The 72,089-nt window shown below is 38.8% G+C and overlaps 3 protein-coding genes across 4 annotated transcripts; 1 reads left to right on the forward strand and 2 right to left on the reverse strand.

The window, feature by feature from the left end:
* Positions 1-18,921: 18,921 nt before the first annotated feature.
* LOC138871797 (uncharacterized) lies at positions 18,922-23,908 on the reverse strand. The gene is made up of 4 exons (XM_070149699.1): positions 23,898-23,908; positions 23,681-23,822; positions 23,325-23,556; positions 18,922-19,391 (listed from the first exon to the last, which is right to left on the reverse strand). The coding sequence occupies exons 1-4, from the start codon at positions 23,906-23,908 to the stop codon at positions 18,922-18,924; spliced, it is 855 nt and encodes a 284-aa protein (XP_070005800.1).
* A 4,827-nt stretch (positions 23,909-28,735) lies between these two features.
* On the forward strand, positions 28,736-34,513 carry LOC104250082 (protein ANTAGONIST OF LIKE HETEROCHROMATIN PROTEIN 1). Of its 2 annotated transcripts, none has more exons than XM_070147680.1 (4): positions 28,736-29,019; positions 30,436-32,578; positions 32,845-32,894; positions 34,428-34,513. In XM_070147680.1, exons 1-2 carry the CDS (start codon positions 28,854-28,856, stop codon positions 31,482-31,484), a joined length of 1,215 nt encoding a protein of 404 aa, XP_070003781.1. In that variant the 5' UTR covers positions 28,736-28,853; the 3' UTR covers positions 31,485-32,578; positions 32,845-32,894; positions 34,428-34,513. The 2 variants fall into 2 exon arrangements, with proteins under 2 accessions (XP_070003781.1, XP_009804927.1); XM_009806625.2 differs by lacking the exon at positions 34,428-34,513 and adding an exon at positions 33,531-33,872.
* On the reverse strand, positions 32,888-42,858 carry LOC104250081 (sulfate transporter 3.1-like). Its single transcript, XM_009806624.2, has 12 exons — positions 42,351-42,858; positions 41,554-41,761; positions 41,154-41,325; positions 40,521-40,586; positions 39,824-39,937; positions 38,491-38,607; positions 35,470-35,596; positions 34,453-34,739; positions 34,149-34,339; positions 33,979-34,064; positions 33,760-33,836; positions 32,888-33,308 (listed from the first exon to the last, which is right to left on the reverse strand). Exons 1-12 carry the CDS (start codon positions 42,700-42,702, stop codon positions 33,117-33,119), a joined length of 1,989 nt encoding a protein of 662 aa, XP_009804926.1. The 5' UTR covers positions 42,703-42,858; the 3' UTR covers positions 32,888-33,116.
* Between the last annotated feature and the right edge of the window lie 29,231 nt (positions 42,859-72,089).

Consider the following 72,089-nt stretch of genomic DNA (forward strand, 5'->3'; position numbering starts at 1 on the left):
AATTCATATTTAATTTCGGAATTTGTATGAAAAATTGGGGGAAGGGTGTTAGACCTAAATTTCAAGTTTTGATTGTGGAATTGACATTGGAATTGGATAATTTTGTATTGTTAGACTCGTGAGAGTATGAGGATTCTGAAAATGTAAATTTTACCCGATTTCGAGACGTGAGACTAGATGGCATTTTGGTCATTTTACCTAATTTTGCGTGTTAGCTTAGAATTTATTTATAGAATCAGTCACTTGAAGTGTTATTTACATTATGCAATGGAATTGAATAGATTTGGGTCATTTGGAGTCAAGTACTCGTGGCAAGAACGTGGTTTCGAGTTGATTTTGAGCCGGTTCGAGGTAAGTGGCTTGTCTTACCTTGTGTAGGGGACTTCCCCTTAGGTTTTGGTATTGTTGATATTTAAAATGCCTTGTATATGAGGTGACGAGCGTGTACTTGTGCTAGTTGTTGAAAATTCGTTTTTCACTAAGTAATTAAGATTGAGTTTCTTCTCTTGTTATTACTACTTGTAATTTAAGACTGTTGTTAGCTTAGGGAAGCATGTTTAAGTGACTTAATTGCTTTATTTTCTCAAACTGCTGTACTTGAATTCTGTGCAGCATGCTAGGCTAAAGTTTCATGTTTGCCTTGATATAAAATTGACATTTGCTGAATATTCTTCATGTTGCTGCTGTGTATTTACATTTGGGACTACGGATGTGGGATTCCGGTAGATCCCCCCTATCTATTTATTTGGGACTACGGATGTGGAATTACGGTAGATCCCCCTGCACAGTTATATGGAACTACGGAACTGCACTCAGTAGATTCCCCCAGTACTAGGTATTTATATTTGGGACTACGGATCGGGATTCCGGTAAATCCCCGTGCACTGTTAGTTGGACTACGGGATGGGATCCTGGGAGATCCTTCGGATATATATGATGGACTATGGGATGGTATCTCGGGAGATCCACTGGATAGTGGCATTTGGGACTATAGGACGGTATCTTGGAAGGTACCCCGATTGTTATCTCTGTGTTGAGCTTTATTTCCTTTCCGTGATTATTTTGTCTCTATTCTAGTTGTTGTTGTGCTTTCTATTGTATGTTATTTCTTACTGTTGCACTTAATTATACTGTCTTATTCTCCACTGTTATACCTTGTATTTCATTTAATCTCAGTAGGGCCCCGACTTTCCTCGTCACTACCCGACCGAGGTTAGGCCTGGCACTTACTGAGTACCGTTGTGGTGTACTCATGCCCTTTCAGTGCATGTTTTTCATGTGCAGATCTAGATACTTCCACTCAGTCTTATCATCCTTGAGGTGAGGCACTTCTATCTTCTGTAATAGTATATCCCTTCTGTATTTTCCCTTTGTTAGACATTTCTGGATTTAGAGCTTCTTATGTATCTCTTAGCTTGTGATTCATGGGGTTCCGGATTTTGGGAAGTATTAGGTTCAATTCTATTCTTGTACAGTTATATGCCAGACGGCATCTTAAATTCTATTTCAGTGGTTATTTCGATTTTAAATTATTTTCTTTCTGCAAATTATTCTTTTCCCGCATTTGTTAGGCTTACCAAGTCCGCATACTTCATTCCTGTGTGTACTACCTATTCTTTAGAGCGGTTAGCGGAGATTTGTATCCGGGAGATTGTTCGTCTGCATGGTATTCCAGTTTCCATCATTTCGGATAGACGTACTCAGTTCACATCACGGTTCTGGAGGGTCGTACATCATGAGTTAGGTACTTGGGTAGAGTTGAGCATAACATTTCACCCCCAGACGGACGGACAGACGTACTATTCAGACTCTTGAGGATATGCTACATGTGTGTGTGATTGAGTTTGGAGGGTCTTGGGATCAGTTCTTGCCATTGGCGGAGTTTGCCTACAATAAGAGCCATCAGTCCAGCATTCAGATGGCACCGTTTGAGGCTTGATATGGTAGGCGGTGTAGATCCCCGGTGGGTTGGTTTGAGCCGGGTGAGGCTAGATTATTGGGAACAAGCTTGGATCAGGATGCTTTGGAGAAGGTTAAGGTGATTCAGGATAGACTCCGTATAGCGCAGTCTAGATAGAAGCGTTACACAGACCGGATGGTTCGTGATGTTTCCTATGTGGTTGGAGAGCGGGTTCTGCTTCGGGTTTCACCTATGAAGGTCGTTATGAGATTTGGGAAGAAAGGGAAGTTAAGTCCGAGATTTATTGGCCCTTTTGAGATATTGAGGTATGTTGGGAAGGTTGCTTATGAGCTTGCCTTACCTCCCAGCTTGGCAGGAGTTCATCCGGTATTTTATGTTTCGATGCTCCGGAGGTATCACGATGATCCATCGCACGTGTTGGATTTTAGATCAGCCCAGTTGGACAAAGATCTATTTTATGTTGAGGAGTCAGTGGCAATATTGGACAGGCAGGTTAGAAAGCTGAGGTCAAAGAACATTGCATCAGTGAAGGTTCAGTGGCGGGGTCAGCCGGTCGAGGAGGCGACCTAGGAGACCGAGCAGGATATGTGCAGTCGTTACCCTCATCTTTTCACTACTTCAGGTATGTCTCTATGCTCGTTTGAGGATGAACAAATGTTTAAGTGTGGGAGGATGAAACGACCCGGCCAGTCATTTTAAGAATTTCCACCCTGATCCCCTATTAACTGCTTTCCCCATGTTTATTTCTACTATTTTGATTTGTCGGGATGTTCGGTTTAGAGTTTTGGGACACTTAGTCCCTAAATGAAAGTTTAAGTGTTAGAAATTTGACTGTAGTCAGAGCAGTGTGAAGCCGACCTCGGAATGGAATTCCGTTGGTTCCAATAGCTCTGTTGGGTGATTTCGGGCTTAGGGGCATGTTCCGATTGTTTTTTGGAGGCCCGTAGCTAATTTAGGCTTGAAATGCCGAAAGTTGAATTTTTGAAGTTTACGGTTCGGTAGTGAAATTTTGATATGGGGGTCGGAATGGAATTCCGGAAATTGGAGTAGCTCCGTAGTGTTGAACGTGACGTGTGTGAAAAATTTCAGGTCATTTGGACAAGGTTTTATAGACTTTTTGATCAAAAGCATAATTTGAGAGTTTTTGCAGTTCTTAGGTTTGGATCTGAAGCTAAATTGGTATTTTGATGTTATTTTGAGCATTCCGAAGGTTGGAACAAGTTTGAATGATGTTTTAGGATTGGTTGGCATGTTTGGTTGAGGTCCCGGGGGCCTCAGGTGTGTTTCGGGTGGTTAAACGGATCATTTCATGTTGGGAAAAGTTGCAGATTTTGCTTCAGGTCTGTTGCAGACATTTTGTTCTTCGCGATCGCATATAAGGGGCCGCGATTGCGTAGGCTATTTGAGGGAAGGGGCAGAGTTGTTCTACGCGATCGCGTGAGTCAGGTTGTGATCGCTTGAGTCTGTGTGATATAACTTTGCGATCACGTGAGTCATTGTTGCGATCGCATGAGTCTGAGTGGTATGGCTTCGCGATCGCGTGGAGCGTGTCGGATCGTGTAAGGTAAGTTGAGGGGCAGTCCATTTTTGTGCTTCGCGATCGCGAGGCTAATTCCACGATCGCAATGAAGGAAATACCTGGGCAGAACATAAAGTTCAAAATCGAGGGTTTTGAGTTCATATCACAAAATTGAATTGGGAGCTCGGTAGGAGACGAATTTTGGAGAGATTTTCGGAGGGAGTTTGTTGGTAACGATTCTTAACTCCTTTTTGATTATAACCCATTAATCTAAATATGAATTTGTCATTTAATTTCGAAATTTGTATGAAAAATTGGGGGAAAGTTCTTCGACCTAAATTTCGAGTTTTGTTTGGGGAATTGACATTGGAATTGGATAATTTTGGTATGGTTAGACTCGTGAGAGTATGAAGATTTTTAAAATGTAAATTTTACCCGATTCTGAGACGTGGGCCCGAAGGGCATTTTGGTTATTTTACCTAATTTCGTGTGTTAGCTTCGAATTTATTTATAGAATCAGTCACTTGAAATATTATTTACATTATGCAATGGAATTGAGTAGATTTGGGCTATTTAGAGTCGAGTACTCGTGGCAAGAATGTGGTTTCGGGTTAATTTTAAGCTGGTTCGAGGTAAGTGGCTTGTCTAACCTTGTGTGGGGGACTTCCCCATAGGTTTTGGTATTGTTGATATTTGAAATGCCTTGTACGTGAGGTGACGAGTGTGTACTTGTGCTAATTATTGAAAATCCGGTTTTCACTAAGTAATTAAGATTGAGTTTCTTCTCATGTTATTACTACTTGCAATTTAAACCTGTTGTTAGCTTAGGGAAGCATGTTTAAGTGACTTAATTTCTTTATTTGCTCAAACTGCTTTACCTAAATTCTGTGCGGCATGCTAGGCTAGAATTTCCTGTTTGCCTTGATATGAAATTGACATTTGTTGAATATTCTTCATGTTGCTGTTGTGTATTTACATTTGGGACTACGGATGTGGGATTCCGGTAGATCCCCCCACCTTGTCTGTTTATTTGGGACTACGGATGTGGGATTCCAATAGATCCCTCTGCACAGTTATATGGAACTACGGGACAACACCCGATAGATTCCCCTAGTACTAGGTATTTATATTTGGGACTACAGATCGGGATTCCGGTAGATCCCCGCGCACTGTTAGTTGGACTACGGGACGAGATCCCAGGAGATCCTTCGGATATATATGATGGACTACGGGACGGTATCTGGGGAGATCCACTGGATAGTTGTATTTGGGACTACAGGACGGTATCATGGAAGGTACCTTGGTTGTTATCTCTGTGTTGAGCTGTATTTCCTTTCCGTGATTATTTTATCTCTGTTCTAGTTATTGTTGTTCTTTCTATTCTATGTTATTTCTTACTGCTGTACTTAATTATACTGTCTTATTCTACACTGTTATACCTTGTATTTCATTTAATCTCAGTAGGGCCCTGACTTTCCTCGTCACTACCCGACCGAGGTTAGGCTTGGCACTTACTGAGTACCGCTGTGGTGTACTCATGCCATTTCTGTGCATGTTTTTCATGTGCAAATCTAGGTACTTCCACACAGTCTTATCATCCTTTAGGCGAGGCGCTTCTGTAGAGACTTCGAGGTATATCTGCCGCGTCCGCAGACCGAGGAGTCCCTTTCTATCTTCTGTAATAGTATAGCCCTTCTCTATTTTCCTTTTGTTAGACATTTCTGGAGTTAGAGCTTCTTATGTATCTCTTAGGTTGTGATTCATAGGGTTCCGGATTTTGGGAAGTATTAGGTTGAGATTCTTGTACTGTTATATGTCAGGCAGCATCTTAAACGCTATTTCAGTAGTTATTTTGATTTTATATTATTTTCTTTCCGCAACTATTCTTTTCCCGCATTTGTTAGGCTTACCTAGTCGTAGAGACTAGGTGTCGTTACGATAGTTCACGGAGGGCGAACTGGGATCGTGACAGATATTTATGCTCAAAATGGGTACTAAGTATAATTTTCATTTGGTAGCTATAAAGAAAGGCTCAATTGATCCAAAGATAGCCTAATTCATTTTCCAAAATCAGCATTTTTCTAGGATTTCCCCTTGACTAACAATAGAGGCAAGTTCTAGTCATTGAATATATTGATTTGAGCATGCCTTGATTTTCTTTAAACAGTCAAAATTGCATCACAGTAGAAAACTTACATCAGCAAAAATGGAGGCATAAAATTAGAAGTCTTCATTGTACTATGAACCTGAAATATTTTGATATGTTGCCAAGAAATGAGCATATGTTATTCATGTGCAAATTATTCTGAAAATTCTTTTTTTTTAATTTATAAAATTAAGCAAAAGTGTACTACAATGACATATTTTTTCCCGTAAAGTACTAAAATAATGTAAAGACAAGAAAATAAGTCATTTTAGTTGTAAATGTGTAAAGTACCATAATAACTTACATTAAACTTTCATTCAAGGTTTTATTACAACCAACAGGTTAGACTATGTACAAGCTATTACCATAGCTATCAAAATGATGTTACCTGTTGCAACCTTCTTTTCATACTAACATGAAAACATAAACCAACAGGTTAATCTCATGGCTAGTACAACAAAAATTTAGTACATGTTGCTATAGCACCAAACTATCAACCTTAAATCTGCCATTTCATGGCCTGTTTACACACAAAAAAGGCACATATCAGCATGACAAAGCACTCCATTCTATCATCCAGCAAAAAGCATTAAAGAAGAAAAAAAAATTCTAAAGTTTTGTTGAAAAAAAACTTTTTTCTTCTTCCAGTGCACAAAAACACAAACATCCACCAACAGGTTCCTCCAAACCAGTAAAGAGAAGCTAGTCAACAACTCCAAAATTATTATAGAGAAAATATAGCCAAAAAATTACAATCTCCCACACCTAAATTATTCATTCTCCTGAATGAACAATTTGTTGTTCCCTTCTTAATTTTCATGACCATTACCTTGAAAGAGATCAAGGTATGTATTGACATCAAAGCCATTTTCTTGTTGAATAGGAACCAATGAACCTCCAGTTGTAGCAACTCCATGGTTAGCTTCCAGATTAGAGAAAACAGAAAGAGGCTGACTACTAAATGTCATCGGACTTGGTGTAGATCCACTTTCCCTGTTTAAATCCATCATTGTTATGGGAAGTGGTGTTGGTACAGATACAGGTATTCCCTGATAGAAATTTACACCTGCAACATTAAGGCTACCACCACCTGGAACAGTAAAATGAGGGAAAAAACTAAGAATATCAAAACTTCTCATAATGTTAGCAATATTGCACATCACAGTTCCCATTGTGTAGATTATGGGAGGGTATATGCAAATTGATTTTGCAAAGTTTGGCATATGAGATTATGAGTATTCTAGCTTCCGTTAATTTTTTATGATATGTTCAACATGTGTTGACAATACTGCTTCACGCACTGCTTGTTCACTTTTGAAAATCTCCCAACTGTTCATCAATTCAGTCTGCCTTTGTAACAATTCTTGCATACTAACCAGAATATCAGGAACGAGGATGGTAGGCGTGGTTCCAACTTCTGAATTAAGAGGTTGTTCTGGCTCATTCTCTGCTTGGTCTCTACTATCAACAAGCATTTGTTCCTGTTCAACTTGATTTGGACCAGTAGGAGGTCTCAAGCTATGGAGAAAGTGACTACCGATGAAGTAGGAATTTTCAGTCTTTGGTAAACCACTCAAATCCACATCAAATAAGTAAGCCAAATGAGTGATAGTTAAAGAAAAATACAAACATTCACAATCAAGCTTAATCCAATAATTAACCATAGCATCACTAATCAATCTCCCCACATTCACAGACAATTCATGCATAATCGCATATATCAAAAGAACTCTTTCTATATTGTAGTTCGAGGTATTCAACTATGGGATTAAGTGAGAACTGACGAATCTACCCCAAGCTCTTGCTAATTCAAGCATACATGAACAGTTAATACTCAAAGGGCGTTCAGCAGTTCCCGAGTAAACTTTAACACCATTAGGACACAACTCGTCCAACACATGTCTTATAAAATCTACATCCCGATCATCCATAAATTTCTTGGTTTCACTATCATTAGTGTTTCTCAAGTTAAAAATATCATTTATAAATTCAGCATCAAAGCGAATAATTTTACCTCTCACGGTTGAAGTACGACTTACTAGATTAAGATTAATATAGAACTCCACAACTATGTTTCGATTGTAATCTCTCGGGCACTGAACAAAAGACCTCCACCCAAAAGCAGTGATTGTTTGTAAGATTTCTTATGCCTTCTGACCATCAGAAGGGAAAAGAAACATCTCATATTATTCAGCCACTATCCAATTTGCCACTCTAAATTTCCATGAATCCGGGTGAAGGATTTTCCTGCTAGAATTATTGAAATTATTTAAAAGAGTTACTTATGCAAGATTCTTTTTTTTCCTTTTCAGGTGAAAATCAAGTGTTTAACCAGATTGGTATATTTGAAAAATTGAACAGAGAAGAAACAAAGGGGTGCAAAGATAGTGAAATTCATTGAAGATAAGAAAAAGAGAAGAAAGAAATTCATTTTTTTTAGGTGATAGCCATGGCTAAGAAATTACACAGATGGGTGATGAGTACTGTACAATGGTGGTTGGGGGTTGAAGCAAGAGAAGCGAAGGATTTTTTCTTTGCTGTGAGATTGCCTGTTTGGTTTTAAAAGAGAGATAAATGTGAGGTTAAAACCTCTTAATTATTTACAATCCTTTTTTTTCTTTGTGTTTTGTTTTGTTTGAAACCACCGTAATAATTTTGGGGTGTTGTTTTGATAAGTTTTACCTTCTTTTTTTACCAAAAGAACGTGATAGTTAATTTGTAGATCTTTTATCTTTCTTTTTTTTACTTAATTATTTTTTCTTTTCTCTAACTATGTAATAACAACTTGCTGAAAGTTACATAAACATGCAAAAGTAGAAACTTTTTTTAATAGTAAATTAAAATAATGACCAACATAAAGGAAGGATTTTTTTTTTGGACTAATACTCACATTACAATTAGTATACTGTATATATACATTATATTTTTCATTAATTAATTTTTTTTAGCAATAAAAATACTTGTATATATATTGTTTAATAAGTTACAAAAAATTAGGAAGACCAATAAGAGAATAGTCTGAGTTTAATGGCGTCAACTCGACTTATTATATATGTACACACACACATATATATATATATATGTAATTTTTTTAAAGCAATAAGGATTATTGAAACCTGTTTGTCAAATGTTCTGGTGACATAAGGCTTTAAACGATGGTCGTTCACTTTGAATTTGTTTTTCCCCATTCATGTATTGTATTTCACTGGCACCATAAGGGAATACTTCAGTTATGACGTACGGTCCAGTCCATCGTGTCTTAAACTTTCCTGGAAATAATCTCAATCGACTATTGTATAACGGAACACTATCTCCAACATTAAAGTTTTTATGGCGAATGAACTTGTCATGCCATTTTTTGTCTTTTCTTTGTACAATTTAACATTTTCATATGCTATAAGTCTGAACTCTTCCAACTCATCAAGCTGTAATAGACGATTTTTTCCTGCAACTGGCAAGTTTAGATTTAATAATTTTATAGCCCAATATGCTTTATGTTCCAACTCTACAGGTAAATGACAAGATTTTTTAAAAACTAGTCTATAAGAAGATGTGCCCATTGTAGTTTTGAAAGTAGTTCTGTAAGCCCACAAAGCGTCATCTAATTTTAGAGACCAGTCTTTTCGAGAAGAGCCAACAATTTTTTCTAAAATTCTTTTTAATTCTCTGTTGGATACTTCTACTTGTCCGCTTGTTTGAGCATGATATGGAGTTCCTATTTTATGAGTAACTCCATATCTTGACAACAAACTAGCAAATTGTCTATTTATAAAATGAGTTCCTTGATCACTTATGATAACTCATGGAGTCCCAAATCTAGAAAAGATATTTTTCTTGAAAAAATCGCAAACAACTCGAGCATCATTTTTTTAGTAGCAATTGCTACTACCCATTTTGAGACGTAATCAACAACTACCAAAATATATTCGTAACCATTTGAAGGAGGAAAAAGACCCATAAAGTCAATGCCCCAAACATCAAATATATTCACACACAATAATAGAGTTAAGAGACATCTCATCCCTTTTATGAAATGTTACCGGTTCTTTGACATTTGTCACAAGCGACAACAAATTTTTTTGCATCTTTGAACAAAGTAGGCCAGAAAAAACCAACTTCAAGTACTTTAGTTGTTGTCCTTCTTCCTCCGTAGTGTCAAGACCCTAAACCCGGACCCGATCGTGATGGCGCCTCTCATGAAGACAAGGCCAGCCGACACTACCCATTTCAGTATTTAACAGTTAAGCATTAAGAAATAGTCTAAGCATGATCAAATAAACCAAGGTTTAAGCAGTTAATAGCATAATTCGCGAAAAATAACCCAACACAGCCTGATACCGGGGTGTCACTAGTCATGAGCATCTAACAAAACGGAATACTCCAAATCAAACTACAGAGTTTAATATAGAAAACCAAGAACATGAAGAAGTAAGATAGGGAAGAGCTCCGGGCTGAGAACGCCAACAGCTACCTAGAGACTCCTCGGATCCGCCTGAGCCGGAAATGATCAGCACTCGGGAGCGGGACCAGATACGCCTAAATCTGCACACAAGGTACATGGAGTAAAGTGAGTGCTCCAACTCAGTGAGTAATAATCATAAATAAAGACTAAAAGCAGGAAATCACGTAAGGCACAAGGCATGCTATAATGAAGCAGTAAAACCCTTAAAAACAGTAAACCAGCGAAAGATAGGTAAACATCCTTTAACTCAAATTTAACTTCATGAAAACTCTTTTTCAACAATTAAGTAGGTAATTTGACATGCAAATAAGAAAGGATAAACACATAAAGGTTCGCCTCTCGGGCACCGTGTCAACAAATTCGCCCCTCGGGCAACATATCAGAACAATACCAGCTCCTCGGGCTCAATCTCACATCACAATGGGTACCCGCGCTCACTGGGGGTGTGCAGACTCCTGGAGGGGACCCTTACAACCCAAGAACAATATCAAGCCATCTCGTGGCATCATCACTAGGCTCTCGGCCTCATATCAATCAAGCCACCTCATGGCGTACATACCTCAGGCCCTCGCTCTCATAATCAATATCAAATATTTTCTCACAACATAGGCCCTCGGCCTTACTCAGTCAAAATCCTCACAAGCCACTCGGGCAATAGTAAAACATGATTCTCAGCCCAAAATATCATTTGAAAGATCATTTAAGTGATAAAACAGAGTAAACATGGCTGAGTACGAAAACAGTGAAATATAACATGATTGAGTTCAAGTGTAAAGTCAAAACAATAAGGAAATATCAATAACAGTCCCCTAAGGATTCAAATAGTTGGCACGTAGCCCAAATATGGCATTCAGCCCAAATAATGATGATAGCAAATAGGTTTCAGTCAAATACGCGGTAAAATAGTCATTCGGCACAGACTAAGTCATAATCCCAATCGTGCACGACCCCACGCTCGTCATCTAGCGTGTGCATCACTTCAATATAGCACAACAATGTGCAATCCGGGGTTTCATACCCTCATAACATCATTTACAATCATTACTCACCTCAATTCGGTCAATTCTCTAGCTCGTGATGCCTTTGCCCCTCAAATCGGCCTCCACTCGCGTTGATCTATCCAAAATCAAAATGAGGATGTCAAAATATGCTAAAGGAACGAAGCCCAAGCGAAAATAATCAATTTAGAACAAAAATTCCAAAATTACCAAAACCCGACCCCCAGGCCCACATCTCAGAATTCGATAATTTTTACATCAGTAAATTCCTTATCTCCCCACGAGTTCATACATATCAAAAGTTCTAAAATCCGACCTCAAATGGTCCTTCAAATCCTCAAGCAAAGGTCTAAGTTTCCAAGCCCTAGTTTCCCAAATTTTAGCCGTTAAATTCCATTAATTATAGCTCTAGTCCATGAAATAATAACATATGAACGAGTTTTAGGTCCAAATTCCTTACCTCAACGAAGTTCCCTTGAAATCCCTCTTCAAAATTGTCCAAAAAGCTCCCAAGTCGAATTAGAAATGGTGAAAATAGCTTAAAATCGCGAAGGACGCAATTTATACCTTCTGCCCAGGCATTTTTGCATATGCAGCCCTATTTACCGCTTCTGCGGTACCGCATTTGCGGTTCTTCATCCGCTTCTGTGGAAATCACTTAACTCCCCATTGTTCGTAGATGCGGTCCTCCTAACCGCTTCTATGGTCCTCCTAACCGCTTTTGCGATCCCTGCTCTTCAAGCCCCTTTTCGCTTCTGCGACCAATCACCCGCACATGCGGCGTCGCACTTGCGGTCCCCAATCCACAGGTGCGGAAATACCAGAAGCAGCAAAAATCTACAATTTCACCAAGTCTCAAACTCCTCCGTCAACCATCCGAAATCACCCCGAGGCCCCCGAGACCTCAACCAAAGGCATCAACATATCCCGAAAAATTATTCAAACTTGTACCAATCTTCCAAACACCTCAAACAACATCAAATCAATCAAAACACATCGGATTCAAGCCTAAGTTTCCAAAATCTTCCGAATTCCGCTTTTCACCAAAAACCCAACCAAACCACGCCCGAATGACCTGAAATTTTGTACACACATCCCAAATGACACAATGGAACTACTGCAACTCTCGAAATTCCATTCTGACCCCTATATAAAAATCTCACCTACCAACCAGAAATCGCCAAAAATCTATTTTCGCCAATTCAAGCCTAAATCTACTCCGGACCTCCAAAACTCATTCTGATCACGCTCCTAAATCCAAAATTACCTTCCGAAACTAACCAAACCATCGAAACTCACATTCGAGACCTCTAACACACAAGTCAACATCCGGTTGAGTTTTCCAACCTAAACTCACTCCAAAAAGACTGTCTCAAACCTTACCAAAATCATTCTGGATTCGATCCGACCAACCTGATACCACCTAACACTAATAAAAAAAGTATAACGAAGTGGAAATAGGGGAAACAGAGTGGTAACTCATAAGACGACTGTCCCGATCGTCACACGTAGTGTCCTCCTACCACTCCATCATGGTAGTGACTTAAAATATTGTTCATTTCTGTCTCAAGTGCACATCTCCTGATTATGTCATTTGCACAAAATTTAAACAAATAAGGATCTTCCCAGTAATAATGTCTTGCCTCTTTTTTAAGCTTTTTTCTTTGATCGTAAGAAAAATCTTTTGGAATCCACCCTCCTGCTAAATAGTTGGCAATATCAGCAATCTAAGGAGGTTTATTTATAACCGTCGTGACTAAAAAGATATTCTCATCAGGAAATTCCTCTTGGATATCTAGTATTTCAGTAGGTGGATTCTCTAAACGCGACAAATGATCAGCTACCTGATTTTTCTGAACCTTTTCTATCTTTTATTTCGAGATCAAATTCTCACAAAAGGAGTATCCATCTTAGCAATCTAGTTCTAGCATATTTCTTTGCTAATAGATACGTTAAGGTTGCATGATCGGTGAACACTGTAACCTTTGTTCCTATCAAATAAGAACAAAATTTGTCAAACGCAAATACTACTGCCAATAACTCTTTCTCAGTTATTGCATAATCATTTGAGCTTCATTGAGGGTTCTATGGGCTTAGTTAGGGGTGTTCATAAAAATTCGAAAAATCAAACCAAACCGAAAACCAAACCAAACCGACTAAAAAAACCGATACTTTTTGGTTTGGTTTGGTTTTGGCTTTGAATTTTAAAAACCGATCAAATTTGGGTTGGTTTTGGTTTTAATCAGAAAAAAACCAAAAAAAAACGAACCAAACCAACTATAGGATTAGCTATTTCAAATTTATTATTAAACTTATATATATGTATATTTTTATACAAAGTTTCAAAAATTTATGGTAAATAATAGTTTGTACTTTAGTATAGTTCTTTACCTTTACATTCTAGTTTGATTGACAGATTTCTTTTGTTAAGTGTAAGAATCTATTTCGTGTTAAAAATAATATATTTTAAATTGAGTCCTTAAATTATACTATTTGATTAAATTATCATCAATATATCTTGGTAAATAATAGATTTCTCAAAGGGCAATTGATTTGATAGTGTTACGTTGAAAATGTGGTCGCCGGAATATGTGTTTGGTAGTGTATGTCTTATATTTAAGAAAAAATCGACAAATAACCGAAAAATCGACAAAACCCGACATAAACCGAATCGAGGAAAAACCGACTTAATTGGTTTGGTTTGGTTCTAATATTTGAAAAACCGACTTACTTGGTTTGGTTTCTTTTTTAGGGAAAACCCGATCCAAACTGAACCATGAACACCCCTAGGCATAGTATATGGTTGTAAAAATCTTATTTTTCTTTTGTCCCAATATCGTTCCTACTGCTATATCACTTGCATCACACATTATTTCAAATGACTGGCTCCAATTAGGAGTGACAACAATTGGAGCATTAGTCAATTGTTCTTTGAGAAACTCAAATGCTTTTCTGCAATCATTTGAAAATTCAAGCTTCAAATCTTTCATTAGCAGGTTAGTCAGAGGTTTTGAAATTTTTGAAAAGTCTTTTAAAAACCTTCTGTAAAAACCTGCTTGGGTGTTCACGGTTCGGTTTGGTCGGTTTTTGATTAAAACCAAAACCAAACCAATTTAATCAGTTTTTAAAACCAAAACCAAACCAAATTAAATACAAACCATCGGTTTGATTGTTGTTGGTTTGGTTCGGTTTGGTTCGATTTTTCGATTCTTAGTAAGCTAATGATAAGTCGATAATAGTAAAACAACGCTAGACAACAATCTGAAAATAATTTGCTAAATTTATGCTTTTTTATATATTTCTTTCAAAACTGAAAGGTTATTTACCTGTTTATATGAAAAGAATGAACAAGAAACAAACTAAAAGTTTGCTTTCTCAAGCTTTAGCCATTGTTGTCTTGCAATTTGAATTTGCTTTCTTTACTCTTGTGGTGGTTTTTTTTAACTATTCTGTTAGGCAAAAGTCTGGGTGGTTGTTGTTGTTGTTAGGCAATGTGCGGAAGGTTAGAGAATTAGAGTCTCTTAATGAAAAGAAAATTGGTCGAGTCCTATTGTTTTGGGCTTAGGCAATCTTTTAATATATAAAAGGATAAACCAAAATTTAAAATAACAATTAAAATGCATAAAATATTTAAAATTATTTACAAAAAAGATATTATATTGTATATAAATAATTACTGTATTAAATTTTGTATATAATTAGTCGGTTTGGTTCGATTTATTTTTCGATTTTTTAAAATAGAACCAAAACCAAACCAAATATTATCGGTTTTTTAAAATTTAAAATCAAAACCAATCTAAATCAAGAAAAATATCGGTTTACTTAATCGGTTTGGTTCGGTTTTCGGTTTGGATCAGTTTTCCATCAAACCGTGAACACCCCTAATCCTAAGAAACTTCTAATACCTTTAATAGTGGTGGGAGGGAGTAATTCTGCTATAAGATCAATTTTAGCCTTATCAACTTCTATTCCTTTAGCAGTGATTTTATTTCCTAAAATAATTCCCTCTGTTACCATAAAGTGACACTTTTTCCATTTAAGAACTAGATTTGTCTCTTCGCATCTTTTAAGCACCAAAGTTAAATGATAGAGACAATCTTCAAATGTCTTACCAAAAAGTGTGAAATCATCCATGAAAATTTCAAGAAAAATATCAGTCATATCTGAGAAAATTGCCGACATGCAACGCTGAACTATAGCAGGAGCGTTACATAGTCCAAATGGCATTCTTCTGTAAGCATACATACCTTGAGGGCATGTGAATATGGTTTTCTCCTAATCTTCTGGAGCAATTGGTATCTGATTATACCCAGAATATCCACCAAGAAAAATATAAAAGTTATGGCCTGCAATTCTTTCAAGCATTTGGTCAATAAAAGGCAAAGAAAAATGATCTTTCCTCGTGGCATCATTAAGTCGTTTGTAATCAATATAGACTTTCCATCCTGTGACTGTCCTAGTAGGTATGAGTTTATTATTTTTATTTTTTATTACGGTCATACCTCCTTTCTTTGGTACTACCTGTACAGGATTTACCCAAGGGCTATCAGATATTGGATAAATGATACCTGCCGCTAGAAGTTTCACCACTTCTTTCTTGATAACTTCTTGCATTGCTGGATTCAGTCTCCTTTGTGGTTAGACTATTGGTTTGTAATTTTCTTCTATGAAGATCCTATGCATACAAATAGCTGGATTGATTCCTTTGATGTCAGCTATAATCCACCCTAAAGCTCTTTCACGTTTCCTCAAGACTTCTATCAGTTTGTATTCTTGTTCTGGAGTCAAAGAAGATGAAATGATTACTGGAAATAATTCAGGTTCAAGAAAAACATAATTTAAATAAGAAGGAAGATTTTTGAGTTCAATTTTTTATTGAACTTCTTCTTGTGAGACTTTCTCATTTTCTGATTCTTTTTCCAATATTTCAGCTTCTTCTCTAATTGTGGGATTTTCATCACTTGTGGTACCTGAGCTGACTAAATGTAACGATCCAGCCGGTCATATTAAGAATTAACTGCTTTTTCCGTGTTATTTTCTGCTATTGTGAGTTGCCGGGAGGATTCATTTGGAGTTTTGGAGTGTTTTGGGACACTTAATCCCTAAATGAGAGTTTAATCTTTAAAATTTGGACCGTAGTCGGAGCAGTATGAAGGCGGCCTCGGAGTGGAATTCCATATATATATATATATATATATATATATATATATATATATATATATATATATATATATATATATATATATGAAGGGTGTGCCTCAATTGGCCTCGGTTATATATATATATATATATATATATATATATAATTAGCTCTATTGGGTAATTTCGAGCTTAGCGGCGTGTCCGGATTGTGTTTTGGAGGTCCGTAGCTTATTTAGGCTTGAAATGCCGAAAGTTGAATTTTTGAAGTTTCCGGCTCGATAGTGAAATTTTGATATCAGGTTCGGAATCTGATTCCGAGAGTTGGAATAGCTCCGCAGTGTTGAATATGATGTGTGTGCAAAATTTCAGGTCATTCGGATGAGGTTTGATCGACTTTTTGATCGAAAGCGGAATTTGGAAGTTTTGGAATCCTTAGGCTTGAATCCGAGGGTGAATTGGTGTTCCGGCATTGTTTTGAGTGTTTCGAGGGTTGGTACAAGTTTTAATAGTATTATGTGACTTGTTGGCATATTTGGTTGAGGTCGCGAGGGCCTCGGTTAAGTTTCGGGTGCTTAACGGAAGTGGAATTGGACTTAGGGAAATCCAAAGCTTTGCTGAACATGTCATAATCGCACCTGCGTGTATGGGACCGCAGGTGCTGCACCGCAGAAGCGGTTAGGGGACCGTAGATGCGGTCTAAGGCAATATTAATATTGGTCGCAGATGCGTCCCAGGTACCGCAGAAGCGGCACCGCATCTGCGGGTAAGAGGTCGCAAGTGCGGAAGTTGGGCTTTAATAAAAAGTCGTAGGTGCGGTCCATTTGCCGCAGAAGCGGATTCGCTGGTCAGAAAAAGGGAAGAACGAGGGTTTGAACTCAAAACTTGGAAAAAAGATTTGGAGCTCGATTGAGGGCGATTTCTCGAGTGTTTTTGAAGGAGAAACATTGGGTAACGTTTTCTATCATGATTTTGATCCTAGAATTAGAATCTATTGTTGTTTTCCTCTTCTAATTAAGGAAATTGGGGGTAAAAGTTCGGAAAATGGGAGGAGGTTTCCTCAATTGAAAATTCGAGTTTTGAATAAGATTTTGACGGCGGATTTTGGTGATTTTTGTTCGAGTGTGTTCGTGAGTGATTGGGGGTTCTGAATTTGTAAATTTTATCCAATTCCGAGATGTGGGCTTGGGGGACTTTTTGGGCGATTTTCTTAATTTCGTGTGTTAGCTTCGAATTAATTAGTTAAATTAGTTACTTGAAGTTATATTTTACATTATGCAATTACTTTGAATAGATTTGGGCCATTTGGAGTGGGGTACTTGTGGCAAGAACGTGATTTCGAGTTGATTGAGCCGGTTTGAGGTAAGTGACTTGCCTAACCTTGTGTGGGGGAACGCCCCTTAGGATTTGATATTGTGTTATGTGAGTACCGTGTACGTGAGGTGACGAGTGCGTACACGTGTTAATTGTTGAAATCTCATTTTCATTGAGTTAATACCTATGTTTTCTTGCAATTGAGCAATATTTGTACTTGAAGTCTCTTGCTTAGTTTAGGAAAAGCATGCTTATGTGATTTAACTGTCTTACCTGCTTTAATTGCCTACTTGTACTCCGTGCATCATGTTAGAGTAGAATTTCCTGCTTAAATTCTCGAATAGAATTGTAAATTCTTCTGAGATTGTTGTGTGAATTACTTTGGGACTACAGGATGATATCCCGGGAGATCTCCCCGCATGTTTACTTTGGGACTACGGATCGATATTCCGAGAGATCCCTCTGCACATTTTTATTTATGACTATGGGACAATACCCGGTAGATCCCCTGTACTGGATATTTACTTTGGAAATACGGATTGGTATTCCGGGAGTTTCTCCTACATATTTATAATTTGGACTACGGGACGATATCCCAGGAAATCCTCTGGATATTTACGTTTGGGACTACGGGACGATATCCTGGGAGATCCCCTGTTGCTATTTCTGTGTAGTGAGTTAGATTCTTTCTGTGATTTTATTCGTTATAGACTGTTAGCATTTTAATTATGTTATCATATTCTATACTGTTTTACCTTGTTTTTCATCTATAATCAGTAGGGGCCTGACCTTCCTCGTCACTACTCGACCGAGGTTAGGCTTGGCACTTACTGAGTACTGCTGTGGTGTACTCATGCCCTTTCCTGTGCATGTTTTTCGTGTGCAAATCCAGGTTCTTCGGCTCAGCCATACTTCAAGTGAGGCGAGGCGATCTTCAGAGACTTCGAGGTATATCTGCCGCGTCCTCAGACCGAGAAGTCCCTCTCTATTCTCACTTCTAGCTTTAGCTCTCCTGTATTTACTTTGTTTAGATATTTTGGAGTTAGAGCACTTTGTAGTTATTCCACAACTTGTGATTTCATGAGATTTCGAGTTTTGGGAGTTGTTCAGTTTGAAAGTTTATATTTGTATATGCCGAGCGGCATCTTAAACATTTAATTATGTTTTATCCGCAGTTTTTGGCTAGTTTTATCTTTCGTTTTCTTTTTCGCAAATTGTTAGGCTTATCTAGTCGTAGAGACTAGGTGTCATCACGACAGTTTACGGAGGGCGAACTTGGGTCGTGACACTAAACATCTTTCCAATGAATCAGTAATTAATTGATTATCCTTGAATTCATCTACAAGGTCATCTAGTAAGTCAATTTGAAAACAAGATCTGCATATCATAAATTACTCTCTCCTTTTCAACTTGCAATATTAATTATCCTTGATGAACATCAATGATCGCTCTTCCTGTTGCGAGAAATGGTCTACCTAAAATTAATGGTACCTCAGTATTTTCTTCCATTTCATGTACTATAAATTCTACCAAGAATATAAATTTATCTACTCTAACAAGGACATTTTCAATTATTCCTTTGGACCTTTTAGTACTTTGATCAGCTAATTGAAGAGACACACCAGTATCTTTCATTTCACCAAGTTCCAATTTCTTGAAAATTGAGAAAGGCATTAGATTTATTAGAGCACCCGAATTACATAATGCCTTTTCAAAGTGAGCACCTCCCACAGTACAAGCAATTGTAAAACTCCTTGGATCACCAAGTTTCTGTGGAAGCTTATTTTGAAGTATAGCACTACATTTCTCTGTAAGCTTAACCACTGAAACTTCTTCCAAATTTCTTTTATTTGACAAAATTTCTTTGAAAGGAGGTATTTGTGTCAAAGCTTCTGTGAAAGGTGTGTTAATGTAAAGTTGCTTTAAAATATCTATGTGACGACCTGGCCAGTTGTCTCATGAGTTACCATTCCGTTTCCCCCATTTCTGCTTTTTATTGCTTTGTCTATCGGTTATATATGTGATCAGGTTGGTTGGCTCGGGTTCGAAAAGGATTTGGTAAGGTTTGAGACACTTAGGCCTCATTTGTTTTTTTTAAGATTAAGACGTCTAAATCTGAATATACATCTGAATATCAAGATGTGTGTTAAGATTAAGACATCTGAATCTGAATACATATATGAATATATTAAGATGTCTATGAAGATCTGAATACTAAATAATTAAGACTATTTGATTTTTAATATCTAAATGTATAAAATTTATCTTTATTTGAAAATTAATAAACATAAAATTCAAATGAAATACTAACTTATCTAATATTCTATCAATAAAATATATAATTTTTTTAAAATATGATAGTTGTTGGTGGTGATGGCTAACGGGTGAATGCCGACTAAAGTCGGTGGTTGGTGGTAGTTTTGGTTGATGATGGTGGTTCATGCTAGTAGCTAGTAGTGATTGGTAATGGTGGTAATTATGATTGAGGATAGTGGTGGTAATAATTAATAATGGCGGGTGGTGGTAGTAGTTGTAACTAAAGAAGGTGGTGGGTAGGTGGTGGTAGGTTATAATGATGGACAGTGCCAGCTGTGGTTGTTGATGGTGATGGATGGTTAGTTATGGTAGTTGAGGTGGATGAGTGTTGATTGTGGGTGAGAATGATGGTGGTCGGGGTGGTGGGGATAGTGGGTGGTGATGGTCAATAATGGTGGCGTCTATGATTGAGGATGATGGTGGCATGGTGGAGGTGGTGGTTGAATATAGTGGTGGCGGCGGCATGGTGATAGTTGATAATGGTAGGCGGTGGCGGCAGTCAATAATGAATATGTGATAACATCTTAATGAAATTAAGTCTCTGTTATAGATCTTAATCATACATGCCTATTCAGACCTATTAAGTGGTTGTGAAGTAAAAAAAATAACACACTTAATGATTAAGATCTGAATAATTAAGATTCAGACTTTAAAAACAAACGCACTTAAAGTCTGAGATCTGAATGATCAAGATTCAGAGTTCCATTAAGTGCAAATAAATGAGGCCTTAGTCTCTTTTGAGGAAGTTTAAGTTGGAAAAGTCAATTAGATGTTGACTTATGTGTTAGAGGGTTCTGATGTGAGTTTTGATGATTCGGATAGCTTCGGGAGGTGATTTGGGACTTAGGAGCGTAATCAGAATGTGTCTTGGAGGTCCGGAGTAGATTTAGGCTTGAATTGGCGAAATTGGATTTTTGGCGTTTTTCAGTTGATAGGTGAGATTTTGATATAGAGGTCGGAATGAAATTCCGAGAGTTGCAGTAGTTCCGTTGTGTCATTTGAGATATGTGTGCAAAATTTTAGGTCATTTGGACATGGTTTGGTTGGGTTTTTTATCAAAAGCGTAATTCGGAAGATTTTAGAAACTTAGGCTTGAATCCGATGTGTTTTGGTTGATTCGATGTTGTTTAAGGTGTTTTGAATATTGGTATAAGTTCGAATACGGTTATGGGGTATGTTTATGTTTTTGGTTGAGGTCCCGGGGGCCTCAGGGTGATTTCGGATGGTTGACGGAGAGTTTGGAATTTTTGGTGAAGCTGCAGATTTTTTGCTTCTGGTGTTTCCGCACCTGCGGATTGGGGACCGAGGTGCGATGCTGCAGATGCGAGGGAAAAGTCCGCAGAAGCGGAAAGGGCCTGGGAAGGCTGGAGCCACAAAAGAGGTTGAGGAGGTGCACCCGCAATGGCGTAGGTGCGGGCAATGCATCGCAGAAGCGGTTTTGGGTGACTTAAGTGAGAAATTGCAGAAGCGGTTTGTGGACCGCAAATGCGGTACCATAGAAGTGGGAATTGGGCCGCAGATGCGAAATCCCTAGGCCAGAACATATAAATTGTTTCCTTCGCGATTTTTGAGCTATTCCACCATTTCTAAGTCGGCTTTGGAGCTTTTTGGACGATTTTGAAGAAGGATTTCAAGGGGACTTCATTGAGGTAAGGATTTTGGACCTAAAACTTGCTCCTATGGTATTATTTCACGGATTAGAGCTATAATTAATGGAATTTAAGGGTTAAAATTGGGGAAACTAGGCCTTGATATTGGAGACCTAGACTTGAGGATTTGAGGGACCATATGTGGTCGGATTTTGGTGCTTTTGATATGTATGAACTCGTGGGGAGATAAGAAATCTATTGATATAAATTTTATCGAATTTCGAGACGTGGGCATGGGGTTTGGGTTTTGGTAATTTCCGGATTTAAGTTGTAAATTGATTATTTTTGCTTGGGCTTCGTTCCCTTAGCATATTTTGACGCCGTGATTCTGATTTTGGATAGATTCGACGTGAGTGGAGGCTGATTCAAGGGGAAAAGGCATCGCGGGCTAGAGATTTGACCGGATTGAGGCTAGTAATGATTGTAAATGATGTCCTTAGGGTATGAAACCCCGGATTGCACATTCTTGTGCTATATTGAGGTGACGCACACGCTAGATGACGAGCGTGGGGTCATGCACTGTTGGGGATTGTGACTTAGTCCATCCCGAATGACTATTTTACTGCGTATTTGACTGAAAACTATTTGCTATCATCATGTTTTGGGCTGAATGCCATATTTAGGCCTCGTGCCAACTATTTGAACCCTTAGGGGATTTTTACTAATATTTCATCATTGTTTTGACTTTATACTTGAACTCAGTCATGCTATATTCTACTGTTTTCATAACTCATGCATGTTTACTCTATTTTAACACTTAAATTATATTTTAAATAATATTTTGAGCTGAGCATCATGTTTTACTGTTGCCCGAGTGGCTTGTGAGATTCTGACTGAGTAAGGCCGAGGGCCTATGTTGTGAGGAAACACTAATTATGATTATGAGGTCGAGGGCCTGAGATTTGTACGCCACGAGGTGGCTTGTTGATATGAGGCCGAGGGCCTAGTGATGATACCACGAGATGCCTTGATATTGCGCTTGGGGCGTAAAGGGCCCCTCTAGAGTCTGCACACCCTCAGTGAGTGCGGGTACCCATTGTGATGTGAGAGATAGCCCGAGGGGCGATCCTTTATGTGTTTATCTTTCCTATCTGCCTGTCATTTGCTTGCTTAATTGTTAAAAAAGCATTTTTATAAAGTTTTAAATGGAACTCAATAATTTTGCACATCTTTACTGCTTCATTGTTTTACCGGTTTTTACTGCTTCCTTATAGCCTATAATGTGCCTTACGTGGTTTCTTGCTTTCAGTCTTTATTTATGATTATTACTCACTGAGTTGGAGTACTCACTTTTCTCCCTGCACCCCATATGCAGATTCAGGCACATCAGGTTCTGCTAGCGAGTGTTGATATTTCCAGCTCAGGCGGATTCGAAGATTCTCTAGGTAGCTGCCTGCGTTCGCAGCCCAGAGCTTCTTCCTTTATCTTATCTTCCTCTGTTTTAGATTTGTATTAGACTGTGTAGACCTTTCTTGTATCATCCCGATTGTAGATTCTCATGACTAGTGACACCCCGGTATCAGGTTGTGTTGGGTTTTATTCTGCAATTGTAATGTTCACTGCTTACTTTGGGATTATTTATCACGTTTTAGACTTAATTCTTATTGTTTAATTGCTTAAAACTAGAATGTGAAAAGTGTCGGTTGGCCTTGTCTTCACGAGAGGCGCCATCACGACCGGTCCCGGGTTTAGGGTCATGACAATCTAGAAACTTTGAAAATTGTTTGTCAAGATTTTCTCTTTTCATTTTTGGGGAAATGGGAGGGCTATAGAGTGAGGATTTGTCTTCAATTCATTTTCTTGTACCTTTTTTCCTTTTTTTTTGTTCTTTTAGAAGTTCAGAGTCTCTTTTATTCTAACCTTCATTTACATGTTCCACTTCTTGTGGTTTTACTTGTCTATCTACATATGGATCATCAAGAGTTTTATATGACTGCAGAGAGATGGCTTTGAGGTGTTCCTTTGGATTTTTTTCGGTGTTGCTTGGTGGAGCACCTTTTATTTGTTCAGACATGAAGGTTGCTAATTGGCTCATCTGAATTTCTAAATTCTTAATGGCTGAACTTTGACTTTCAACCTTCTCATCAGTAGCCTTAATTAATTTTATACATCATGTCTTCAAGGCTTTGCTGATGAGCTCTTTGGGGTGGTTGTTGATATTTCTGGAAGTCTTGTTGCCCTATGTTTTGATTTTGAAAGCTAGGTGGTCCCTGTACCTGCTGCTTTTGATTGAAAAATCTTTGAGAATTTTCAGCACCATTTGGGTTACTCCATTGCAAACGCTTCGTTTGATTTCTGTTTGTTTCTCTCAATCCGCAGTATAAGGTAAGTGAATTCCATTTTATTTCAGCAAGAACACTGAGAAGTAGAGAAGCTAGAAATCCCTAATTTGTTCATCCTAGTATAATGTAAGTGTATTCCATTTTTATTTACCGTTTCTTCATTTTCTAAGGTAGATTTCAGTTCAGATTCGTTCGGGTTTTGGTAGCTGCTCTGCTTTCTAAATTTGAGGATTCCCTTCCTGCTCTTAGCCAAAAATAAATAAAACAGGAGGATTCCCTTATATTCTCGTTTTCTTCTTCTCCTTTCTTGGTACATTTTACATTGTTGGGGCTATACCAGTGGTAGCAGTAATAGCTCCTTCTGGTTTTTGGGTCGTGGTATTTTCTGTGTTTTCAGGAATTCTCGGAGTATTGGAGACAGGTTGGGCGCACGAGCACTGGCAAAGAAGAGCAACCTGGGCGAGTGTCAGCAAAGGGCGGTAGGAAGTGGTGCGTGAGCGTACAACTATATCGAGTACAGCAAATCAGCCACAGGTTTTGTTATCGGGAGTTGGCACCTCCTATTTTACCGTTTCCCTTTTGGTGTTAGCTAAATTACTGTTACTTTACTTCGCAATAGTTAAACCTTTCAACTAGGATACTAGTTACCACTTGTTTCCTTCTAGTTTGATTTGTGTACGTTGTGCACTAGCAAGTCTTCTCTAGATTGTTGTAGGTGTAGTGGCTGCAGTCTGGGATGATAGAATAAGGGCATGTCCTCGGGTGGGGCAGAGTGTGGGGCTGAGGTCAGGGGGTGGGTCGGGTAGCAGGGGAGGTAGAGGGGGCAAGGGAGCCTATAGGTTGAGAATCGGGTCATGGAACATAGGTTCACTAACGAGTAAATCCATAGAGTTGGCGAAAATCCTGCAGAAGAGGAAGATTAATATAGCGTGTGTCCAGGAGACTAGGTGGGTCGGATCGAGGGCGAAAAACGTGGATGGGTATAAGTTGTGGTACTCTGGTGTCCTAAGGGGTAAGAATGGAGTGGGTATCCTGGTAGATAGCCATCTTAGAGAGTCCGTGGTAGAGGTCAGGAGGGTGAATGATAGACTAATGACTATTAAGTTGGTGGTGGGTGAGGGTACTTTAAATGTCGTTAGCGCGTACGCACCGCAAGCAGGCTTGGATGAGGATATTAAGAGGCGCTTTTGGGAGGGGTTGGATGAGATTGTTCGTAGTATACCGCCTTTTGAGAGGTTATTCATAGGAGGAGATTTCAATGGTCATATTGGGTCATCTGCAGGTGGGTGCACTGAGGTGCATGGCGGCTTTGGTTTCGGGGAGCGGAACGGAGGGGGCATTTCACTGTTGGACTTTGACAAGGCTTTCGATCTAGTCATTGCGAACTCGAGTTTTACGAAGCGGGATGAACATTTGGTTACTTACCAAAGTTCGGTGGCGAAGACTCAGATTGACTATCTCCTCCTCAGGAGATGCGACAGAAGGTTGTGCGAGGACTGCAAGGTTATCCCAGGTGAGACCCTCTCAACGCAGCATAGGCTTTTGGTGATGGACATTTGTATTAGGATAAGGAGGAAGAAGAGGTCAGTACAAGGACGCCCCAGGATTAGGTGGGGCGCCTTAACTAAGGATAAAGCTAAGGAGTTGGAAGGAAGTTATCGGCAATGGGAGCTTGGAGAAGTAGTGGGGACGCAAACACAATGTGGTCGACGATGGCGGACTATATAAGAAAGGCGGCAAGAGAGGTGTTAGAGATATCTACGGGTCACAATGGCGGCCACAAAGGAGATTGGTGGTGGAATGCAGTTGTCCAAGGTAAAGTGGAAGCAAAGAAGGCGGCTTACCTGTGGTTAGTAGGGAGCACTGACGAGGAGGAGAAGAGAGAGAACAGTCAAAGGTATAAGGTAGCTAGGAAGGAGGCGAAGATGGCAGTGACGGAGGCTAAGACGACAGCTTTTGCTCGTCTGTATGAGGAACTAAGGAACAAAGGTGGGGAGAAGAAGTTATTCCGACTCGCTAAGGCGAGAGAGAGGACAACTCGGGATCTGGACCAAGTGAGGTGCATAAAAGATGATGACGACAAAGTTTTGATGGGAGATGACCAGATTAAGAGGAGGTGGCAGACCTACTTTCATAAACTTCTAAGTGAAGAAGGGGATCAGGATATTATACTTGGGGAATCGAGGAATGCCGACAGTCACCATGAATTAAGTAATTGTAGGGACATTGAGATCGATGAAGTCATGGAGGCAATGCGTAAGATGAGAAGGGGCAGAGCTACCGGGCCAGACGAAATTCCGGTTGAACTGTGGAGGTGTGTGGGTAGAGCAGGCTTGGAATGGCTTACTGCATTGTTTAGTGTTATATTCAAGACTAATAGGATGCCTGAAGAGTGGAGGTGGAGTACAATGGTCCCGTTGTATAAGAACAAAGGTGATGTCCAGAGCTGTAACAACTATAGGGGCATCAAATTACTAAGTCATACCATGAAAGTTTGGGAGAGAGTGGTAGAAATGAGAGTGCGAAGGACGGTGTCTATTTCAGACAACCAGTTCGGGTTCATGCCGGGGCGATCTACCACAGAAGCTATCCACCTTATTAGGAGGATGGTGGAACAGTACAGGGATAGGAAGAAGGATCTCCACATGGTGTTTATTGATCTGGAGAAAGCGTACGATAGGGTTCCTAGGGAGGTCTTATGGAGCTGCTTAGAGGATAAAGGGGTCCCGGTTGACTATATTAGGGTGATTAAAGACATGTATGCTGGAGCTAAGACTCGGGTTAGGACAGTAGGAGGCGACTCTGAACACTTTCCAGTTATTACGGGGTTGCACCAAGGGTCTGCGCTCAGCCCATTCCTATTTGCCCTGGTGATGGATGCACTGACTCATCATATTCAAGGGGAGGTGCCATGGTGCATGCTATTTGCTGATGACATTATTCTAATTGACGAGACACGAGGCGGCGTCAACGAGAGGCTAGAGATTTGGAGACATGCTCTTGAGTCTAAAGGTTTCAAGTTGAGCAGGACGAAGACGGAATACCTCGAGTGCAAATTTGGAGTTGAGCCGACGGAAGCGGGAGTTGAAGTGAGGCTTGACTCTCAAGTCATTCCCAAGAGGGGTAGTTTCAAGTACCTTGGATCGGTTATTCAGGGGATCGGGGAGATTGACGAGGATGTCACACACCGTATAGGGGTGGGGTGGATGAAGTGGAGGTTAGCGTCGGGAGTCTTGTGTGACAAGAAAGTGCCACCGTTACTAAAAGGTAAGTTTTATAGAGCAGTGGTTAGGCCTGCCATGTTATATGGAACTGAATGTTGGCCGGTAAAGAACTCACACATCCAGAAGATGAAAGTAGCAGAGATGAGGATGTTGAGGTGGATGTGCGGGCATACAAGGATGGATAAGATTAGGAATGAAGATATTCGAGAGAAGGTGGGCGTGGCCCCCATGGAGGACAAGATGCGGGAAGTAAGACTCAGATGGTTCGGGCACATTCAGAGGAGGAGCACTGATGCACCGGTGAGGAGGTGTGAGCGACTGGCTGTAGTGGGCACGCGGAGAGGTAGAGGGCGACCTAAGAAGTATTGGGGAGAGGTGATCAGACAGGACATGGCGCGACTTAGGATTACTGAGGACATGGCCCTTGACAGGGAATTATGGAGGTCGAGCATTAAGGTTGTAGGTTAGGGGAAAGTTGTGAATATTTCTACAGCACAATAGAGTGAGACTAGCCAGTTAGGAGTTAGACTAAGAATGTCATTGGTCGTCTATTGATGCAGGGCTTTACCTGCTAGTTTTACTATACCAGCCATCTATTTCGTATTTCGTATTCTGTATTTCATATCTCTTATATTGCTGTTATTTTATTATGCATTTTTATGGTACTAATATATCGGCTCCTGTTGCTTTTTTGAGCCGAGGGTCTCCTGGAAACAAACTCTCTACCCTTTGAGGTAGGGGTAAGGTCTGCGTACATATTACCCTCCCCGGACCCCACTTGTGGGATTATACTGGGTCGTTGTTGTTGTTGTATTTGGGTTACTCCATTGGAATCCTGGATGTTTTTGTGCCATGGGACTACCGAATGGATAACTGGTTCTATACCCAATAATATTTACTTGTTCTTCATTTTGCGTTGAAGCTTGACACTCATGATTGAGATGATTGCCTCCACAAACGTCACAATTCTCATGTTGAGATGATGATTGAGTATTTACTTATCTACAAATTATCTACAATTTGCGTATATTATTTCTACTCAGTTATATACAACTACAATATAATACCACTTAAATACAATTTTTATACAATGTTGTTTAACTTTCATACAATAGTTAAATGAATAAAAGAAAAATAAATAAACAACAATCTATAATTTTTCTATAATTTCTGCAATATAATGTATGTCATGTCTTCTCCTTCGAGTTTTAATATGAAATTCAGCCAAAACCAAGTCTAATCTTCACCAAAACCCCTCAAAATTGAGATATAAACTCCAAACTATATTCCCAATTATTTTCAACAACACCCAATACAAACAAATAATGATTTTTGAAAACCCAAATTTGAATTCAAAGCTTCAAAGCTTTTTAATGGCTGTCAATGGTGGAATTGCTGCTCTCTTTTCCTTTGCTTTATATTACTGAAATTTAGGATTAAGAGATAGAGAGAAACGTAGAGAGAATTCTCAATTGTTTGCAACAACATCCAATCCAAACAAACAGCGTATGAAAATTCCTTTCTCTATAAAAATAAATTCCAATCAAACAACGTATGAAAATTCCAATCCAAACAAACAACATATGAAAATATACAGAGAATATTTAATTTCCTAATATTAACATACCTAAATAAGGAAGCTTAAAGCTATAATAATTTCTTATTTAATGAATTATCTATATTTTGTAAAAATAATATTAATATGACGGGTAATATGGAAACTATTCCTTTCTCACAATAAAAGGGCCCATTAGAAGTAACCCACCTCTTTTAGAGAACCTAAAAAAAATCAGTAACCTTGACCAACAACGAGGAAGAGATTTGCATTTTACCGGCTGGTGTCCCTTCGAAGCTTTCCCGGGTAATAGTTAACACATCGGTGGATGGCTCCATTAAAGAAATCGAAGAAGACGAAGAAAGATTCAAAGAAGTTTAAGAAAATCAAACACAAAAACAAGAAAAACATTAGCATTGTTCCTGTTGAGAACAAAGGAAGTAGTGAATGCGATTGGTGGGATAGTTTCTGGCACAAGAACTCACTAACCCCAGGTCCCTTTACTTCTCTCTGCATTTACCCAACTGTAATTTTTTGTTATTTTGCCATATTGTAGCTGAAATCGGCAAATTTACTTGTATTTGAAACCCATTTAGCTTCAAATACTGTTGAAAAATTCACTATAGCTGTGTTAAACTTTACTTAGAACTCGATCGGGGTGTTGGTAAATGTCAAGCTTGGAGCTTTAAGCCTAGTTCCTTTAAATTTGGTGCATTATTTTAACCCCTTTTATGTGAAATTCACAAAGCATAATAGGACCAAACCTGGAAGAGGGTTGCTGTAGGTTAAAGGGTAGTGTGCAATTACAAAACCCAGTACCTGCGCTGGTGGGTGTTAGTAGGTACTCAGCGGAGTAGTCGATGTTCACCCAAGCTGGCGCGGACACCACCACCACCACCAACCCAGTATAATCCCATAAAGGAGGGTAGTGTGTACGCAGTCCTGAGGTAGAAAAATTGTTTCCGATAGACCCTCGGCACAAGAAGATGAAAAACGACAATATAGTAATAACAACAACATAACCACGAAGATAGTACGAACGAGCTAAGAATCTAAAAGTATACCTGGAAAAGCAATATCAATAATCAGTGCAGTAACAAGGTCCTAGAAAATAGTACGAGCACAACATGTACCACTAGCATACTAAAGCATGACACTGACCGACTAGACTTACACACAAAACGAGTAGAAAACGCTCACTACCTACTAACCTACAACCCTAATGCTTTCCCTCCATACCTTCCTATCAAGGGCCATGTCCTCGGTGAGTGGCGCGGACACCAACGTCTTAAAAAAAGAGTAGTGTGTAAAATAGTATGATGATTCCTATAGTCGAGTCCAACTAGTTTGGAACTAAGACGTACTTGATTGATTTACTGCATTTTATCTCTGGATTCTTGAAGTATACTTGAAGTCAACCCTCTCACACTAGGAAGAAAAAACATTTTACTCATGAAGACTGTGTGTTGGAAAGGTACTCTTCTTCTTGGAGCTTTAGCGTAATTTATTCTACAATTCAAAATAGTAAAATCCCGAGCTGTTGATACATAGTTGACCCAGAACTTTTACATTGACATTTTTTGTGGCAGAAGCTGTTATAGTTAGGATATTTAAGCTAGTAATTCTTAGGTTTGTAATATGATTGTTATCATTGGTATGATATGAAGGTTTTCCCCACTAGATTGACCCTAATCTCCTCAAGAAGGCATGACTATGAAGTGTTTTTAATATCTTCCTAGATTGCCGTTGTCTTCATTTTGACGTTGTCCGCATGAAAATTTTATGTAACAATTATTCACGGTCCCTGTCTTACTCTGTTCTTTTTGCGTCATTTTGCAATTTGTTCTTTTTCTTTTTTAGTGTCTACAATGCAGGGATTAACTCACAACTATACCTATTATATTCTGTAGGTTGTGGTGTGCCTTGTGATGAAGAGGATGGTTTCAAGTACTTCTTCCGTGTTTCAAAGAAGACTTTTGATTACATATGTTCGCTTGTAAGGGAGGACCTTATCTCAAGACCTCCTTCAGGTTTGATAAACATTGAGGGAAGGCTTCTTAGCGTTGAGAAGCAAGTTGCAATTGCATTGAGAAGATTGGCTTCCGGTGAATCCCAAGTTTCAGTTGGAGCATCATTTGGTGTCGGGCAGTCCACTGTGTCTCAGGTTACCTGGAGATTCATTGAGGCGTTGGAAGAACGTGCAAAGCACCACCTTAAATGGCCAGAACCTAGTAAGATGGAGATAATCAAGTCTGAATTTGAACAATTATTTGGATTACCTAACTGTTGTGGAGCAATTGATGAAACCCACATCATAATGACTCTTCCTGCAGTTCAAACCTCAGATGATTGGTGTGATCATGAAAACAATTACAGCATGCTTTTGCAAGGTATCGTCGACAGCGAGATGCGTTTTCTAGATATTGTGACGGGATGGCCGGGGGGCATGACCACTTCGAGACTGTTAAAGTTCTGTGGATTTTACAAACTCTGTGAAAGTGGTGATCGTTTAAACGGAAATGTCAAAGTGGTTGAAGGAGAAGAACTTAGAGAATACATTATAGGAGGTTTTGGTTACCCTCTTCTTCCGTGGCTTATTACACCTTATGAAGGTGACAACCTATCAGATGCCATGTCGGATTTCAATGCATTGCATGAGACTGCAAGTTCAGTTGCGATGAAAGCTTTTGCGCTATTGAAGGGAGGTTGGAGAATCCTTAATAAGGTTATGTGGAGACCTGATAAACAGAAACTCCCTAGTATCATCCTCGTGTGTTGTTTACTTCATAATATCATCATTGATTGTGGAGACAGATTGCATCCTGATGTTGCGTTATCTGGTCATCATGACCCAGGATATGAGGGACAGAGCTGCAAGCAGATTGAATCAACAGGGAGATTAATGAGGGACAAATTAACTAAACACCTACAGGTTACCAAAAAAGAAGGCTCGATGTAGATGATCAGCTAACATTGAGTGGTGTAACCTAACTGCAGATATTGTTTAAATTTTTTAGAGATGAGACAAAGCAGTCCACGATCTTTTGCAAGTTACAGGTTTTGAGTGGAACCAAAAAGGAAAGAAACAGAGTAACTTGTAAGGATGAGTTGTGCGTTTTATGGCACTTGTTTAAAATCAAGAAGACTCGCTTGGTGCGTTTTGAAGAACCAATTATTGACGTGCTACCTTGGCACTTGTTTAAAATCAAGAAGACTCGCTTGGTGCGTTTTGAAGAACCAATTATTGACGTGCTACCTGAACCTGATATTTACTCTCCAAAAATTATTGGTAGATTCAATATAAGGCTCTGGTAACACATCCATACTTGGTTCTTGAAAATGAACCGAGCGAGTCTTCTTGAGTTTTTTGGATGAGTTTTCACTATTGTCATTCGAAACCCTCTTCCCACTACTAGTACCTGAAATTGTCTTTGATGAACGTGCCCCATCTGTTTGGACATCACTGGTCCTTCTTGCTCCCCCTGGCACAGATGGACGGAAATTAGGATTGGCACTGTAATTGACATAGCCAAATATCTCTCTCAACATTTTATGATGTAAAAGCCTTTTCTTTCTAAACAGCTTCTTACCACCATGGTCCTGTGAAAGACAATAAATCGAGGACCTTAACTAGAGTGAAAAGCTTAGCTTTAACAAACTTACCAAGTAAAGATCTTCCCACAACTCATCCTTACAAGTTACTCTCTTGTTTTTTTCTTTCTGTTCCATTCGCAATCACTAACTTGCAGAAGATCGGTGAGCTGCTTTCTCTCATCTCTTAGCAAGATCCTAAATGTTGAAGATATTCTCACTCTCAAAAAGTTGCATTGGCATTGGGGATTCTACTTGGTGATTTCTTGCTACTATTAGCAGAGCATCTCTTCCCCTAGGAAAAAGAGGGCCTCTTCAAAAAGCTTTGTTTCAGGCCATGTTGAAGATAAAAACGGAGTTCAGGTGCAAAATCTTTCTGTATGTAGAAGAGGGTACTTCATGGTCCTGGAGTATATGTGATGACTTACGATTCATACCTAAACTGTTTAACATGTCATTTAGGTAAACTCTCTCTACATTATTCTAATCATCACTTGTTTTCTTTTTCGTTGTGACATTTTAGCCTGTCCTAGATCATCTTTATTAAAGTGGTACTTGAATCAACTGTCAGTAATAACTCGTTAGTATGGTGAAGGGGCTAAATGCTTAATCTTTAACGGACTACTGCATGTTTTTCTGGAAAAGGTTAAAGGGATAGAGGGAAAGAAAAGGTCTTCCCGAAATAATTATTGTCAACAGTATGTACCTCAATGTACTTCTATTTGCAGGTAAACAAAATTTTCTGGCGAACTTGAGATGAGAAGCAATTAGTACACAGGTAACATTCATTCTTTTATTAATTAGAGTACATTAATTTTACAAAAGGTGGAGAGAAATAAAGCCACTTTCGGGTTTTTCCAAGGAATAGTACTGCAGTAGAATCTGGCTTCTTTAAGCCAATATGTTATGCTGCATCTTTACAAATTAGATGCACACATGAACCACTACAACACTGTTCAATAATACTACTAATAAAATAGACCAATCAATTAATTTCAAGTCAAACGTTGTTGCTCCATTTTTGGGATGCCTCATCTGTTGTAGATTTTGGTTTGCAGGAATGAAGCATGAAATTGCATGCTCCCACAGCTTCCCCTACTGTTAGAAAGATCCATTCTTGTCCTAATGTCTCAATAAATTTGGACTTGTTCAACTTTTTCATCACCTCTGCTCCTGGATTTGCCAACACAAGCTGCATTGCCACAAAAAAAAAAAAAAAAAAAAACCACCATATGTTACACAAGTTTAACTTCTATACACTGACTGGCCATAAAAAGCAGGATTAGTAATCTGAAAAATAAGGCAAGTTACCTGCTATAATAAGTTATAAAACACTGATCGTTGGAATTTTTTTTACAGTACTTTTAGTGTATGTAATTTAAATCCTATCTTATAGATGTACTTTATGGTGCAGTCTGTCTTTATAACTTGGAATGACAACAACAATAACATACCCAGCATAATTTGGGGAGGGTAATATGTACGCAGACCTTATCCCTACCTTGCCTGTAAAGGTAGAGAGGCTATTTTTTGGATACCCTCGGCCCAAGGACAAAATGAAAAGGAGCAGTATCAACTAGCAGTAACATCAGTGATATAGTGAAATTGTTTCGAAGAAAGAAATTGGAAAACAAGAGCCCAACCTTGTAATCTCTTCTATCAAGATTTTTCTTGACTTCTTCAAGCATGCTAATTCCACTTGTATCGATATTTCCCACAGCTGCCAATCAAAGAATTTTAGCTGTCAATGCTCAAACTCAGTCTTATATGTTCTTGTGCTACGTTTAAATGTTTTTATTGTTATTTTCAAAAAATAAACTGAGTGATGAAAGAAATTATAGAGACTGCATAAATTAACTAACCTCCCATATCAAGTATAACATACTGCAATGTTGTTTCTCCTGAAGATTTTAACTTGTCTTCCTCTTCGTCAATCCACCTTGAGATCCTATAACAAGAATTGAGTTAACCATAATTAGTCGAGGTGTCTGCAAACTGATATAGACACTACAGTTATCAAAATACTAATTACCGTTCTCTTAAATAGCTAGAATTAGCGAAGTAAATAGGGGCTCCAATGTCAAGAATGAGAACGCCTGGAACGTTGTTTGTATTTGGGTAATGCTCAACATTTCTGTATATCATAGAATCTGGGATATTACCAAGTACTAACGTCCTTGGCCTTGCTATAAAAAGTAACACCCTTAGCAACGATAATCCTACCTGCATTTCCATTAAACAACATTTTTATAAGTCAAACCATATAATTATCGGTCAAATTTGATACTGTAATTTTTTTTTACACTGTTAGTGCATAGAACATAAGGGATACTTACGGCTAAGACTAAGCCAATCTCAATGTTGGCAAAGACAACGCCAATGTAAGCACTGATGCAGACCAAGAAGTCGAATTTGTCGACATGCCAGAGATGAATGGCTGCATTATAATCAATGAGGCCGAGCATGGCGGAGATGATAATGGAGGACAGGACGACGAGGGGAGTGAAGTGGAACAATGGCGTTAGCAACAACAATGTCACCATCACTGCCAACGCCATGACAATGTTTGATACTGCAGTTTTGCATCCTGCGTTAAAGTTCACTGCTGATCGCGAGAATGGCCCTGCAGTATAAATAATTTTTACACTATCAGTATATTTTTACTTCTTATTATAGGTTAACTGTCTTATTTTTCAAGTTTCTAATGCCACATATTGTGGACAGTTGTATGTAATTATTTTTTAGGTAATGTAGTAGTGTTAGTCTTTTCGAAAACACTGACCTATTCACATTTGCTCTTTTAAAACTTATTTGACTAAACTACTCCATAAATTTACGTTTAATGTAATGTTAATTTGCTAAAAACTTGAAATGTCCTTATTGTCAATTCCTCATTCTTTCTTATTTTCATTTTTTTTTTATCGACAAGGAATTATCAATAACATAATACCCCTTTATTTACACATAATACGACTCAAACTCGTTACACTTTGTTGAAAATATATGCATTTCATCAACCTAGCCAACCCCACTCTTTTCTTACCTTCCACCCCTCCATTTTTTAGTATTTTCCTTCCCATATAATATAGTATAATTACGTTTCCTCTTTTCCAGTCTCTATCCCATTAATTTTAAGCTTTTCTTTCTCTCTTTCTCTCTTTTTTTTTTTTGCTTTTTCTTTTTCTTCTTTTATTGTTAGTAGGTATGCGGAGACATACAATCACGTGGTATGGGCCCAAATGGGAAATGAGAGTAATCCACATCAACTTTCGGCCCATAAAGGAAATAAAAGAGAAAAGAGAAATAATAACCAAGTCAAATATGATATACTATAGTAGTATGTAGGAACGTACCAGTAGTGAGGTAGCAGGAGGTGCAGGAGCCAACAATATTCATCATTCCAAAAGCAATCATCTCTTTGTTTCCATCTATATGGTAATTCTTGAACATTGCAAAACTTCTCCCTACTGCTATTCCTTCCTGTCCATATCAATAAATTAAGGATTTAATTTTAGTGCAGTGTGTTATAGAGAGTTTCAAATCCACTAAAAAAATTCTTTGCCACATAATGCAATTATAAGTATACGAAATACACTTATTGTCTATAATCTTGTAAGTTTACAGTGTCATTGAAAGTTGCCTTCAAAGTTCATACACAATTTTATAGAATTTTGATTCATACATGTGACAAGGAGTTATGTACACTGATATTGTATAAAATGTTATACTATCATTGCAATTTTACTAATCTATATATCTATAAAAGAGGGGATAGAAGAGATGACTTGGCACTTCTCTAAAGCCAAGAATCATATTTATTTATTTTCTCAAATTTTTGGGGCCTTTTCATACTTTCTCAATTTTTACTTTATTTATTTTGCTTTAAAAAGCCCAAAAGTCGTGTCTCTTCATGTCAATTAATAAAAGAAACTGTCAAATGAATGGATGTTACCGTTTCAGCCATCCATATTCCTCATTTATGGAGCCTCGCAATCACTGCAGTTTATAAATAACAAATATAGTTGTGCAACAATTCAAAATGTGTAAAAAGAAATTGTCTTTTACTAAAGGTTACACATCACGTCAGATCGATATACACATGCTTCCAACAATGGCTTCTCAGCCAAGTTTATTCCCTTATCCTCAGTCTACTCATATTACTTCTCCACTTCTCCTTTCCATTAAAAGATGTACGTTGGCTTGATTCCCAAAAGGAGAAACAAAGCAACTACTTTAGTGCTGGAAGAAACAGAAACTCATTGAGATGGGAAGAATTTCAAAGTGGTGCTTTTGAAGAATGGAAATAACGTAACGCCCAGCAGAGCATGAACGTAAAGAATATGGTTTGGAAAATGAGCTTTCACATTCCTACTTTAAATGGTTGCATGAAAATAAAGTTTTCAAATTTTCTCTTAATATGGTTCTTCTTTTTGGCTTCTTTCTTTCCATCTAAATTTCTCGGATATGGACTTACTCTATCTTTTTAAGGGACTCTTTAATCTTTGATCTCTACAAAAGTTCAGTTTTTCAAAGCACACTCATAATTATATTACATAATGATTCTTACGTTATTTATATTTATATATTCTTGTAAGGGAATGACACTAATATCTGTAGTGAGTATTTTTATATATAATATGATTTTCTTGAAAATGAAGTTAATTTCAGTGAGCAATTCTGCTTTATTGCAGTTGTATTTTGAAACGTATAATAAATGCATACAACTTACTTGTGTATTACTATATAATTATGAAGGTTTTGTGCTTCGTATGCCTCATTACAAAGTAAAAATGAGGTTATAGTATTTAAAAAAAAGAGTTCATTCAGAGATATGCAGTGATACGAACATTTGTATACTTTATTTCTTTTTTATTTCTTTTCCATATCAATTTTCTATATATGTATGTTTTCTTCTGTCCAAAAGGAAGAGTGAAATGATTGTAATAATGACAATAGGTGGCAATTAAAATTGCCCCAAAAATTTTTGCTGAATATATTCGAAAATGAAATGATTGCATTTATGATTGTTCGGAGGAGCTATTTCAGGAAAAAAGAGAATCTATTATTGTTTCGCAGAAAATTAAGAGGAAGCAAAAGAGGAATTGACTTGATTATTTTACAAAAAGTAACATTTTCAAAAGTTCTAGATGAAGTAGTGGTTAGTGGGTGAAAATGTAGAAAAGAACAAAAAGAGGGAAGAAATGAACAAGAAAGGAAGGAAGAGAGAACAAGGAAATAAAGAACAATGGAGAAACCTTTCGCAAAATAATATTCGACTCTCTAATTAAGGATTTAAACAATACATATATCAAATGAGTAGAAGAAAAATTATTTCGCCAAGATATATTTATCTAGATAAATATATATGTATATTAAACAACAAAGTAAACTAACCATTGTACAATTTAAATAATTAACCGCAGTTCTAAAAAGTAAAATATTATAAACTAAGAAAAAATATTTGAAAAACATCTGCGTCGTGCACACACACGTGTGTGTATATATATAAAATCAACCTTGAGGATGATTCTTTGTAATTTTTGCTCTAGGGGTTACCTCAAGAGTAGACCATGACTTCCTAAATTATATTTATCTATTTTTGGTTGTTTATTTGATCAGATTGAATTTAGTTTTATTATAAAATCACAAAATTTATTATAGTTCTTTTATATAATCGCGCGAAGCGCGGCCAAATTCTCTAGTGATTTATATATCGTCGCCAAAGAAGTCCCAATAAGCATCCAATTATGATATAGTTACAAATTAATGACTTTCTCCGTTCAATTTTATTAGTTGTCCACTTTTAACGTTGTACTTTCTTTAAGAAAAAAATAATTAAAATATGTGTTCTACTATTTTACCTATAATAATTATAGCATTTCAAAAAATCTGGAAAAATAATTTGGGGAATGAGCAGTTAATGATATGAAAAGTAAAGAGCAACCCAGTGCACTAAATTCTCGTATGCGCGGGGTCCGGGTAAGGCCCGGAACACAAGGGTCTATCGTACCAACTTTACCCTACATTTCTGCAAGAAGCTATTTTCGCGGCTCGAACCCGTGACCTCCTAATCACATTGAAAAAAAAGATTGTCTTTCTCTTTCTTTGCTAAACGGACAAGTAAAAATGAAATTATACTTTATAGTGGACAAGTAAAAATGAAGGGACGAAGAAATAAATATAAGTTCTGTACTCTAATATTGTATTCAAAGCGGTGAACATTATCAAGATCCGTCCATGCACACATGTTTTGTATGCTTGTTCTTGAAATTGTAAAAAAAAAGAACATTAGCTAGAGAAAAGTAATGCAAGTAGCAGGAATTGCAGCAGAAAGAGGACAAAGGTTGAGATTGGAAAGCAGATCGAGTGCTTACAGCAAGAGAAATGACACCCGTGACTATTCCTGTTTTGATAGCAGTTGTCATATAGGCCGACCCAAATGACAGATCCATTATTGACGGAGGATTTAACCCTTTCTTCAGCTCCCCTATCTGTTCCAATTTTTCATTCACATAATTATAAGAATCCAATGATTGATGGATAATATAAAGCATCCACAATTATCACAACAATCTCTCCTAAGATACAACCATCTTCTGCATACGACTTTACTTATGTGTACTAAAGGGCAATCCGGTGCACAAAGTAATCACGCGTTCTCGCAAGGTTCGGGAAAGGGCCGCATCTTAATGGGTTATTGATGCAGACAATCTACTCTGATATAAATATTAATGAATGATTTTATAATTCGAACCCGTGATCTATAGGTCATACGCGCACTGACAGTGTAAGAAAAATTATGCGCTAAACTTAGCTTGTTGAGTATGCATGTGACATGCTTTATGTTTTGAGGTTACAAATCTAAGTTGTTATGGATAGTTGCCTATAGTTATTTTTGTAGTAATTAAATGCGGTGAAAATTCTTTTATACTGTGTAGGTCTAAACTATTCACAAAAGTCTTGTTATGCTAAAGTTCTCATAGCACTACTACTTTTTTTTCCGTGACCGACAAAGTACGTATAACACAAATAAAAACTTTTTTTCATTTCACCTTCGTTGTCTTGTTTGTCTTTAAGTGTCAACTTGACCCAAATTTTATTAAGACAAATGAAGCTATCAATCAAAAGTGTCTCTTTAAAATTCACCAATAAGGAATATGAACAGCTAATAAACGTAGAATATCATGGATAACCAATTTTGGCACTAGTAGGTTGTTTGTCCCTGTCTGGTGACGTTGTTATTTGTTCCATACTTTTTATTGATGGTGCTGATATATTCTTTTTTCGTCTTCTTGAGCCGAGTGTCTTTCGGAATAGCCTCTCTACCTCATAGCGGTAGGGTAAAGTCTGCGTACACACTATACTCCCCAGACCTTATTAGTGAGATTTTACTGGACCGTTATTGTTGCCGTTGTTTGCCCAAACAAACATCTAGGGTACTTAAACCGCAAGTTACTAGATAGGAGTATATAGTATGTCTAAAAAGAGAATTCAATGGGTAGAAATATGAGATTGTTGGAGCTAGGTAGGATTTATGTTCTTATACTGTAGTAAACTAGTAGGAGTAATTCAGAAGTTGAATGAAGTCCTTGAATTTAAGAGCTTAAGCTAACACGCGAATTTAACTTCTATATTAGTAAGATGAAAAATAAGACAGTTTACTTGCTATAATAGATTAAATTTACTATTAATGAATTTTTTTCTTACCACTGCAACACCGTGTTTTTCAGCGTGGGTGAGATAAACAAGAATAGTTCCCAATATGACGGACGTCAATGGCGCCATTGCTGAAATCCAAAACAGCTTCGGTCTCTTTTGGCTCTGCATGCATGCATATATTAGCAACTTTTTTAAACTACACTCTCTCTATTCTTTCTATAAAAGTTGTAGAATACTACTAGTAGTTTTCTATTAACAAAATATAAAAGTTAATTTTCTTTTCTCACGAGAAAAATATATAAATTTTCCCTCTGACGAGCAGAAATGGAGCTAGCTTATTCTCGTAGGATGGGCCGGACCCAATCACTTTTACTTAAATATTATATTTATATTAGAATTTTTTTAAATAAGTATAAATATCTAATTACGAACTCAGTAATAATATCGATTATGTGATAAATCCATAATTCATAAACTTTAAATAGAAGACATTGCTTTAATTTGTTGGCATTTTCGGAGTGGGGTAGGTTAAATCGAGGAGCAAAGTCAATATCAGTCCATAATAATTTCGAAAGAGTAAGAAATTAACAAAAGTTGAGGTTAGGTATGAAATTATTTGAGGAAAGATAGGAAAGCTTAATTGAGCATTATAAGTCTAAAGGGTATCCACTTTTGATAGTAGACTGCTTTTGACTTGTGGATACTATTCGCATTTCAAAAGGTCAAAGTCAGTGTGTATACTTACAAAAAATTTTGCCATCATCAGGTAGAAAAGGAAACAAAATCCTAGCACCGCACTTTCCCATCGCCACTGCAGTTATTTTAACCAATTAACCATCATTAGAGTATATTTAAAGAAAGTAACAAATATAAGTACTCGGAGTAATAAACAAACAAATAAATCAAAAGGGATAAAAGTGTGTAACTAAATCCAAAAATTTTACTCTTCAATAATAACTTTAGTTCAACTCAATCTCATGATTTGTACACTATACAAGTTTTTTCCACGGGCTAAAAAGGGGTGGAGAAAACGAAACGAACCAAAAAAGTAAAATGTAAAAAAATAAAATAATAATAAAGTTTAGCATCAGAAAGTTACTATTACAAACAAAAAAAACATTTCTCTTCAAACTTTAACCGAAAAAGGAACAAATTAAGAATCAATCAGTAACTGAAAAATATTTACCATCTATTCTGTCGAAAAGAATGGGAGCTTTCACTAGATTTAAATTTATTTATACTATATGTATAGTTTTACTAGCTATAACAGGTTACTTAAGGTGTTACTATAATTTATGTAGGTTAACAAAGCATACTTGTTACAGAATATTATTTAATAGATTTTCAAGTAACTTGATAGAGTAAAAAAAAAAATTACCTGGTGAATTTGGGTAAAGACAGAACGCAAGACAGAGACAACATCTGTAGCATGTGTAAAATGTTCAAGACCAAGTATTCCCTTTAGCTGCTGTAGTATCACCACTGTAGCTGCTCCTCCCATAAATCCTACTATGGTTGCATGTGATAGAAAATCCACAATAAATCCCAGCCTACAAAATTAATTAACCATAAATTAATTAAGCTCAAACTGAGACAGCCCGGTGTAAAAGCCATTCCGCGTTCATGCCGGATTCGGGAAAAGGCCGCATTCCAAGGAGTGTGACGTAGACAGCTTACCCTAAAGTAATGCACTGCTGCTTGCTTCTTCGGCTCAAACTATTTTAGTATAAGCGATATTGTAAACTAAGAACGTACTAACAAGAAATAGAGACAATGACCTGAAAAATCCAAGAGCTAATTCAAATAGTCCAGCGAAGAATGTGGCAGTAAACGCAAGATGAAGATACAGTGCTGGATTCTCAGTTGCATTTACTTCATTTCCTATCATAGAAGCCATTAGAAGCGATCCAACAGCAACTGTGCCCACTGCCAAATCTCTTGAACTGCCCATTATTGCATAAACTAAAGGTGGAACAAAGCTTGAATCTGCAAAACACAAAAATAGCGAATCCAGGATTTAAATTAGATGAATTCAACCTTTAGATTCTTATTATTAAACATATTTCATTTTTGAAATTTTACGTTCAAACTTCAATATCTTTTTAAATTTTAGTGTTTTTCACTTTAGTTAACGGTGCAGTTGCTTGAGCTGAGGGTCTACGGGAAACAACCTCACTACCTTCAAGCTAGAGGTAAGGTCACGCCACCTTCCCCAGACCCCACTTGCAGGACTATATTGGGTTTCTTGTTGTTGTTAACGGTGCAGTTGCTTGAGCCAAAAGTCTATGGGAAACAACCTCACTACCTTCAAGCTAAGGGTAAGGTCTACGTATATGCTACCCTCCCCAGACCCCACTTGTGAACTATACTTGGTTTCTTGTTGTTGTTAACGGTGCAGTTGAACCCGTTAACTATATATATGCAACATCGGCTACTGCAAAAACTACTAAAGATATGAGTTGCTGTGTTTAAGGTTTTGAACTGTGTATATACACATCATTTGTTTTAGATGAAATGATCGCATGTACACTTCAACATGATATGAGAGTTGACTGAATAAATTATCAAGACTTACATAGTCCAAGAATAGGTGGCAAGTTGGCAAGTTTTGCATAGCTTATTCCCTGAGGAATAGCAAGACTAGCTATGGTAATTCCAGCAATAAGATCAGATTTGAAGAACCCAAAATTGTAACGAGAACCCCATTCAAAAATTGGAAAGAAATACTGCACACCAAGTATGAATTTTCTAAGGGGTGTTTGGTTCTTGAATTGCCTAAGGGGATCATCTGGAAATAAAGTTTCTTTCACTGTATTCTTTAGTGATTTGAAAAAAGGCTGTGGTGGTGGGATTTCCACTCTATGTATGCCTATGCCTGTGCTCTCTCCATTCATTATTGATGGGTACTCATAATCTGCATTACCCATTCTGATAATATATAGTCTACTTTTATTTGTAGGATAGTATTTTTTTCTACTCAAAATCAAGAATCTGACGCAGAGATTATATATCCTGTGGATAAAGACTTCTGAAAACTCTGAAGGTAAAGCTTTGAAAGAAGGAATATTGGTTGGGCTGGCTTGGACTGAAGGTGGGGTGCTTTATATAGGAGTATGTAGAAGGAGTGTTCGACACTTTTTTGAGTGCGGTGGAGGGGTAACGGGGACCAATTACATTCTTGATTGATTTCTATCATTATCTATCTTTATATAAATTAAAAAGTTATAGTATATAGTTGCTTCTGCTATCATTATAGTTTTACATGTGAAAGTATGTTAATATTTATTCCTATCATAGATTAATCCTTATTGTAGGAACTTGTAATTTTTGTATGTGTTAGAGTTCTTGGGATTAATGGTATACAAACTTTTCACGTCATTAAGTTGTTGACCTACAATAACATAACGAGTTCGATCTGGGCAAGGGCATCTCGATATACAAAGTATTTTGTGTTCACGTATGGTTTGGGAACATGCCGCATCTACAAGGAGTGTAATGTAGATAAATTACCCTAACACAAGTATTAGGACTGCTTCTACGGTTCGAACTCAAGACCGTAGGGCACATGGAAATAATTTTGTTGTTGCTCCGAGGCTTTCCTTTTGGTATCCTGACAAATTTTTACCTACTATTTCCCATGAAATTTAATTAATAGCGTAAAATATTCTCTAGATTGTTAATGTATTTAACATATGATCCTAACCTTAGAAGTGATCTGGTATAAATAAATTATACTACATTATAGTGCATACTCATAATTGAACTCTTTTTCTATTTAAAATTAACTACCACAAAGTCGGTGTTCAAACTTTACCAGCTGTTTTTTCCCTCGTCTCCCTCTTTAACACCAGGAAGCAAAGTGCTGATAGACCACGCATTTTTAAAAAAAAATATTTAATGATGTGGGCTTTAGCTATAAGCTTGAATTCTAATATACTCTCAGCTTGACATTTGGTTATTACATCATTGGCTGGGTTTTTTTTTTTTTTTTTTTATTATTGTAGATATTTTTTCCTTTTAACGGACCATGATCATATATTTCAGTTCAGCGTGTTTATGATGTTGGGCAGGATCTTTTTACATAATTAATCAGGTGATACATTTAATTGAACCTGTACCTGACTAAATAAAAGATTCTTTTTTAAATTCCGGATTCAATAGCACCATTTTGTTTTCAGCACATGGTGATATTTCTGGAAAAGAGGGCAGCCACGGACTCTAAGTTTGACTCCAAGAATTCAAACTACAAAAAGTTCCACCTTTAGCATAGTTTGTGGGATCAAGTGTTGTTCCTATTAATTAAGATCCTAATCGAGTTTAACTTTTATACACGGCCAGGATAAAAGTATTTTAGTATTATCATTTATCATGTTATTTGAAAAGTAATTATAGGTAATAATTTATAATAAGTAAAATTTGTAATATAAAAAATAAATGTAAATAACTTTCTATAACACTATTACTAAATAGTGTAGTGAGATGGATAAGATCCAACTTAATTCTTAACTAAAATTTTTAGATCCTGAGTCCTTGGAATAGGTAAACTCTTGGTTGGGAATGTGCTTCCTTCTTTAATTGATTCCTATGTGATGCGAGTCCAAATTAGCAGGACCAATGTGTTTCTGATACTTGAATAAACAAAAGAAAAAAAAATATTCTTTTTATATATAACATGTTAAATTACACTAATAACAAAAAGAAAAAAAGACCTTCTATGTGTAGTTTAATGCCCCTAAGGACTAACTAATCATGACAGATCAAACTACCACAAGCTATCTATATGAAAAAGGCAAAGTTGGGTAACACAATAAGTATCTAGTTCAAAGCGACCAATAGTAACTAGTAAGATGGAAATTCCTTAAATAGTTAGTTTGTAAACCACGCCAATTGTTGCACACGGGTCAATTAATTTTAGGGAAATGAAAGAGAAAAAGATAATAGTGACTAACGTAGAAAATATCGATCATATCCACTTGTATTACCAAAATCAATTCAAAATTCTTTTCGTAGAACTTATAGTTGTGATTGCCAATTTCTCCATTGACCTCACCGTTATATATACCAACACGTTTTCATGCAAATACCTGCAATGCACATAACATGAATCATTGCCAGCATGTAGCGGTGGAGCCGAAATTTTAACTAAGAGAATCAAAATATAAATAAACACACAAGAAAATTAAGGGGAATCAACGTATAGTATATACATATAAAATTAAGAATTTAACATATTTATACGGTATAATTTTCCAATGAAGGAGTATCAATTGACTCCCCTTGCTAATGAGTGGCTCCGCCACTGCCACTGCCACCGTGATACGTTATAAACCATGACTTTCTGTAAATGGTACAGGGGGTTGATAATCCCAACATACAATTTTTCAACAATCATGTCATAGTAAATTAAACCACACGTCTGGCTCTAATATTGTTCCAAGTAATAAGTAGGGATGGCAATGAGCGGTGCCGGTGCCGGGGCGAGGTAGTGTAGGTTTAAACACATGCGGAACGGCGCGAATTTAAACATATGCGGTTGCGGGACGGGGCGGGTCAAAAGAAAAAAATTTAAAATTTATGCGGGTGCGGTGCAGGTTTAAAAACTTCATCAAAGAAGGAAACTTAATTTTTTTAACTTTCTGAAAATGAAATTGACTCCACATGATATATTGAAACAAAATAAAGTTTCATATCGTTTGAACTTTAATTTTGAACCTAGTACTTGCACGTCAAGTTTTTATTCCTTTATGACAAGTTTTGATAATGTTACTATTAATCAATTATAAATCTATTTTATTAATCAAAGTGTTATCATGTATTTTGCTCAAAGACAAGAGTTGTGACTACTGATTAACAAAAAGAAAAATATCTATTAATTTATCTTGGCATAAATTTTTTGTATTTCTAACAAAAGCTTGAATAGGATAAATTAACGTAAATATTTTTATCAAATATAAAAAGTTAAAAAAAAAGAGGTATTATGATATCAAAGATTTTTGTTAAGTACTTCTATTGCATATGTGCAAGATTTAATTCTCTTAAGTATGTTATCTTCTTCTTTCCATAATTGAGTCTTTCGTAATCTTTAGAATTAAAAATATTTACGAGTACATATAGTAAAGTATAAAAACAAAATTCAGCTAAAAGATTAAAAACAATAATTAAAACTAACAAATTGAAAAAAAAAAATAGCTTCTTATGCGGAGCGGTTAGACACACGTGTGGATGCGAGGCTGGTGAATGCGGGTGCAATGGCTATGCAGGTGGGGACGAGGTAGGGCGGATTGAAATTTTGTGGGTTAAGAGAAAATCCGACCCACACCGCTGACCATCCCTACAAGTAAGGCTTTTGCCTTAAGACCCCAAATTTTCGGGAGCCCTATTTTTTAGAAATAATAGATTTATAGATATTTAAAAAGTAATATTTAGTACTTTTCATACATAAGTAAAGTTTTTCTATCACAATTGCCTCAGATTAACAATGTCTCAAGACTGATTAAATGAGTTGGCTATATTATCAATTAAAAAAGAATTATTACAGGAAAATGATTATAAAAAAATTATTAACAACTTTGCATCTCGAAAAAAAAAATCAACTTCAAATACAAATATATATCATAACTTTCTTTTAAAATTTCGCCCTCACATTAAACTTTGGCTTTAGGCCACATATGTGTTTGAGCCGCCCCTAGTAAACCATGCGGATTAGAACTTTAAATTTGACATAATAATATAACAACAATAACTACTACTACATATCCGGTTGATTTCACAAGTTAGGTCTGGAGATGATGGGTGTACGCTGATCTTATCCCTGCTTTGCATAAGGAAAAGAAATTGTTTCAATGTGACACAATAATGTAGCAGCGAAATAACCTGAAGGATTTGCTTTCGAAGGTAAACGGGACACAAAGGCATGTGTCATGACCCAAAACCCAACTTGTCGTGATGGCGCCTATGGTGGTATTGGGCAAGCCGTCATTTACGAATAACTCTAACACTTTTAACAAAAATGGATTTAAAGAAGTTTAAATAGAAACTTCTCATAAACAGGATAGAAAAATCCAAAATACAACGCGGAAAACTCCCAAATCGGGCTGTTACAGAATATATGAGCATCTAATATCACAAGCCTGGAATACACTATCTATGATAGTCCTACACTAAATACAATAAAAGGAAAGATAGGGAAGGAGAAACAAGGTCTGCGAACACACGACAACTACCTAGGAATCTCCCAGAAGACCAACTGTGCGAAGAAATCAACACTCACCGTATCCGAAAATACCTGGATTTGCACATGAAGTGAAAGGTGTAGTGATAACTAGGGATTATGATGCATTTTACACTCCTTCTTACTTGAGTTTTGATTAGAATTGAGTACAAAATAGTCCCAAAGGCTCACAAGTTGTGCTTGATTGCAGGTTTGATCAACAAGGTGACAAGGTGTAAAAAACAGCTCAAAAAGGAGTAAAACTTGCACAAGTACCAAGACAAGACCAAGCTTAGTCAAATAGGACCAGTGCGGCCGCACACCATTCTGTGCGATCCGCAAAGATGAAGTTCAGAGACTATGCTTTTCAGGTTACCAGGCAATGCGACCGCAAAGGGTTTTATGCGGTTCGTATTGGGTTCATTGCGGCCGCACTCGATTTCGTGCGGTCCGCATTGCGCACGATCAGAGAGTTGCTAGTTTGGATGCTGAAGCCCAATACGGTCTGCGGTCTATTTTGTGCAGACCGCAATAGGATCTACCGTGGCCGCACTCGACTTTGTGCGGTCCGCAAAGCCCGAGTTTAGAGAGCAGATGATTGAAGCCCAGAGCCTTAGTGCGGCCGCACTGCATTTCGTACGGTCCGTACTAGCCCCGCAGAGGTATTTTTGTCCATAATTTTTAGCTTAGTATAAATAGCTTCTTTTTCCATTTTTAGGTCATGAGATAATTTTATACGTAGAGCTGCGCTCGTGACTGCTTCTCTTTTACCATTTTGAGTAATTTTAGCTTAATTTCAATATTGAATCTTCAAGTTTTAATTAGCAATTAATTACTATGAGTTTTTCTTCGTCTATTGCTTTGTTTTTTTCTCTAATTATGAGTAGCTAAACCCATTATCTAGGGTTGTGGCTCAATCCTAGTGTGAGTAATTGATGGGTCTTGTGTTTTGATGCTTGATTGTCTATGGGTGTTTGATATTTGGGCTAATTTAGGGTTTTAATGTTGAATTAGTGGTTGCAAACACTAGTTTATGCCTAGTAGACTTTGGCTCTTCTTGAGAAAGAGAGCCTAAGTCCATGAAATTAGTCCAACAAGGAATTGGGGCGTATTCAAGAGATTGATTGCCCCAATTAAAGGGTTAAACCTAGAGATAGTAATACCCAACTTGAACCTTGATTGCTCGCACAAATTTGCATATCCAATTGGTCTTGAGAAAGTCAATTCGGGCAAAATCACTCGAACTACTAAGAGGTATAGAGTGAGTAGAATCGTGCAATGGTTATATCATACTCCCCAAATGTGTCAATCTAGCTTTAGACTCAAGAATCCGTTAATTGATCACCTAGGAGAAAGTCATTACCCTAGTGCCTTTTATCTAATTGAACAACTTACAATAGTTTAATCTTAGCTTTACTTGGTCTAATTTAGCATTGTATTATTATAAAATTAGAATTAAATTCAAAATCAAAAATGTTTAGAAGTACAATTAGGAACAAATACACAACTCCATTTTAGATAGAAACTCAACTCCAATATCTAGCTCCCTGTGGAAATTGATCCCGACCTTAATCGGGTAAAAGCTGTTTTGACCTCTCTCGCTACTCTATAGTAGTGCAGGGTTGGCTGCGATCACTTTTTGGTGCCGTTGCCGGGGAGCTAACAGTTTTGGCTATCTATCTAAATAGTTTTGTGTATTATTCTTCTTTCCTTCTACGTTACTAATTTATTTGTGTCACAACTTCAGCTACAAAATGGCAGTAAATGCTAATGACCCTCTTGGAAATGTGATTGCGGGGGAGGAGGTAGATGATGTCAGAGATGATGAGGTGCATATTGTACCTCAAGGACAACATAGAGGCCGCCAAGCCAATACTAATTCCAATGACAATATTCTAGACCCTCCTCTGCCACATCCAAGAGTGGCTCCTAGAGTGCTTCTGAACCAAGGCTATGCAAGTGCTATTGTCCCATCCCAAATCCGGGCGAGCAATTTTCAAATGACTAATATGATGCTGACATTGCTGGAGCAGTGTGGGTATTTCACGGGCGTTGCCAATCAAAATGCTTACAAACATCTCAAGGGGTTCGTGTATACCTATTGGGGGAGCAAGCAAACTAATGTGTCCGAGGATGCACTTCGGTTAAGACTCTTCCCATTCTCACTTCGAGGGAAGGCATTGGATTGGCTCGAGCGACTTCCCAACCATTCCATCACTACTTGGGATGAATTGGCGGACAAGTTCATTGCAAAAAATTTCTCACCAGGGCATATGGCAGCATTGAGAGATGAGATCTTGGCTTTCAAGCAGGAACCCACCGAACCTTTGCATGAGATTTGGGAGCGTTATAGAACAATGGTGAAGGAATGCCCCAACAATGATATGACTGAGCCGATGATCCAACAGACCTTCTACCGGAGCATTAATACAACAAACAAGTGCATAGTGAACCAACTTTCTGGGGGCAACTTTATGAAGCTGTCTTATGATGAGGCTTGTGAAATTCTTGACGAGATGGCTGACACTTCTTCCGCTTGGCAAAGTAGAGCCAATGTGCCACAGGGTGACCCCATAGTCACTCATTTGCACAAGGAGTTACATGATCATGGGCAGGCTATAACCGAGTTGACAACTACTCTGAACCAACTAGCAAAGGCACAGTTGCAATAAGTTCAAAATCCTTGCCAAGTGAATGCTGTGGTGGGTGTCAACATGCTAGTCAACAAAAGAAGATAAAGAGGTCAACAAAATCAAGAGAATTCAGAGCAGTTTGACAATGATTATGGTGGATTTCAAGATGATGGTTATGATGGACAAAATGAAGAGGTGCAATATGTGAAAAATTATCAAGGCCAAAGGGGCAATCCTTCCAACCAACAACAATGGAGACCCCAAGGTAATTGAGGAAATCAACAACAATAAAGCAATGGTAATTGGGGGAAAACAACCAAAACTCCACCTGGGGGAATCAGAACAACAATCAAAACAATCAGGGCAATTGGAATGGGAACAATAACAACTAGGGTGGTAACAACAATCAAGGTGGGTGGAGTAATGTAAACCAAGGAAACCGGGGGCAAGACGTTCAAATGCCCCCAATGTACCAACAACCGAACAATCCGCCCCCATTTCCATCCCAAGGTCCTATTTCTTCCAATAATAACATGGGGAGAATTGAAATAATGTTTGAACAGATGATGAAAAAGAGTGCAGATTCCAATAATCAGTTGTCTTCCCACAACATTTCCATTAGAAATTTGGAGGTTCAGTTAGGCCAAATCTCTCAGTCCTTGAATACTCGTCCTAAGGGTGCTCTACCAAGTGATATAGTAGTAAACCCGAAGGGTGGGAACAATCATGTTACGGCGGCAACTACAAGGAGTGGACGAGGCGGTGATGTGAATACCTCCAAACAAAAGCGAATTTTGAGTGATAATGTTTGAGTTGTAAGAAGATGAAGTTCCTTTGGTAGTTGAAAATCTGATTGATGATAATGTGAATGAAGAAGTGAGGATTGATATTCAAGATGCTGAGATGGAAACTCAAAATGACGTGAACCCGTCTAGGGAACACGTAATAGACATGCCGGAGCCGGTTGTGCCTAAAGCCAAGGCTCATTTGCCAAGGCCACCTCTACCTTATCCTCAAAGGCTCGCGAAACAGAACAATGAGAATCCGTTTAAAAAATTCATTGACATGATGAAGAGCTTATTCATTAATGTGCCTTTGGTGGAGGCTCTTGAACAAATGCCGGGCTATGCTAAATTCATGAAGGACTTGGTGACAAAGAAGAGATCTATGGATTGTGAAACTATAAAGATGACCCACCAAGTTAGTGCAACAGTGCATTCAATGGCCCCAAAGATTGAAGATCCCGATGCTTTCACCATTCCTTGCACCATTGGGAGTGCGGACTTTGCTAAGGCTCTATATGATTTGGGGGCTAGTATCAACTTGATGCCCTACTCAGTTTTCAAGACTTTGGGTATTGGGCAACCAAGGCCGACGGATAGAACGATAAAGAGACCATTGGGTGTTATTGATAATGTGCTTGTCCGGATGGACAAATTTATCTTGCCAGCTGACTTTGTGATCTTAGATTGTGAGGTGGATTATAAATTTCCTATCATATTAGGGAGACCTTTCCTTGCTACTGGGAAGTCCTTAGTTGATGTTAAAGCAGGGGAACTCACTTTCCGGGTGGGTGATGAAAAAGTAGTCTTTTATGTGTGCAAGTCAATGAAGCATCCCAATAGATCCGAGGTGTGCTCTTTTGTGAACCTTGTCACGGCAGTGATAGTTGATGATACCAGTGCAATGATCAATGTGGAGGACCCTCTAGAGGCCATTTTGTTAAATCTTGATGTCAATGATGATGAGGGCCGAGTGGAGTGTGTGAATGCTTTACATGGGATGGGCTCTTACTCTTATGAGCCTAGAAAAAACCTTGAGAATAGGAAGACTCCACCAATAAAACCTTCAATTGAGGAGCTTCCAGTGTTGGAGTTGAAACCGTTGCCTCCACACCTCAGGTATGAGTTCTTAGGCCCTAGTTCTACTTTGCCAGTTATTTTTTCCTCTTGTCTTACTAACATGCATGTTGATGCTACATTGGCGGTGCTTTAAAAGCAGAAAAAGGCAATTGGATGGACTTTAGCTGATATTCAAGGGATTAGCCCCGCATTCTGTATGCACAAGCTTATTCTGGAAGATGATGCAAAGCCCTCCTTGGAACATTAATGGAGGTTGAACGAAGCAATGCAAGAAGTTGTGAAAAAGGAGGTAATCAAGTGGTTGGATGCCGGGGTTGTGTACCCCATCTTTGATAGCGCTTGGACTTCGCCGGTGCAATGTGTACCGAAGAAGGGTGGCATGACGTGGTTGCAAATTCACAAAATGAGTTGATTCCTACCAGAACCGTCATCGGTTGGAGGGTATGCATGGACTACTGCAAGTTGAATAAAGTGACCCGTAAGGATCACTTTCCATTGCCTTTTCTTGATCAAATGTTAGACTGACTTGCTGGGCGTGCCTTCTACTGTTTCTTGGATGGGTATTCTGGGTACAACCAAATCTTGATTGCTCCGGAAGATCAGGAGAAGACCATATTCACCTGTCTATATGACACCTTTCCTTTTCTCGGATTCCTTTTGGGTTGTGTAATGCACCAGCTACATTTCAGCAGTGTATGATGGCCATTTTCATCGATATGGTGAAAGACATTTTTGAGGTGTTCATGGATGACTTTAGTGTTGTGGGTGATTCATTTGATGAGTGGTTGAAGAATCTTGATAGAGTTTTGGATCGTTGTGAAGAAACCAATCTTGTTCTTAATAGGGAGAAATGCCACTTGATGGTGGAAGAGGGCATGATTCTTGGGCATAAAATTTCAAAGCATGGTATTGAGGTAGACAAAGCAAAAATTGATGTGATTTCAAGGCTCCCTCCCCTACCTCTGTCAAGGGAGTTAGAAGTTTTCTTGGGCATGCGGGGTTCTACCGGAGATTTATCAAAGACTTTTCGAAGGTAGTGAACCCCTTATGCAAGTTATTGGAAAAAAGATGTCAAGTTCATGTTTGATGAAAAATGTATGCAAGCCTTTGAACTTCTCAAGCATAAGTTGACCACCACTCCTATCATTACCGCACCTAATTGGAGCTTGCCCTTTGAGCTCATGTGTGATGCGAGCGATGTTGTAGTTGGGGCGGTTTTGGGTCAAAGAGTGAACAAAATATTTCATCTGGTGTACTATTCGAGCAAGACAATGAATGATTCTCAAGTGAACTACACGGTGACTGAGAAAGAACTTTTGGCTATTGTGTTCGAAATGGAGAAATTTTGGCCGTATCTCATGGGTGCCAAGGTCATAATTCATACCGACTATGCCGCACTCCAGTACTTGATGACGAAGAAGGATTCCAAAGCTAGACTGATGCGATGGGTCTTGTTACTTCAAGAATTTGATTTGGAGATTGTGGACCGGAAGGGTAGTGAAAACCAAGTGGCGGACCACTTGTCCCGCTTGGAGGAGGAGGGGAGGCCTCGTGATGGCCTAAAGATCAATGATTTATTTCCCGACGAACAACTCCTTTCGGTGTCGATGAATAGGATGCCATGGTTTGTAGATGTTGCTAATTTCCTTATGACTGGTATAATCCCGTACTTGTTCAAGATTTGCATAGATGGTGTGATCCGAAGGTGTGTCCCGGAGGAAGAGAAATTGAGTATCTTGGAGGCTTGTCATTCCTCTCCCTATGGTGGCCATCATGGCGTGGCGAGGACGGCTTCCAAAGTTCTTAATTGCGGGTTTTATTGGCCAACTTTGTACAAAGATGCAAGTGAACTTGTGAAGAGGTGTGAAGAATGTCAAAGAGCGGGTGGAATTTTGAATAAAGATGAGATGCCTCTCAAGACCATTCTTGAGGTTGATATTTTTTATGTATGAGGCATTGACTTTATGGGACCGTTTGTTAGATCGTGTGGGAACGCATACATTCTTGTGGCGGTTGACTATGTTTCAAAGTGGGTTGAAGTCGTGGCTTTGCCCAACAATGAGGCTCGGAGTGTTGTTACATTTCTTAAGAAGAGCATTTTTACAAGGTTTGGCACTCCTTGTGCAATCATAAGTGATGGGGGGTCTCATTTTTGCAATAGAGCTTTTGACACTTTGCTTGCAAAGTATGGTGTCAACCACAAGGTTTCTACTCCCTATCATCCTCAAGAGAGTGGCCAAGTTGAAGTCTCAAACAGGGAAATCAAGAGCATATTGTCAAAGACGGTCAATGCAAATAGGACTGATTAGTCAAAGAAGTTGGATGATGCTCTATGGGCTTATAGAACTGCTTGCAAGACTTCAATTGGTATGCCTCTGTATTGGTTGGTGTTTGGAAAAGTTTTCCATCTACCGATTGAGTTAGAGCACAAAGCCATGTGGGCTTTGAGAAAGCTAAATCTTGAATGGCATGTGGCAGCAAATCTTCGTGTGGAGCAGCTTAATGAACTTGATGAATTTCGATTTCATGCCTACTCTAGTTCTTCCTTGTACAAGGACATGATGAAGTACCTTCATGATAAATATTCTCGTGGCAAGGAGTTCAAAGTGGGTGATTTGGTTCTCTTGTTCAACTCTCAGTTACGTCTATTTTCAGGAAAGCTTAAGTCCAAATGGAGTGGACCTTTTGAAGTGGTGTTTGTGACCCCATTTGGTGCACTTAATTTGAAGAACAAAAATGGGGAATTTTTCAGAGTAAATGGGCATAGGGTCAAGCACTACTTGGGAAAAATTGATGATAGCCACGTAGTGGCACTTCTTTATCTCAAATGATTTGATGGTAACCTACATCGCGTCGTGACGTTAAATTAGGTGCTTCTTGGGAGGCAACCCATGTGTTTCTCTTCTTGTTTTTCTTTGATTTTTATTGTAGTGTAGGATTTATTTTTGGACTGACTGGTTGTGAGATGTTGCAGGATTATGCTGATGTAGTGCAGGAAAAAGTTGGAAAATGACTACTCTCTGAAGATTGTCAATGCGGACCGCAATGCCATTTTGTACGGCCGCAAAGACCTTAGTGCGGGGGAAAGAAATCAATGCGGACCGCACTGATGAATTGACAAAGTGGAGGTTCTTGAAGTTTACCACTGTGGCCGCATTGTATTTTGTGCGGACCACAGTGGTTGTCTTGTCTGAGCCCTATGGTTTCGAGCACCGCGAACTGCGGTGCCATTTTGTGCGATCCCCGGTAGGTAGGTAAGATGGGCCCCAGGACCTTTTTCTATAAATAGGACCTGAGGCCCTCATTTTGAACTTTTCGAACCCTTTACTCTCAGAGCTTAAAAAATTCATTGTTCATCTCTCTATTGCACGTGATCAACCACTAAGGCTTAATCATCATCTCAGCATCTTACTTCTGGTACTTTAATCTCTTTTCAATTGTTTAATTTTATTATTTTCATTAAATTTTTGTTTTCTTAGTTCTTCTTCTCCCCTTCCCATTTTTCCTTCGATTCTATAGCTTAGGGTAGTTAAAATACGGTGTTAATTAGGAGTAGGTAGTTAAATGACTGAACCAACACTTAGGGACTCATTAATAGGTGTAAAATTGGACTAAAATTGATCAACACTTGAACCCTATGTTGGTGCTGCTATTTGGTGCTGCGGTGCCCCTGTGCGGTCCATAATGGTATTTTGTGCGGAATGCAGTGTCAAAGTCCTGTAAGCTGAACAATGGAGGATCGCGGCCGCATTGCATTTTATGCGGTCCGCGGTGTCTCAATGCGGACCGCAATGGCATTTTGTGCAGTCCGCGATGCATAGTTTCAGAGAGTAGGTAGTCTGAACCCCACCTCTGTGCGGACCACAATGGATTTTGTGCGGTCCGCAATGGCCTCTTTGCGGACGCACTACATTTTGTGTGATCCACACTCTGTAATAACTGAACTGTCTGCAACATATTTCTTTTACAACTTTGAATTTCATTGTGTATATTGAGACTAACAAAGCATGACTGATTTTGTTTGCAGACAATGGTAAAATTAAGAGTCAAGGGTGCTAAACAACCAGGAAGAGGAGAGTCCTCCCTGGGTGGAAAACAAAAGAAGATAAAGTTGACCCTACAAGCCCGTCAAAACATAAAGAACACAAGGAAAATCATTAAAGCTACAGACAGAGCAATTGATCAGTCGGGGAGTGAGTACGAGCCCTCCCGGGAGGCATCATCAGACTCCGTGCCAAAGTACATTGCTGACTGGCCGGAGAGAAATAGATTGAGAGATACACCTCCACCTTCCCCCACTACCCAAGCTTCAGTGCATGTATCTTCTGGGTCGTCTAAGGGCTCAGCTGCAGCTAGTGGGGATGAGTACTCCACCTCTCCTACAGCTTCATTATCCGGAGAAGGTGCAATACCAAAAGAAGGGGAAGAAGAAGAAGTGGGTGAGCCCCAAGTTGGTGGGGGTAGAGCGGACTAGGAACCCGGAGGCATGGGAGGACCGGTTCGTTAGTGAGATTGCCTACCACAAATTCAGATAGTGGTGGCCAGAAAAGAGGTTGATATTGGAGAGAAAAATTATTACCTGGGATATTTTGCCTCACAATCCAAATGTGCTAAGGCAATTCAGAGATAGAGCAGGTTGGGACTACTTTATCGACCAGGTGGATGACGCCAATGAGCACTCGGTGAAAGAATGCTACACTGACGTGGCCCACTTCAAAAAGGGTAACACGGTCACCAAAGTGTGTAACTTGAAAGTGAAGTTTGATGGCAAGACCATCAATGACCATTTGGGAATCACAGAGGAGGATGAGTCCCTATACACAGAAATGATGAAATTGGGTGAAGAAGCCCGTCCGTGGTTGGCGGAGTACTTGGCAATCCCAGGTACCACCCCTGATTGGCTGACTTTGGGGGTGAAGATATTGAGAAGGACATTGAAATTCGAGGCCAAGGGGTGAGAGACATTCGTGTGCAACAGACTAGACCCTACCACCCATGACAACTCACTCCCACTTCACCGGGTGATCTTAGTAGCATCCATCATGGCAGGGTACCCGATCAATGTCGGGAATATGATGTCCCGTGTCATTTCACCGGTGGTGAGTGAGGGAGACAGGTCCCACCCATTCCCCAACTTTCTGACAATGCACTTTGAGGATCTTGATGTGGAAAAGCACAAATACGATGTGAAGGTGAAGGCGAAGGCACCCTTCTCATGGTATAGCCTACAAGGTGATGACAACCCTAAGGGCAAGCATTCAAAAGGGAAATCCACTACTTCAACTGACCAGTCTAAAGAGCCAGTAGTGACTACTCCATAGCCTCCTTCCACTGCAACAGATATGGCCCCAAGTCCATCCACCTCCACAGATCCTGAGATACTATCCACCACTGCCTATCCATTGACTGCCCATCGTCTGAGCCAAGCCCTCACCAACATCAACAACTGGATGTAGATAGCTACTTCTAAGCTATTTGTATTGTCTACTACTATGGCAGCTCAATCAGCTCCTCCTCTTCCACAGGTCCTACAGTCTATTGAGGACACTCTCAAGGATCTTGTGGATAACCAGAAAAAGATCCTAGAGAACCAAAAAGTGCTTACGGAGGCTGTAGATTCTCATGGAAAGGCTCTCAAGGAGCTTTCTAGGGAGGCTAAGAAGATGAGGAAGACTCGGGCTTCCAAAGAGTCCATGAAGGAGTTACGGGTTGAGGTCGCTAGGTTGAAAGTACATCACATGCCTTTGGATTTGTTACTACATGACCCTGTGTCAGTAGCCCATCCCCAACCAGAGCAGTCTGAGAGGCCTCCTAAGAGTAAGAGGGTGATCCCCCAGTCAGATGATGCAGTTATCCAGTTGGCAGACCTACCAAAGACCTCCAGTCAGCCTCAGGATGTAGCCCAGGAGCCAGTCTAGGCCCAGATCCCAGCAGTAGAGCCACAGATCACAGGGAGCCAGTCTTAGGTTCCCGAGTATACAGAGGACCCAGGGACCACTCAAGATCCCATACTGACGGACGGCCCATAGGGAGTTTCTGTACCCTCTTTCCTCTATTTTTGGTGCTTATTTTGCTTAGTTGGCATTAAGGACAATATCAACTTTCATTTGAGGGGGTAGGCCCTACTTTTATTTGGATGACTATATATATATTACATATTTTAGTATTTCTTTCTTTCTTTTTCATCTTTGGTTTGTATATAATTTCAGCATTTCATTACATTTTTCGCACCTTTTACCTTGGGTATGTATATAAAAGTATGTTCCATTGTATATATTCATCTCCCTTATTGTATATTCGATTAAATCTCCTCTTGTATATATTCATTTTACTTTCTGCATTTTTTCTTTCTTAGCTTTTTATTTACACTCGTAGCTTCTTGTTTTGGATCTTTCCGATAAGCCTTTGATTTTCTTAATGCCACGGTTCTTTCCAAAGGTGGAATTTATGTGAACCGGGTGGCTCTTCTCGATGATGGATGGCATGACTACCTTCTTAAGGGTTTGAGTCTATTTTACTTTTCTTTTTTGCTTTTTAGTAGTTAGTGGTAAGGGTGCCTCAAGCAACGCTTCACTTGGGCCTAATACATTTGTTTTTGATCCTATGGTCAAAAATAAATCGTTGTGTATAAGATGGTAAAAGTTGTGACCTTGAGACTCTTGTGTTAGCCGATAATCATCAAGTGGTTTTCCGGGACCATTGTGTGCTCAAATCTTATCTAAGGTCGTTGTGGACCCCCGACTCTGTCTTTAGCGATCCCATAGTTTGTGTGGTGAGAAATTGCATTGCAAGTCCAAGTCTCGAGCCATTGGTCTAGAACTTGCCCTGAATGTTTGTCGAGGTGAAATCATAAGTGTAATTTGACTTGAGACATGATTATAAACTCTCCTTGATCCAAATGATAGCTTGAACACTTCCATAGCCTAACAATGATAAAATCCCTAGTCAACCCTTTTGAGCCTTAAACCTTTTTCCTTCAAGAACCCTGATACAAGCCTTTACCCGTTCAAAAAGATACCCTCTTTTGGCACCCGATCTTTTCTTAGCACATGACAAAAGTATAAGTTTGGGGGGAGAGACGAGGATTGCAACAAAGTGGTAAAAATGTACAAAATGAAGAAAAGGAAAGGCAATGAAAAAGAAAGAAAAGCAAAAAGACAAAAAGAATATTCAATTTGTGAGCACGTGATTTTTGCCCTATAGGAATTACTCCCATAAAATACAAGAAAAATAATTTTTTCCAATTTTTGCAATTTTATAGGATTTGTTTGTAGAATTTTACTAATTATTTGCATTTTTATGCATATTTAGTTTCCATTAAAAATCAAAAATAATATATTAAAAATACCATGCATTACATTTAGGTTTGATTTTACATTTTTTGTAATTAATTAGCAATTATTTCTTTTATTAAAAACGAAAATCGCAAAATAGATCATTTTACACTTTTTAATTTTAGTCTATTGATTTTTCCTTTTGATTTAGGATTAAGTAATTTTATAATTATTGTGACTAGGCAATTAGTTTAATTTTACAACTTATATTAATTTAGGAGTTGATTTTAGGATTTTTTTTAATTAAAGAAAGAAAAGAAAAATAAAAGGAAAAATGGAAAATGAAAAGGGCCGTCTTTAAAACCAATTGGGTCAAGTGATTGCTAAGCCTAAATCTCACCCCAGTAACCCAATTCCGCCCAGCCCAACCCCTTTTTTCTCACTAACCCGCCCCAACTCGCCTAGCCAATGACCCGTTACCCACCCATCCCGCTTATAACCCAAAAATAAGAGACGAATCCTAAATCTCAAGCTCAGAACTGGCGCCCCTACTGCTCATTATCTTCTTCACTATAAAACCATGTCCAAACTCGCCAAATTTTAGGTGAGTGAGCCAAAACTCACCTCACTCACTCCCCATCTCACCATGTCACCGAATAATCTAACGGACTCTGACAATTTTTCCATCCCATGTGCTGAATTCGTTGAAATTTTTGAGGAATAAATTCCGAAAAATGGGAGTCGTGGATTGATTTGAGGATCAATCCCCTCCTTCCATCTGTCTGAATTGGTTCCGAAAGAGATTTTCAGGTTTTTTGTATGTAAAGAAAGGAATAGAAGGTTCAAGATTTTTTGGGAAGTATATATAAGGTAAGTTTTCTTTGTATGAGGGATGGGAGAGAGATTTTGGAAGAAAGTTAAAAGTAGGGTTCGAGATTTTTCTTCTTCATTTTCTATTATTCTTTTATTTCTGGTACTAGAACAGAGAAACGTTACTGAGTGTTCGACTATTGCCATTTCTGTGTCGATTATTGTCTAAAGTCTTCGAAACCTCTAGAGTCCATCTTTTCATTACAATTCTGGATTTTTGGGTTAAAAATGGAAGTCATTTGAGAAGTTCGATTCTGTTGTTGCTCGAGGGCTGATTTTCAGCTGTTGGTTATTCTCTTTTGGTCGATTTTAGTGTTGTGACGAATTCATTTTAATTCCAGGTTCACTTCTTTTCTTCTCCTATATTTCTACTGTGAAGCAAGTCATGGACGATTGTAGAAATGATTAAGTTTAAAATAATAGTTGAAGTTCTGTGTTAAACGAGTGTGCTATGGATTCTGAATCATCTTAATGATATGTTTATGTTGTTTGTTCTTTTTTGTTGAATTAAGTGGTTGGTTTCTGTTTGGATAAAAGGTGAGCGGGGAAATTAATCGATTCATGAGATTTTCATTTACAAGCTTCTGATCCTCCATGTCCGATGTAGATGCAGTATGCATTTGGCATGAACTTCTTGCTTTCATTCAATTATTAACATGGTTTTAAATAGTTTTACTAGTAAAAATAATATGTGAGAGCTCGGGATTTGGTTGAGTTATATATCACTCGACTCTATGCTATGAATCTAGTTGAAATTGTCAACTCCTTGAGGATTCAGCAGTGTTGAAGTTTCTGTGACCAGTTTTTGTTGATTTCACAATATTCTATGTTGCTTTGCCGACTTCGTCGTATTGAAATGAAGGCTTGCTAGTGTAAATTGAAGTGTTTTGAGCTGGGATAAAGTTTTCTACAAATTGATTGGTCTTTGTTTGTCTGATGTTCTTTCAAGCTGTTCATAGCTATTGTTGTTTAATGGCAGGTCCTTCCTTAGTATGTGATTAGATTTATCTTCAGCAGCTAGTTTGGCTGATTCTTTAAGTTGATTCATAGGAACTTTCTTGTCTCCATGGTTTAGTTTTGGATAGCTTTCCATTTGTTAAGTTTTTGTATAAGCCGGGTGCATAGATTCGTCGAAACATTAACCTAAGTGATTCTGGTTCTTGGTGTTTGTTTATCCCTTAAACCATGGTATTATTCTGCTGTTTAAAACTTCAAATTGGGTGACAATTTTGATAGCAAGCTAGAGTTGTAGTAACAAAGTTTGAGTATGGTAATGTTTTAGGTTATGCTTTATTATGAATTCAGTGGTCATGAAGTTATTGGTTCTTATTTACTATGAATTTCCATGAATTACATGATTTAAGTGAAAGCTAGTTAATGTATGCTGCCAACATTCGGGTGCAAAGAAATTGCTTAGTTGTAAAGATAATCGTTCTCAATGTTTAAAGGTTTATGCCCACTCTTAGTCGTGTCTGGAGTAAATCAATTCACGTTCAAGCAAGTCTAAAATGATGTCTGAATTTTGCTCACCTTTTCTTGATTTGAGTTACATTTCTGTGTTTGATTCGGTTTTCCTGTTGAATTTTCCAGCTGAAATCTAGTGTACTATGAGATTTATATGCTATTGTTTCCTTCAAATCTTCCTTATTAAAATGTTTATTAGTTAGTTAGCTTTAAATTCATGGCATAAGCAGTTTGTTTTTCTGTCGTTGTGCCCACGCAAGACACCAGGAAAGCAAGAAGTTTCCTAGGAGGAAATTTAGAGATTGGGCCTTATATTGGTTATGGGTTTAATTTAGAAAGGAAAAATTTTTTGGAGCCTATATACTGAAATTGCGCCTGGCTCATTTTCATAATCGTATACTGTTAATATATTGTTTGAATAGATCCAATATTTTGGGCCCTTTTAATTAAGTATTGTCCTCCACAAATAAATTGAGGTGCGCCATATGCAAATAAAATTCATAATGTATGACCCTCACATAAATACAAAAATTAGTCTAAAAAATGCCTTGAATTCTCGTAGTTTGTTTTAGGCGTGTTTAATTAAATAATTGTCATAGTTACGGGTACGGTTCCCGTAACATGGTCGTGACACCTAATTTCTAAAAAATCCAGGGGTACATTTATGTGACCCGACCACAATTTAATAAATTAATAGAATAAATATGTTGTGGATTGTGGGTACTATTCCTGTGACATGATTCGCGACGTGTAATCGAATAATTAGGTGTATAATAATCAGATTATTAAAAGCGGTTTAAAAGGAATAAAAATGCACATAGGTTTCAAAGATGTTTTAAAATCAAATAAATAGGCCAATAATAACAGTTGAGCGACCGTGCTAAAACCACGCAACCTGGGAATGCCTAACACCTTCTCTTGGGTTAACAGAATTCCTTACCCGGATTCTGTATTCGCGGACTGTAAAACAGAGTCAATCTTTCCTCGATTCGGGATTTGAACCGGTGACTTGAGACACCATAAATTATCTCAATTGGCGACTCTATTTTTTAATTAAATAATCCCGTTTTGATTGTAATTTAAATTGTAAAAAACTCCCTTATACCCCTCTTGGGGGTGGTAAAAAGGAGGTGTGACAGCTCTGGCGACTTTGCTGGAGAATCAAAACCCAGAATCTTTGGTTCAGGGTTCAAGAATTTGAGCTTAGAATAATTGTTATATTTGGCCTTATTTATTGACTGATTTTAATTACCTGTTTGGGCCTAATGTGCTATATGTTGCTTTTTACCGTTTTGATATTATCTGAACTGTATATAAATTGCTACGAAATCCTTCTCTTCTCATCTTCGGGGATGTGCACGCTGGCGTGACTCCTTTTCTGTTAGTGTCATACCTTAAATTAAGAAGAGGCTCGGACAAGTTACAAAGTCGGATGTCCTATTGGTTCCCGGTACGTAGCCCCCCCCCCCCTTCCGGCTCGAGTTGTCCGCTCGGGTACACAAGTATCGAACAACATACCCAGGTTTTGAACTTAGAATAACTCAGCCTCATTACGGATCCCTAGTAGGAACGCTTGTTTGCATCATATGCATTTGACTTTGGGAACTCAACACAGGGGTTGGGTTCGTCTAGGACAGGCGTACCCAAAAATAAAAAACCAACTTGATGCATTTTTATGTGCTACTTGTGCATTTAATTTATTTCGGACTGCATGTTTACCGACTCCTAGATTAGGAGAGAAAACCCAAAAAAAAAATCTTTAGACAAATAAAAAAATAGAGACCAAGTGTAGAGAATGAGAGAAAATTTTATCCGTTGCCCAAAATTCGGTATCCAAAACATCCCAAAGTTCTGCCGAATTTTTTTTTTTAAAAAAGAGAAATCATTTCAAAGTGTTTTTACTTTTTCAGTTGTGTCAAAACTAGCCGAACTACGCGGGTTTGATTCTCACTGGATGTGGGATACGTAGGCAACCCTCATCGGGTCCAGCCCCACTTTTTGAAAAATTTTGGAAATATATATGAAGCGTCGTCATTTTGTCATAAATAAAGTGGGTGATGTCATTCTTATCTAAATAGCCGAATCTCCCAACGGGACGCCAGAGGGCTGTTTTTTGCAAGAATAGCCACTAATTGTATTTTTTTCATATTTTGGTCACTTAGCAAGCACAGCCCTAAAAACTTCTATTTCAAAGAGTTGAAGGGCCGTATTCACAAAAGTAGCCCTGATTTCTTGATTTTTGCAAAAATAACCCCTTTTGTCAGTTTTTAAAATGAGATTCACTTTGTGTGTAAACCAATCACCCTAATCTAAATGTGCAGAATGAGCACGAGTCAGAACTTGCCAATGAAGTCATGACCAAGATTCCTTTGGAACTGTACATGTGGTGGGAAGATCTAGGAGAATCAGGACGAGATGTGGTCAACCAGTACTTGGGGGGTCTCACCGGGTTATTGAGGATCAGGCCTAGAGGAGACGTAATAAAAGCATTGGTTACATTCTGGGATCCAGCCCACAACGTGTTTTATTTCTCAGACTTTGAACTCAAACCCACTTTAGAAGAGATAGTCGGTTATGTTAGGAGTACCGAAGCTTTGAGACATAAATATCTGGTTGCCCCGAGAGTCGTCACCCCTCACAAGTTTCTTGATTTGTTAAAAATAAGCAGGGGGTCGAATATGCATATTTGGCGGTTGGGTTTTCTACTCTACAGTTCATATATCAGCGGTACAAACACATAAGGGGATTCGAAAACCCGGAGTGCAAAATTTGCAGCAAAGGGAATCGACTAAAATGGGAAGAGCATAGATGTTACGCCTTCATGGTAGTATTTTTGGGTCTTTTAGTGTTTCCAAGGAAGGACGGAAATATCAATTTACAGGTAGCCGGAGTTGTCAACACTTTGCTTACCCAGGCTAGAACCACCCTCGCACCCATGATAGTGTCTAAAATATTTCGAGCTCTCACAGCCTGCAAAGCCGGAGCAGACTTTTTCGAAGGGTGTAACTTATTGCTACAAATGTGGATGACTGAGCATCTATGTCATCGTCCCCAGTACATGAACCATGGATCAACAGGAGAAAGCTGCATAGAGAAGTTTTATACAAGGGTCAACGGGTTCAACATGCCAGAAAGGGTCGCAGAATGGATATCTTGCCTACGCTCCGTCACTGCCAATCAAATAGAATGAAAGTTGGGTTGGCTTCCTGCTGATGAAATCATATACATGTCTGCTACCGATCTTCACTTCCTATTGATGGGTCTCAAAAGTATACAGCCTTATGCCATGTACCTGGTTTTGAGACAGCTGGGGAGATGTCAAATAGTTCCAAAGGATGAAGACCTTAGTACTCAGGTAGTCGAGATCGATTCTGATGGTCAGTTTCATGAAGCGGCAGTTCGCTAGATCTGGAGTGAGTGTTAGTAATTGATAGCAAACACCCAAGTACGTGATCTATCCAAGGGTGAAGTCTCGCCCGATTACCTCACATGGTACAAAAGAAGTGTTGAGTTTGGAAGACCAGCCAAAAGACCCCATCTTCAAGAATTTGTCGAGGCGTCACAGGAACAATGGGATTGGTTGGCCAAAGAAAACAAGTATAGGGCCACCATAAGCAAGCTGGAAAAGCAAGTTAGAGATCTTCAATTTGAGAATGGTGTGCAAGCCACTGCAGATGAGGGTGAAAAGAAAAAGCTAGCCAAAGAAAATGACGGCCTCCGAGCCCAAATTCAGGAAATAAAAATAGCAGCCGAAAACCCCGTTAGAAGTGCAAAAAATGAAAAGCTTATAATTAACCTTAAGCAGAAAGTGGGTGAATATGGTTTTGATCTGAACAAGGCCGAAGGCGAACTGGAAAGAGCTCGAAAAAAATTGGCTAAAAATGCGGAGGAACAAGCACACTTGGTCAAATAGTTAAAAGAGAAATATGACAATAAAATCGTGGGTTTAAAGAAAAAGATCATCGTCCTTGACAATGAAATAACTAAGCAAGCAAGGGAATTCAAAGCAGAAAGAAAACACTATTACGCACTGATGTCGAAGTTAGAAAAAGACCTGCAGCTGCTTCAAGAACAAAATCATACAGCTGAACAAGTTTTGGGGGCCAGGTCTCAGCAGATTGGACGGTTGCTACAAGAAAAGGGTATCATCAAGGAGGGGGTTAGAGCAATTGTTGACTACATTGTCATGAAGTGTGATGAATGTGAAGACATGGCTAGAACCACCTTCTTTTCTGCGGTAATGACCTTTGTTCGCTAAATAATGAGTGACCTAGAGTGTCTTCAAGGGGATCGTGCGCATAGGCCCGTGGCAAGACCGGCTGACGTCCCACAGGCCCCTGGAGCAGTTGAGGCATTGATGTATTCATGATTTTCATTCGAGCCTGTATTTTCACCTTTCTTCCAGAGTCTGTTAGTCTTTTTCGAGTGTGTATTTTCATTTTTCTGTTGGAGTCTGTTAGTCCCCTTTTTGAGTCTGTTAGTTTTTATGATTAAATTCTGTAGGATGAGTCGTTGTAATCAAGATGTTTTTATTTTATGAAAAATTTGAAAACCCCAAAATGTTATTTATTTTACACTTATTCCCAGAACTACGCTTGGTCTGATTCATGCGGCGTCATGATAAGTAGGCAATCCCCATAGGATTCGATCATAATCGTGAAATGAAAAGAGAAAATAAGAAAAGAAAAAGAAGAAAAAAAAGAAATTGTGGGGAGGAAAACAATGGTAAGGGAAGAGAGTGAAAATGAGTAAACCAAGCAAATAAAAGCAGGAATGAAAATAGAAAAAGAAAGGAGAGAATTTGAAAAATGAAAATTAGTGAAAGCTGGGATGACGCAAGCAGCCATTCAAATGCATAATAGAAATGGTTAACTGCTTAGGTACATTGCATCCCCAACGTGCGGTTGCCTATCTGTTAAGCTCTAATCGCTAACACATTTGTTGTTGTCATCAAGTCCAGGCAGGTGGTTAGTTTGTTTCGCATTCTGGCAACTCACACGTACAATACTAGGTCCAAAGACAAGTTGATCATGGACAACCAAGAACTGGATGCAAGTGTTATTGATCCGTCAAGAGAGGGGGAAGAGTATGATGTTAATCTGAAAGAGGAGTTATATAAGTTGAAACACCAAATGGCAGAGATGTACCAGGCATGGGTGAAAGGGCATCCACCACCATCATACCCCGCCAACCCTGCTTTCGTCCCGCCGCTAACTCAATCCCAAGAACCTCTCACTTTTGATTCATCTCCAGGATTCCCCATTTACCACCACTACCAAGGCACCACTTCACAAACACCACAAGCACCACCACCCAAACCAGTCCCATACCCTCCTCCTCCAGCCACCCCTATTTTCGTGGCACCCCCACCCGTTGAACTCCATCGATCCTTTAGTGTGCCATTATTCCAGACCCAAGATAACCAATATTATCCCCCAGAGCCTACTTTCAAGGCCCTAGAGCATTACTCTTACACTCCTTGTTTCCATCTTCTTGTCGAGACTGAGAAACCACTTAAAAACCCAGAGTATGAGGAGATGTTCAGGAAGGTTAGAAGCCAGGAACAGTCATTCGGAAACATGCAGGGATTGGGAGGCCAGGTGAGCGTAGCCTACAAGGATTTGTGTCTATTTCCCGATGTTCAGTTGTCTATGGGATTCAAGATGCCTAAATTTGATCTATATGATGGGCACGGAGACTCGGTGGCCCACTTGAGGGGATTCTGCAGTAAAATGAGAGGAGCTGGTGGGAAAGATGAGCTATTGATGGCATACTTTAGCGAGAGTCTGAGTGGCTCGGCATTGGAGTGGTACACTCGTCAGGATCACAATAGATGGTATACCTATGATGATTTGGCCCAAGCATTCGCTCTTTATTTTAAGTACAACATTGAGATTTTTCCAGATCGTTTGTCTTTGTCTAAGATCGAGAAGAAGCCTAGTGAAAGTTTCAGAGAATATGGTTTTAGCTGGAGAGAACAAGCGACAAGAGTTAACCCCCGATGGAGGAGAGCGAAATGGTGGAGTACTTTCTGCAGGCTCTGGAGCCTACCTATTTTGGCCATCTGATATTGGCCATAGGCAAGTCTTTCAATGAGGTAGTGAAGATGGGTGGCATGGTAGAAGAAGGTCTTAAATCAAGCAAAATCATAAGCTACTCGGCTATCAAGGCAACTACCCAAGCCATTCAGAATGGTATTGGAGGAGTGATCGGAAAGAAGAAGAAAGAAGATGTGGCAACAATTGATTCAGGATCATGGTTTGGACCCAAGGGCCCGTCACACCACTATACCCAGCCTCGACCCCATCACCGAACCTACACCCAACCCCCATATAATCCACCCCAACACTATTTCCCATTACCAGACCCTCATATTTCTGTCCACCACACCCAGACATATACTCAACCTCCTACCTACTCACAATGGCGTGCCCCAGCCCCATAAAATACCTACCCAACTCCACAAAATGCTTACCCACCCCCACGAGCCTATCGAAACCCTGTCGGCCCAAGTTTTTGGCCCAATCCAGCATTCAAAATGAGAGGTTGCAACGGAAGAAAACCTTCACCCCATTGGGAGAGTCTTATACCAGTTTATTCCATAGATTGAGACAGTTGGATATGCTGAGGCCAAATGGATCAAAATTGCCAAACCCTCTTCTAAAGAATCTTGATTACTCCGTGAGTTGTGAATATTGTTCTGGTACTCCGGGGCACAATACGGAGAAGTGCTGGCACCTGAAAAATGCCATCTAGGAGCTCATTGACACAAACCGGATTGAAGTCCAAACTCTAGAGGCACCCAACATTAACCAGAACCCATTTCCAACCCATCAGGAAACGAACATGATCGAGATAGTACACAAAGGGGGGAACTCAAGAAAGCCTTCACAGACTGTCATGATGATTCGGTCTAGTGAGGTCAAGCCAGTCAAAAAACAAACAGTTGAAGGATCAGTGAACAAGTTGAGCATGACAAACGGTGAACCATCTAGGGTAGTTAAGAAAATATCTCCAAGTGATGTTGTATCAAAGCAAGAATAGTAAAAAGTGGTCATGTCAGGGTTGGCAAACACGCCTGTCATAATTGTAGAGGGTGCCCGTACGTATCTTGTCATCATCAAGCCTGTAACCCAGTTGCTTGTAATCAATAGCAAGGCTATCCCCTGGAACTATGAACAGATGATAGTGACCTATAAGGGAAAGGAAGTGAAAGAAGAAGTCAATGAGGCCCAGGGATTAACTCATTCCGGGAGATGCTTTGCCCCGGAAGAGTTAAGGAAAGCTAAAACAACCAGAAATAATCTAGTCTTAGTATAGAAAGCAGTGACTAAAGAAGAGTCGGAGGAGTTTCTGAGAAAGATGAAGGTACAAGATTATTCCATCGTGGAGCAGCTGAGGAAGACGCCTGCTCAGATTTCCTTGCTATCATTGTTGATCCACTTAAATGAGCGTCGATGGGCCCTGATGAAAATTCTGAATGAAGCTCATGTCTGCGACAAAATTTCGGTGAACCATCTAGAGAAGATCGCCAATAAAATATTTGAGGTGAACAGGGTCACCTTCTCTGATAACGAACTGCCTGTGGAAGGTACCAAACACAACAAAGCTCTCTATCTTATGGTAAAATGTGAAGATTTTATGGTCACCAGGGTGTTAGTCGACAATGGTTCCAGAGCAAACATCTGCCCTCCCTCTACTCTGAACAAGTTGAAAGTTGATGATGAGAGAATTCACAAGAACAACATATGTGTCCGAGGATTTGACGGTGGAGGGAAAGATTCAGTTGGTGATATAATGCTTGAGTTGAAAATAGGACCGATGGAATTCACCATGGAGTTCTAGGTACTGGACGTGGCCGTCTCCTACAATTTGCTATTACGTAGACCTTGGATTCATGCTGCCAAAGCAGTTCCGTCCACTTTGCACCAGATGGTCAAGTTCGAGTGGGATAGATAGGAGATCGTCGTGCACAGTGAGGAGAATTTGTGTGCTCACAACGATGCTTCCGTCCCGTTCATTGAGGCCGAAGATGACAAAGGGCCTTAGGTCTATCAAGTTTTTGAAATGGTGTCGGTCGAGAAGGTTCCAGAAGGGAAACATATTCCAACTCCAAAGATAACCTTTGCATCAGTCATGGTGGCCTTTGAAATGCTGAAAAATGGCTTTATGCCAGGTAAAGGTCTAGGTGCATCTCTGCAGGGTATCATATAGCTAGTGTCCCTCCCTGAAAATTTGGGTGCGTTCGGTCTTTGAGTCAAACCTACAGCGGCAGATGTGAAAAAGTCTAAAAGGTTGAAACAGAAAGCGTGGGCACCTCCAAAGCCTATTTCGCGTCTCTCCAGGTCTTTTGTCAAACCCGATGTTAGAAAATGCCCAGCGACGACAGTTCCAAGTTTTGTGGTTGACATTGATGAGGAGTTAATTAAAAGGTTCCAGAAGTTCTTTGATGATGTGAACATGGTAGAATTTGGAGAAGGTTCTAGCAAAGCAGACGTGCAGTTCATCAAGCCGAATGTAAACCTTAACAATTGGAAGGCTACTCATCTCCCTACCCGGAAGGAGTCTTGGTAGTTTGTTTTGTTTTCCTTCCTATCTGGGTCATTCTAGGGTTGTGACCCAGACTTTCATTTTCCGCTTGTTGATGTACAAACCCTGTTATCCTTTATTTTTCAATAAAATGCAATTTCCCTTTTCAATCATTCCTGATAGTTTTATTTTTGTTTTCTTTTTTTCTCTGTACAGTTCTTTTTATGTTGATTTCAATGACATGACATGCATGAGGAATCTTCGTCCAAGTCTTAAAAGTCAATCTAATTCCGAAATAATAATCCAAGAAATAGAGTGTGATGATGAATCAGAATATGATGAGGATGAGGCCTTTGAAGAGATTACTAAGGAACTAAATCATTTTGAAGAAAACCCCAAGCCTAATCTGAACGATACGGAAGCAATCAATCTAGGGGACCCAGATAATGTCTGAGAAACTAAGATAAGTGTCCATCTTGAACCGCAAATCAGGGAAGAAATAATTAAAGCATTGTTTGAATATAAGAATATTTTTGCATGGTCGTACGATGACATGCCAGGCTTGAGTACTGATTTGGTGGTCCACAAACGGCCAATTGAACCAGCCTTTCCTATTATTAAGCAGAAGTTGAGAAAGTTCAAAACTGACAAAAGTGTGAAGATTAAAGAAGAGGTCACAAAACAGCTTGATGCAAATGTCATTCGAGTCACGCGGTATCCCACGTGGTTAGCCAACATTGTGCCTATGCCAAAGAAAGATGGTAAGACCAGAGTGTGTGTTGATTACCATGATCTCAACAAGGCAAGTCCAAAGGACAACTTCCCACAGCCAAATATCTACATTTTGATTGATAACTGTGCCAAGCATGAGATTGGGTCTTTTGTGGATTGCTATGCGGGGTATCATCAGATTTTAATGTATGAGGAAGATGCGGAAAAGACGGCATTCATCACGCCATGGGGAACATACTGCTACCGGGTCATGCCTTTTGGTTTGAAAAACGCTGGTGCAACTTACATGAGGGAAATGAAAACTATATTCCATGACATGATACACAAGGATATTGAGGTTTACGTGAATGATGTGATCATAAAGTCTAGAAAGCAGTCTGACCAAGTCAAAGATTTGAGAAAGTTTTTCCAAAGGCTCCGCAGGTACAATCTTAAGCTCAATCCTGCAAAGTGCCTATTTGGTGTTCCATCGAGGAAATTGTTGGGATTCATAGTCAGTCGGCGGGGAATTGAATTGGATCCATCAAAGATCAAAGCAATCTAGGAATTTCCACCGCCAAAGAACAAGACCGAGGTGATGATCTATTAGGGAGGCTGAACTACATCATCAGGTTTATTGCTCAGCTCACGACAACTTGTGAGCCCATCTTTAAGCTGCTAAAGAAGGTCAAATGGACTGATGAGTGCCAGGAAGCATTCGATAGGATCAAAGAGTATTTATCGAACCCACCTGTGTTGGTCCCGTCAGAACTCGGGAGACCTTTGATTTTGTATTTGACAGTCTTGGACAATTCATTTGGTTGTGTGTTGGGTAAACATGACATCATTGGCAGGAAAGATCAAGCCATCTACTATCTTAGCAAGAAGTCCACATCTTATGAGATTAAGTATACTCCCCTTGAAAGGACATGTTGCGCCCTAACTTGGGTAGCACAGAAGTTGAGGTATTATCTGTCGTCTTACACTACTTACCTCATTTCTCGCCTGGATCCTTTCAAGTATATCTTTCAGAAGCCCATGCCCACAGGAAGGCTCGCAAAGTGGTAGATCTTGCTTACAGAATTTGACATCATATACGTGACTCGGACAGCGATGAAAGCCCAAACTTTAGTCGATCACTTGGCCGAGAACCCGGTGGATGAAAAATATGAACCTTTGAGGACTTACTTCCCTGATAAATAGGTAATGCATATTGACAAGGTCAAGAAGGATGAAAAGCCCTGTTGGAAACTTTTCTTTGATGGGGCTGCCAATATGAAACGTGTCGGGATAGGGGTAGTGCTTATTTCTGAAACAGGGCATCACTACCCTGTTACGGCCCAGCTGCATTTCTACTGTACCAACAACATGGCTGAGTACGAGTCATGCATTTTGGGACTAAGGCTAGCTGTAGATATGGGAGTCTAGGAAGTCTTGGTCTTGGGAGACTCGGACCTTCTGGTGCACCAGATTTAAGGAGAATAGGAGACACGAGATTTAAAGCTTATACCGTATCGACAATGTCTGCATGATCTTTGTCAATGGTTTTGATCAATAGAATTCAGGCATATTCCAAGGATCCATAATGAGGTTGCCAATGCTTTGGCTACCTTGGCGTCAATGTTGCACCATCCGGACAAAGCTTATGTTGACCCTCTGCATATTCAAGTTCGTGATCAGCATGCTTACTGTAATGTGGTTGAGGATGAACTCAATGGTGAACTGTGGTTCTATGACATCAGGGAGTATATTAGGATGGGG

Source organism: Nicotiana sylvestris, chromosome 6 (assembly GCF_000393655.2).
Source record: "Nicotiana sylvestris chromosome 6, ASM39365v2, whole genome shotgun sequence".
In the NCBI taxonomy this organism is placed as follows: Eukaryota; Viridiplantae; Streptophyta; class Magnoliopsida; order Solanales; family Solanaceae; genus Nicotiana; species Nicotiana sylvestris.

What these genes read in the sequence shown, in the direction of transcription:
- LOC138871797 (XM_070149699.1), bottom strand. An exon ending in TTTTCAATCAAAAGCAGCAG is followed by an intron (nt 23,557 to 23,680) that starts GTACAGGGACCA and finishes AAATTAATTAAG; the next exon opens with GCTACTGATGAGAAGGTTGA. An exon ending in AGTGGAACATGTAAATGAAG is followed by an intron (nt 19,392 to 23,324) that starts GTTAGAATAAAA and finishes CACCTTTCACAG; the next exon opens with AAGCTTTGACACAAATACCT.
- LOC104250082 (XM_070147680.1), top strand. Translation starts at nt 28,854, where the DNA reads ATGGCTCCATTAAAGAAATCGAAGAAGACGAAGAAAGATTCAAAGAAG. An exon ending in CAAGAACTCACTAACCCCAG is followed by an intron (nt 29,020 to 30,435) that starts GTCCCTTTACTT and finishes TATATTCTGTAG; the next exon opens with GTTGTGGTGTGCCTTGTGAT.
- LOC104250081 (XM_009806624.2), bottom strand. Translation starts at nt 42,702, where the DNA reads ATGGGTAATGCAGATTATGAGTACCCATCAATAATGAATGGAGAGAGC. An exon ending in GCCACCTATTCTTGGACTAT is followed by an intron (nt 41,762 to 42,350) that starts GTAAGTCTTGAT and finishes TGTGTTTTGCAG; the next exon opens with ATTCAAGCTTTGTTCCACCT. An exon ending in TGTTATACTTGATATGGGAG is followed by an intron (nt 33,837 to 33,978) that starts GTTAGTTAATTT and finishes TTTGATTGGCAG; the next exon opens with CTGTGGGAAATATCGATACA.